At 39.0% G+C, this 50,554-nt stretch overlaps 2 protein-coding genes across 4 annotated transcripts; one reads left to right on the top strand and one right to left on the bottom strand.

Moving 5' to 3' along the window:
* Window positions 1–2,734: 2,734 nt before the first annotated feature.
* Window positions 2,735–36,601, bottom strand: TGFBRAP1 (transforming growth factor, beta receptor associated protein 1). Of its 3 annotated transcripts, none has more exons than XR_774887.1 (12): window positions 33,010–33,751; window positions 26,424–26,618; window positions 25,298–25,452; window positions 19,419–19,501; window positions 16,861–17,202; window positions 15,502–15,559; window positions 14,021–14,164; window positions 12,838–12,984; window positions 11,080–11,239; window positions 8,450–8,883; window positions 4,793–7,576; window positions 2,735–2,848 (listed from the first exon to the last, which is right to left on the bottom strand). XR_774887.1 is itself a non-coding variant. In XM_010575702.1 (12 exons), exons 2-12 carry the CDS (start codon window positions 33,692–33,694, stop codon window positions 7,388–7,390), a joined length of 2,592 nt encoding a protein of 863 aa, XP_010574004.1. In that variant the 5' UTR covers window positions 33,695–33,711; window positions 36,574–36,601; the 3' UTR covers window positions 4,255–7,387. The 3 variants fall into 3 exon arrangements, 2 of the variants coding, with proteins under 2 accessions (XP_010574004.1, XP_010574003.1); XM_010575702.1 differs by lacking the exon at window positions 2,735–2,848 and adding an exon at window positions 36,574–36,601 and having other exon boundaries at window positions 4,255–7,576; window positions 33,010–33,711; XM_010575701.1 differs by lacking the exon at window positions 2,735–2,848 and adding an exon at window positions 36,473–36,546 and having other exon boundaries at window positions 4,255–7,576; window positions 33,010–33,711.
* A 311-nt stretch (window positions 36,602–36,912) lies between these two features.
* LOC104836910 (chromosome unknown open reading frame, human C2orf49) lies at window positions 36,913–48,978 on the top strand. Its single transcript, XM_010575700.1, has 4 exons — window positions 36,913–37,045; window positions 38,796–38,962; window positions 44,686–45,058; window positions 48,005–48,978. The coding sequence occupies exons 1-4, from the start codon at window positions 36,917–36,919 to the stop codon at window positions 48,059–48,061; spliced, it is 726 nt and encodes a 241-aa protein (XP_010574002.1). The 5' UTR covers window positions 36,913–36,916; the 3' UTR covers window positions 48,062–48,978.
* Window positions 48,979–50,554: the final 1,576 nt, after the last annotated feature.

The following is a 50,554-nucleotide window of genomic DNA, read 5'->3' as shown; positions in this document are numbered from 1 at the left end:
CAGCCCCCCCCACCCCAAAAAAAAAAAAACCAACCACATTTCCTCCAAGACAGATGCACCTTTTAGCCATCATCAGCTTTCTGTTGGCAACCCTGGCCTCTTTGACCCTATGCTGTCCTGCAGGTATGGTTGTTGCAATGAACTGGACCTTTGGGGCTCATTTCTGCCAAAACTCAGCTATGCTCTATTGATTATTTGTCTTGGAAGGAGTTGCCATCTAGATGCCTAGCGTGGACCATTTTCTAACCACTGTCTAGCGGCAAAACCAGCTGAAGTCCCACTGTGCCAAAGCCACAACTGCTTTTTTTTTTTTTTTAATGATTTCTGTATTGCCTTTCCCCCACTGACTGGATGATGGTTGGCAAATGCAAACCAGAGCTCTCCAGGGTGTATTTCCTACTGGCTGAGCTAACGAAGTGATGATTGTTGCGGTAACATTTTTCATTCCTTTCCGTATCATGCTGCACTCCAACCTTTCAACCTTTTCATCTCAAACACCCTCTGTAAGAGCGTCCTGAGCACCCACCAACATGCCCACAGCCTTTGCTTCAGCCGAAGGAACAATCATCTTGACCTGACAGGGCTGTAGAAACCTTGCCAAGTGAACATAGACCTGAACTTCAAAACAACAACCCTTCACTATAGTTCCCACTCTGTTTTTGTTGGATTTTGACCTTGCCGGCTCCCCGGCTACGCAGTGCACAACCTGCCTTTGGTGTCCTGTAGATGCCTGCAGCGATGCGAGCGCCGATGCTGCCTGGCTTGAGGGCTTACCCTTGTCCTCTACTGCCTGAGCACCAAGATGCTTCAACAGGTTTAAACAGAGCTCAGGCATAAGACATCCAGGATTCTTCCCAAAGCACCTGAATGAAGAAAAATAACACAACCTGTGTTTCTGATGACAGCCACTCAACCATCTAAGCAGCAGTTTCAGAGAAGTAGCTGAAAAATCAAGGTAGATTTTGCTTCTGCATCTTTCTTTCCGACCACCCCATGAGTTTTTAATGCACAAAGCAAACTGGAGAACAAGCACGTTCCCATTTGTTATTTGGTTTTGAGACATCAAATAAAACCACAGCAGTGCAATACTGTCAAAGCCACACTTGCAACTAAACCCAAGCTGACCGAATAGCATGTGGCTACTGCTCAGCCGTCTTTATGGTATTATTTCTTTATATAAAGTTACTTTTGGCTAAAAAAATGCAGCAACAAAAAGAGAGGTGAAAATGTTGTTTGCACAAACTTGAAACAAGCAGCAAGTCCTGATGAGCAAACAGCATACACAAAGGACCAAGTGATTTTTAGCACAAGAGCAATAAAATTCTGAGGTGATGGATTAATTCATACCAGTAAGTTAAACTACGGTTTCAGTGAGGTCTGCCCATTTTATCATTTGCCAGGACAACCATCACATCCACAAACACATGTGAGAAAGAAAGAGAGAGGGATGTAGCAGGCAAAGGACATACTACCCCTTCGCAATGCACAGGCCCATGCCAATACCTAAAGCTAGCAGTGACAACTTCTCCCCCTGCCTGGTTACTGCCACATTCTCTTAAATTCCTTCCAGTGATGTTTTTTCAGGGCTGAGAGACATTTCATCCAGTTTTCCCACTTCTTGCTACCCAAAGGCCACCACTTGCCATCACTTTCTAGCCAGCATCCTCAGTATGTTTTGGTCACGTACAGGATTTGCCCTGTATCACGGGCAGGGAAGATGCAGGGAGAGAAGACTCAAGCACATGCAGAGTAGGGCTGGAAACAAGCTGAATTAGGTCACACCTGCATGTCCTAAACACAGATTCCTCCCTTTTCTGTACTTGTCCTTTGCATTCCTCCATCACTGCCTCCCCTTGGAGATCACACCGGTTTCCTTGGCTTACCACAGCCTCCTTACCAGCCCTTACCACCCTCCCTTTCCCGAGGTTTCCTCATATAGTTTGCCTATAAACCTATAGTGCCACTGTGGTGGTCCTGGCCCCTTCTGCTGAAGCGGGAAGAAGGGGACACCTGGCCCCTTGGCCGTGAAGTTTGCTTTGAGCCAGGGCCATTACTCCTGAACAGTGAGGAGGAAGATGAGGAACACCAGCTCCCTGCTGTAGAGTATATAAGCATCACCCTCGTTTCCACATTGCAGGGATGTAATAATCCCCTTTTCCTGGGGACACGGGCTAGGCTCTGGCAGTAACTTTGCTTTTGGCCTTGTAAGTTTGAATTAGGGATTTCCAGTAATAAAAATAAATACCATTCAGCTTTGGTAGCACTTGCATCTTTGTTTTCCCTAAATTTGTTTTTACTAAAGAGTGCCCCAGTAGAAAAGCTGCAGATTAACTTAACTTTCTACCTGGTCCCAGAGGTGTCTCTGCAAACAGCATCTGCTTTTACTCGTCTCAACTACCAGCCTATGCTCCCAGATCAACACTGGCTCTGTTTTGAGGTCTTCCGCTTAAAATGTTTTAGTACTTCTGTTTGTATTGCTCCAGGATGTCCATGCACCCATCACTGACCAGACTCCCATGTAACTGTCGGCTTTAATCACAGAAAGGATTGCTTCAGCTACACATAGGCAGATGAAGATCTTCCAAATCTGGAACGGCAGTAGCCACGTTCACCTGAATCTGTAAAAACCCAGATTCAGTCAAAGAAGAGGTAAAAACAAAGTAAAACTTCTTCCCAAAAGAAAAATTCACTAGTTTAAGAATGCCTGTTGATCTCCATTAACACCCTGCACTTGCTTAATTCAGCCTTTCATCTGACCACCTCTGTCAGTCACCCAGATGAATCCTCTATTTACCACTGAACAACCTTTCTCCTTCACTTGGCCATTCACATCCCAGGGTTTATATATCTAGAAATCAATGACAAACATAATTAAAAGATTTTTTTATTAAAAATCAACATATTTATACATCTGTACATTCCACATACTGCTGTATATGTTCACCAACATAACCATTAAGTCAGAAAGTGTTAACAGTACAGATTTCCATCTGAACAGATCTACTGCAGGGGAACTTCGGTTTTGTAACCAATCAGACATTACAGAATGCCATTAACTTCTTCTTTTCCCTTTAAAAGTAGCAGCACATTTAATTATCAGTGTTCACAAGGCATAAGCCCCAAAGTGTTGTACAGCAAGAGAAAAATTAATTAGTAAATATAGGCAATAGGAGGAGAGCTCACAACGAAAACGTAAGAGTTGCTGCTTATTATAAACAGCAGGATGTTAATAAAAGACTTAGAGTTATGCTGAATAGAGACTGCAGCAAACCGGGAAGAGTAATAAAATAAAGTTACTTCTTGATACAACTGTATAAACAGAGTATTTTTTAATGTCATTCAGGATAGCAGCCCTGCAAAGAACAGACTTTGTTATAAAGATTCAGAGTCAAGATAATGCTTGTGTGTTCAAACACGTAATAAAGGTCTCGGAAAAGATACGCTTACTCCATCCCTACCACCACCTTTCCACAGCTGACATTATTACAGTTTCACATGGTTGATATAATAAAGTGACATTTTATTGAACAAAGAGAGATGTCCTCAGGAGTCCACCCAGAGCTCTCAAGATTTACACCTATGTCAATTAAGTGCTAGAAGAGTGACAATCAGGTAACAAAGGCTGGAGATTGGGAGCAGGGGGAGCAAAGAGAGAAGTTCTCATTATAATCCAGACTCCTGTGCCTGAGCCGCCGAAGTACAGGCTGCCTGAAGAAGTCAGTTCACAAGTACCTGTGGTACACTCTGTGTAACAAATACCAATTGCTTATTTTCTCCAGATTTTGAGATCAGTATTCTTGTAATATTATCAGTGTGATAACTTATCCCTTTAAGTGACAGAAATTAAGATCTAACTGAATTCTTTCTCATAGATGTACAGCCATTAATCTTATTTCAAGCAGAGTGCCAGATTCTGGGCAATTTTTTTCTTATTAGTATTTTTCCTCTCTTTTTGACTTAGAGAGGGGAAAAACTGCATATGATGACATATACGCATCAGGTAATTCTTATGTGAGGAAGCATGCAGATATGAAAGAATAGGGTTTAACGAGTGCCTTTTGTTATGTATCAGCGACTGTAACAGAGGATGGCTAAAAAAAGTCAGAGCTGCAATATTTCTGTAATTAGAAGCTACATGTTAAGCAAACGTGCCTCTATCTGCAAAAGCATCTGTGTGAGAGACTAATCTCATTTATTATGTCCTGAATCACAGACGCACTCTCACATTAAAAAAAAAATCTGCGCTATTGTTTTGGTTTTCACACATACAAAGTTGAAGGAGAATCACTGGAACAAAAAAGTGACAGAGATGAGTTACAAACACAAATAATTTAGCAAGAGCTAAATTCAGAAGAAATACTCTGACAGAATCTCTTCTCTCCAAGGGCAGGTCTAAGACACCGCATTCCCAAACTGGAGAGAAAACGATTGCATCAAGCTTAAACTCCCAGAACCCATTTAATTTCCAAACTAGAAGGAAGGTCAAAGAAATATTCCTCTTTTCTGCCTCTCCTCCTTCACATATCCAGTAGCAATTAATAACCAGATTACCATTCATTCCCTCCTTGCTGCTGCAGAAGAACTTACCACAGTAGCAATGCTGTCCCAGGACTTCAGGTACGTAAAACAAAAATGAGCAAACTGACAGTGCCAAAGGAAAAGGAGGAATGAACTCAGGTTCTCCAATGTGAAGTTCTCTTACCCAAGGGGTGTTGTAGTTGTCCTACCTAAGGAAATTTGAATGCAGACTTTTCATAAACTTCCTGGTGATAAAGTACAGAATTTCACGCACCACTTGGACGTAGGTTGTCATCTCCTCTGGTCGAGTGTTATCCCAATTGCTCAAACGCTGCACGCACACTGGAAGAGCATCCTCCACCTGCCACCTCCCTGCTGAGCTCTTGCTCTACCTCAGCCTCACATTAGTTTTTGTGCTTTTTCTTTTTGTTACCATGGGACTTCCATATTAATTCATCCAAATGAGTTCTAGTATAAAAATTTAACAAAGAAACAGGTAACAATGTATGAATCAAATATTTTTCCAGTCCACATTTCTGGGGGCTAAAAGAATTAGATCCCCCAACTTAAACATTAATCACCCTTTTGGTCACCTGTGCTTCCAAATATGCTACCTTGCATTACTCTGATTTCTGTATTTGTTCTGTATGTACAATTATTGTTACTGCTGCATTTTAGCCAAAGTACAAATCTGAAAAAATATCAAATATTAATAAACAACTGTTGAATCTTTTACAGACATACCTTTTCATGCAATAACAATTAAGAACTTTCTCGTGGTCTGGAATGGTATGATCTCCATTCCATTGCAACATTAGCTGACAAGACCAAGTTCATCACTACCTGGTGGCTAGAATTAGTCTTAATCATGGAGACTGGTCTTTGTTTTAGTACCTCCTTATTAGGTAGGAACAAAGAGCATACTGAGAGCATACTGCTTGCAGCAAAAGAAAGTATTTCTTATGAATCGCATGCTACTGTACACAAAAGGCTTATCAGATCTTCGTAAAATCACTTTGTCTCTATCAGCAAGAATTTTGAGGACAGGGGACCACAAATTTGTCTATGTCATCATTGCCAGTTGTACACACAATGTTTGAAAACCATGAATACAAGATACAGAAGAATCTACTCATACCAGTGCCACAGGAGAATCACTCATGCCAGAATTAAGTCGGAAATGCCCACATTTGTCTTTTTTGAAGGTGCCTTTCACTAAACACTGCTTACACGTCTCAATAGAAAGTGCTACAAAATTCCTTACTTAGATTTATTTATTTTCTAAAATGCAACACAACAGCTACACTTTTTTAATTTCTATCTCAGGGAAGAGAAAGATCCAAAGGTCTTTTGCTTCGAAGACAAAGAAACGGGTATTTTTTTCCCCTGGATGTAGTCTGGTTGACCTTTCCTGGAGGCAGCACTATGCTTACAAGGCTGTTTCAGAAGCCAACCTTTCTGTATCAGGAGACCTCTGCTGAGATTGCATCTAGAAGATACCATGCAGATACCTCATTTTGCTGAAAGTCTTCACTCTGATTTGGAATGCTGAAACAGTGCAGCCATACTAACTCAGTTGCATGCTGGCCAGTAAGCTTGGCATTTATTAGAGCTTTACAGAATTAAAAGAAATACTCTGACTTTGAAATACTTAATTTTTATTTAAAGTCATCATTTTTGAACCTCTTTTGTGGGAAGCTGCTTCTTTTAAAATGGTTAAATAGCAATGTGAGTACTTATCAGGGCAGTTAAGGGTTTTTGTTGTTATTCGAAACACTTTAGTTTACAGAATGTTTTCTAGAATGTAACAATCCAGCACCCCTGTAGTGCACCTTTATAGATTTCTTCCCAATTATACCTTCTTTCCATGATCTTGATTGCACAAAGTTATCCACAAGTACTAAAATCTATTCTTGTGGAGTTCCAATCTGCCTAAGGTATGTTATAGCAAACATTTAGCACATAACCTGTACACTTATGTATCAGCTACACCTTTATCCTCCAAAGAAAGTCTAGAATGATATAGTATCAATTTATTCAACTGTATGTACAGTATATTTGCATATTAATAAATAAATCAATATTAAAGTTAAGGTCTCTTCCCCCATATAAAAGTGACTACAGTCTGACCAGACAATCTGACTTCATTTTTTTTCTTTTCTTCCAAGTACAGCTGTGTGACTGAGGCTATCAGTTTCCACTCAGTTTATTACAGTAACTGTAGGAGTAGAAACCTAACGGACCAGTGCTTATATTTAAATTCTATATAGCGGCGGGGGGGGGCCAAAAGGACTAAAAAGTGCATCAAAAGCCAACAATTTGTAGAGCGAAAATCAAGTTCATAATGTGATCCTGGGGAAGAGAATCCAGCCCAAAAAGAGGACATGCTGCAGCAAACATTATAACCACCGCACACTTTTGTCTTGATAGTAAGCTGCATGATGCCAGTCTTGTCACGTAACGTTCCAAGAATTCCAACTGCAATAGATGCCATCTCCACCTCTACAAATTTATCACCACCACATTCAGTGCAAAGCGACATTTCTTAAAATAATTGTTTGCCTTGTCTCCATAACATTCATCCTTACTGTGAAGAAAAGGCTCATTTTCTTTAACCGTTTATTACTATATACAGAAGAGCCTATATTTGCACCTCTCCGTTTCTGGTAGTGAATTTTCTTTTCTATCTACATTCATAGAAATCAAAAAGATAAGTGGCAATATTTCATATTTACTGGAAGTCTTCCCATTAACCCAAAGACTAGCTGTTCATCTTGATTTATACCTAAAGTAGCTGCACTTTGTTCTTTTTTCCAGCCCACTTTCAATGGGGTATAAGTCATGGGAACCTGTGGGACCGGAACATATTTCAAGTCTGATTGCTGGAGCTGGAAGAGTGATGAGTCATGTTTGAATTCAGATGTTTCTTTGCAGCACAGTGCGTGTGGACCATACCCCCATTTGGGTATCTTACAAACACAGGCTCGCAGAAAGGATTTTGGCACACCTGACAGACCTTTTTGTCCGAAAGAAGAATTGGGGTTCCTTTTTGTTTAACCTAAAGAGAGGGAAAAAATCCAAACATGAACCTAGCAAGAAAGGAAGGGAAATTATGAGGCAAATCATTTCACCTGTACCAAATGGACAAACCTGGCCAATGAGAGAGGTAGTAGGAAAAGATAGCTTGAACTATTTAACTTGAATTCAATTTCCACATTCATACTCATTCATTTTCATGCCTCCTCTTATGTATGGCTTTTTTTTTTTTCTTCTTTTTCTTCTTCTTTGTTTGTTTCATAAAGGAAAGCACTCACACATTTAATGCAATAGAAAACCCGATGCAGTTTCCCAAACAAGGTCACAGGACAACTCCACAGCAAACTGAGCACTGATCCATTTTTATTCCAGACAGATTCTGCTGGATATACCATTGTTAGAACTGAACAGATTTAAGAATCTGCTGGGAGCTTTAAGCAACACAGCTTTAGCTAGGAATAGAAGAAAGTTTCACAAGTGAATTTACCACTAACAAAAGCTATTAACAAGCTTCAATTAATACTAAGTGCCAGGCAAACTTTTTTGCAAATTGACAGGTCTCAATCCTAGTGAACAAATGCTAACTCACATTTGTTAAGTTTCTGCAATAACTTCGTTAATCTGTAAATCCCAGATTCACTTTCCTTCAGCCCAGAAGTTCATCAAAGTTGTTCCCATTTCAAAGCCCCCACCTTCCCTTTTGTTTTACAGAGAAAGCATAAAATTAAGTTTGAATCTAGTAGTCATGGCAAAAAGACTAATAAATGCAGCAAGTAAAATTGCCAAGGAGAGGAAGACAACTTTGTCCTAATTCTTCAAACTGCTTCTGATTATTACGTATCAAAGGACTTAATCGTAAACCTTCAAAGTGCCTCTAAAAAAACCAACAACCTACCTTCTCATGTTTGTAGATTAAGTTTTCAGCTCGTGCTAACCCAAGTGCAGTCTGAGTCATTCTTTTTGTATGAATGCTTTGCCTCACTGCTCCAGCCAGGAACGGGGAGAGGAGCTGCACTGACCAGCTGTCAGGCACCACCTGCAGAACCAGAGCCGCATCAAATTCAGCAGCGTGCTTGTTCAAGAGATCCACAGCAGCCATGACTAGTGCACAATCCGAAGTGCCTGGATTCAGGTACACTGACAGCAGCATATGGAAAAGCCTCCGTCTGTACTGCGTGTCTCTGTTCTCAGAGTTCCATATACAGTATTCTTCAGCAGCATGGAAGTCCTTTAACTCGTGGACAAGGATATGCAAAGCCTTCTCATGTTCTTCTAGTTTTCCATATAAAATTGCACTTTCCATATGAAGGTCTGTGCCCTGGATTTTGTCTGTTAAATGAGAAACAAGGCAATATTTGCTCAGTGGTGAAGATGACTACTCCCTCTCCCAGAGTCAAAGCAAACAAGCCCACAAAACTCAACTCCTTCTATTTTTGCAGGGGTGCTGGCAGCTATACAGAGGACAAATGTTTGTATGTACAAGAATGCCTAGAAACATATCTCTAACAAAAGAACACCACAAAATACGGGAAAAAGAAATGGCTAAATAACAGGTGATAAAACCAGGGTCACCGACATCTTTTAAATTCTAGCATGTCAGTCTTGCACATTTCCACGCACACTGCTACCATGTATGATAAACTGTAAGATGAAGCTGCAATGTTTTTAACCTCTGCTTCTCCCAGTGTTATAGAAAAATTACAGAATAGTTTAAAGTCCATAAAAGACAATAAAGATCACATAGTACTTCCCTTCAAGAAAAGGGGACTACAAACCCTTAATCCAGTCTGACAGTTTAAAGTTAAAATGTCAGCAACAGGCAGGGGGAATGGCAAGTTCATCTGGCATTTCAAGATAAAGTAGAAAATCCTCTTTTTATTGTAAAGGTGATAATTTGGCATAGGCCTCTGTATAAGGTATGGAAATACAATGTGTTTCTCCCCAAAATATTTTGGTCATCAAGGAGGAACACACTAGCATGCATTGATCTCACCTTCATGTAAGGTAAGAATTGTCATGTAAGAAATCCTGTGTTTTGGAGTACATGAATTTCAAGAAAATAATCCATCTTGTAACTCTTGCCCTTAAAAATTTGGTTAAAAATTAAAGGATGAAAAAGCAAGAGTTTCAATGACCGTGTTATACTTGTACTTCATCTGTCATATAACACTTTGCTGACTGGAAAGGCAAGGGGACATTAAACATTGGTAAGTTATTTTAGTTGCTACTCAGCTATTTTTATTTCCACTTCCACTGGATTTTTCCACTGAATTTCAGAAAAACATTTCACATCTTTCAGTACAATAACAAGTCACCCCATTGTTCTGGTGGATGAAACATTAAAAATTAGCCACTATAAGCATTGGCCAAGGAAAACATTTTGCTCAACTGTTGCTTGCCTTATACCAACACTAAGAGGTATGTTGCACTCTGCACTCAAAAAGATGCTCATATTTTTGTTTAGCATGAACCCCACCTTTCAGGGTGAGAGTGGGTTATGGACAACAAACAAGTCCTTAGCAATCAGATTCCTCAAAGCTTCACTGCAGTTCACTGAGAAACAGACTGCTTCACAAATAAACCTGTAAGTCTTCCATTTGCAAAAGACTGGCACAAGTTACATGCTCATCATTAAAAAGAAACTGACTATAAATTAAGAAGATAATTGTATGAAGATATTTCTTCTAGCTAGTTATGGTATTCTGCCTTTGGTGCAGTGGCAAACATACCATTGTACCTCATGAGCTATGGGAGATCAAAAGACAACACTAACAGACACGCTTTCTAAATTAACTTGTGTCTGTCAGAAACACAGATGGTAAGCCCATCAACCAAATACACCTAGAAACCTCAGATCTTTTAGTTTTCTATCCTTATGAGGACTTTAGTTTGTCTCCTGCTGGAACTAACATATAGCATTTTTTTGTGGTTTAACCCTAGCCAGCAATTAAGCACCATGCAGCCACTCACTCACTCCTCCCCCCTCCAGTGGGATGGGGAGGTGAATTGGGGAAAAAAGTAAAACTCATGGGTTGAGATAAGAACAGCTTAATAACTAAAATAAAATAATATAACAACAACAATAATAATAATTGTAATGAACAGGAACATCACAAAGAGAGAGAAATTGGACCCAAGAAAAGACAAATGATGCACAATGCAGTTGCTCACCACCCACTGAACGATGCCTGAGCAGCGATCCATCCCCCCTGGCCAACTCCCTCCAGTTTACATACTGAGCATGACGTTCTATGGTATGGAATATCCCTTTGGCTAGTTTGGATCAGATGTCCTGGCCATGCTCCCTCCCAGCTTCTTTGTACACCTGCTTGCTCGCAGAGCACGGAAAACTGAAAAATCCTTAACTTAGGATAAGCGCTACTTAGCAACAACTAGAACATCAGTGTGTTATCAACATTATTCTCACGCTAAATCCAAAATACACTGTACCAGTTACTAGGAAGAAAATTAACTCTACCCCAGCCAAAACCAGGACACATTTATAATAGACAGCATGCATCTTACCCAAAATAAAGTGAATTCTATACAGATCAGATTTCTGAAGAAGACTGCGTAGTTTAAACAGCAGTTCAGTTGTTTCTGTACAATTATCTGTGGTCACAGATTTTAGCTGAAGTATTGCCTCCAAGTACAAGACAGCTAGATGAGTATGGTACTTTTCTTTCTACAGATAAAAAGAGCAATGTTAGCTCAGTTTACAAAGACAACCCCTTCTCCCCACCAGTAACAGTGATGAATATTACATAATTACATAGAACTGTCTTTTAATTAATTTATTTAATTCAAATTAATCAGAAAGTCTTTTGTTCATGCAGATAGACAACTTATTCAGACCAGCTTCACAAAATACATTATACCTATAGCATGGGATTCTCTATTTCATTAATACAGATATTTCTAAAATGTAGATATGAAGCATCTTATTCCTAAACCTCTCTTCACCTTAAATAAACAAGCTCTATAAATAGCTTTTCTTGTGCAAAAATGATTTCCTTTCAAAAGTTCACCTAATGGAAGTCAATGTAGTAAAGCAGATGTCTCTCCTTTGAGTACAAGTATGATCTCCACTGTGTCTTCTCCTTTTGTTTCCCTTGTAAAATGAGTAATTTTGATCTAATTCACTACTCCTCATATTCAGGTACATTCTTTGAACTTTTCTATTTCTGCAATAAAATTTGAGAAAGCCACCAGAGGTAGACAAGCACTCTGAAGACACAGTGCTTTTTGTGTTACCCACTATCCAATATTCATCAAAACAAGCTGATGATTTGAATGTTTGAAACATTCTCACTAAAGCATTCACAATAATCTAGTACCTCCTAAAGACCAAATCAATTTATAACCCAGCCTTTACTAGCAGTTAGAGTAGACTTAATTATAAATTATTTTTGTTACAAATATTCTACAAGCCACTATGTTTAACTCAAAAAGTTTGTTTGAAAACATTCATGACATCAGAAACTAGTACATTCATCCGTCATGGTGTCATACACCTTAACGTATCTGCAATAGTGACAGAGGGAAACCATTGATCTAGCATGTGTATTTGAAGAATGTAAATTAGTGAAATGGTCATCAGTTCTGCTGAGTTCTTTCAACATTAATTTCCTTGCTTTATTTGCAGGTTAAAGTAACTTCTCCTGTGCTTGAAATGTCTCATATCCAAGTACCATAACGTTTGGCTGCTTCTGTATTGTGCTTAAAAACCCAAAGATAGAATACACTGTCACTTAGACTTGTGAACACATCTTTTGGACATTCAACATACAGAGTGTGGTTTGGAATTCTACGGTGAGAGATGCATGGTTTAATTCTATCATTAATTGCTCAATCTCTCCAGAAGGACAGAATAAAACATACCTGCTTGTAAAACACTGAATTCAGAATTTTAGTATATTGCTGCAACAGTGCAATAGGATTAGCAGTTGCTCAACCATTTTTCTATGATCTTATGAGATAGAGGTTTGAGCCTCAACTATGAAACAGAAAAGTATGCAGTAATCAGACGTAAAAAAAACCAAATCTCTGCAGGGAGGTAAGCAACTGTCTTGCCATTATACGAGTTGAAAAGTTAAAAATAATGCAGATATCTGCTCCTCATCCTCTACTTAAATCTTAAAACCACTCCTTCCCTACTCTGAGTACATCTGAAAGCCTTCAAATTATGCTTATTTATTCTGGACTTTGGCTTTTTTCAGAGCTGTTCATCATAGTCTGCATTCTGAATCCTATGCCTACTTTTAGTGTTCTTTTAGCACTCACCTCTATTTTTCTTTCCAATACTACATGTTCTAGATATTTAACACGTGCTTTAGGATATTTGTTAAGGCAACTGATGATATCATCTGGATTAATGTTGTTTTTCTCCTGTTCTTCCAAAGACCTTTTAGTGAAAATCTGTACGCCAACCTAGAGAGAGTTAATTGCATTTAGGAACTCAGTGGCAACCGTTTCATTACCTTCTTATTTTAAATACTTAATTAATAGCACCATCGGATTAGTTAGTACATTAATCAGGAAGACAAACAACACAAAACCCTGCTTGACACCACCAACATTACACTACTTGGTGCTTATTGTGATCTCACTCACTCCTACCTCCATTACCTCAATTTATAGCCTATACATTGTCCAGCCTATAAACCTTGTGTTGGGCACAACCTCCACCAGCCACAAAAAATATTGAACTGATTGGCATAACAGCAGAACAAGAGACTTCAGGCTTTGCAGCAAGAAAGTGTAAGTTAGAGACCAGAATGTTTACAGCCTTATCAAATGTGATGATATACACAGAGTAAGAGACTTCTATAATGACCAAAATGAAAGTCTGGAAATCTGTCATTGCACGTAATAACTGAGCCATAAATTAATACAAATTAGGCACTGACAAGTTCCAACAACACAGACTGTCTGATATAGCATCAAGCATCCCATTTAACAGCACACCGCACTAATGGATGTTACAAAATTATTTTTTTTAATTTTGGTGGATTAAGTCAATTCTTGTAGCAATGAGGTTTTGTCTTGAATGAAGGCTATTTCTTCCACATCCTAGTGTACACAGTTATCACCTCTCCCTGGAATCCTTTTAAAAAAGAAACAGCAGCAACAGTTAACCTGTTAGGTGGTTATTTTTTTTTTTTAAGATCTGAAAATTATCTTGCTTAATATGAAGAAAAACAGAAGACATGCTGTATCTTTCATTGTACAGAATGACCTAAACTTTGTTTTCAGAAGAAAAAGAGGCAATTATCACTAGCACTTATTAACAGAAGGGCTTAGAACAATTGAGAAACCTGGAAGTTTTCTTCTGTTGATCACTATTTAACTGGCCTTAAAGATTCTGCAAAAATGGTCCAATTAGCTATCAAGATGGAACAATGTTAATGAACACTCAAACACCACTGCATACTGATGTTCTGTGAAAAGTACACCAATCACAAACCTCTTCACTTTTTTGTAAAGCCCAGTCAGAGTATTTCCACACTAGATCTTGGTCTGAGCAGAATGTAAGGAAGTCTACTATATATTCATAGAGATCTGAACGTGTAGAATCTTGAATGTCTCCATCAACTATTTTCACCCATAACTGCAACAAAAACACACACAGATTAAAGTGCTTAAAACATGTACTAGTTCTTCCAACTCAGAATTTATGTGAGCTACTACAACACTTAGTATTAGGTGTTGGTACTTCTGGAGTTAGAAAGAGCTCCTAGGAACACCCAGCTGCAAGGGACCTCACTGCTCACTAAATTTATGCCTCCTTCCCATCACAGGCTTTTCTTGTACCTGCCATATTCAACTAATTCAGACACCATATCATGCGGATTCTCATTCTGAGAGTGGTTGGCCAAATAATTCAAGAGGAGGTACACTAATCACAAAGAAAGCTTTTAATAAAGTCTTTCTCTCCAGTTCATGGTATACTTTTCATGTGTTCTGCGTAAGCAAGATTGAAAGCAAATGATACAAACAATTTAGAAGAAAAACTGATTTTTCTTCTCTTCTTTCATTTTGACTGAAGAACTTTAAGTACCATGTGATATCATTTTTATATATGTTATAATTGGAATTAAAAGATGCCACATCTGGCAGACCAGTTTAGCAATAAGCCTTGTTCCTGGAAACATAAAGAAAAATATCTTGCACATGACAAAAGTACATACTGTTTTTGTTGCCCTTACTGGTTTTCTGCTCAGGAAATTACTATTTACGTAACGGACCTGAATGCATTTGACAGTGTTACTGTGATTAACGTACTTAAAAAGCCACACAGTAAGGCAAACTACTTAAGGTATTGGATATGGTCCAAGACATACATGCTATTTATTGATTAAGAACATATTAATTTTTCTAGATGAAGTTTTGCAGACAGGAATACCAAAATTACTTAGCCTGCAGTCTACAGACCACTGATAGTCTTAGTGACATCAGAAGGGGGAGGGTCCCCAAAGGGATTACTAACCCAGCTGAAACCCACAGATCTTGCAGAATGTGTTCACTGTCCATCATCGGAAAAGGAAATAAACTCAGTTGCTGTCAGTGTCTGCCATGAGATTACAATACTGCTTTGCTGTGTATGCAGACTAATCAGTACAGGATATGTTCCTGAAGTCCCTCAAGCACCTTTTAAAGTGATCTCTTGATTATTTTAGTGCTTCTGTCCATTTGTTAAGAGTACAAACATATGTTCTGGTATGCACAGTTTTGCTTAAAAAATAGCATACAAGCATCTACATAGCTGTCATCTTCAGGTTTTTCACATCTAGCATATTAATTTATTCAAGGAAATCTTAGCATAAGTTTCTTATATATACACATTACTACTTTCCAAACAGATAAATTAGCACCTCAGATTTTTATCTCAGAGGTAAACTGGTATTTGGAATGGTTTACAGATGACACTAAAAGCTTTATTCTAACCTGAAGTGCTGCAGCATCCTGACCATTGTAGTGATACAGGAGACCAAGGGCAAAATACCTGTACAGAAAGAGAAAATAATATTAAAATTGCTAGATCTTTCCTACCAATTTCATTACGGTTTGATTAGCACAGAATATAACAAATAATTGCTTACAGTGACATGTACATGGTCATGTCTACACTTGAACAATTGTCTGTAGGCTCTTTTTCATAATCAAAGAAGAGAAGTTCTGTCCTAGAAATGTGTCTGTCTCTCCTGTCTAAGGCAATTTCTAGTTATTAGCTCCAACTTAAAGTATATGTCAAATTAGAGATGATCCCAATGCCGTTCTTTGAATTTTATATACAGACTTAACACAGAGCTCCAAATAATAAATATTCCTCCAAGAGTTAATCAAGCGTCATTAAATCAAATTTTTATGATGGTTTTACTTAAAACTTTTACTATCAGAACCATTTTTTTCTTTACTGCAACATGAAATCAAGTCAGGCAAGGAAGGGGTTTGTACAGTGCCATTACAGAGGTTTTTTGTGTACTGTAATAAAAACACAGCTAAAGTTCTGTACTGGCTGTTCATGGAACGATTCCATTCATGTTTGCCATGCAAACTATACTTACCAAGAGAAATAAATGAAACTACCCTAATTCTAACCACAATTAAAGACTCCTCCTCACCACTGTAGTTGCTACTACTGCACCACACAGTTTAAAGAAATGAAATCCAAGACAGTGACACTACCTACGACTGGAGTTTGTATTTTACACATTTTCTATCTAGTGTTTCCTGCTTAATGACAGTCAATTCTCCACCTGCTGGTATTTCCAATTTGAAGTCATCTGCAGTCATCTTAAGCAACCTCCTTTTGGTGAGTCAGTGGGAGTACAGAAAGTATGCAATTCAAAAGCAAGATCTCTTTCCCTGAATAAGCAACTAAAATTTTAAAGCCACTAGCTGGTTAATAGCTTCTGCCTAAGGTAGCGCATACTTTAAGGCATATTTTCATTCTGTCCAAGCACCACTACCGCGTCCATTCAACTCTCACATTGTCACAAGGGTAAACAAATCACTTCCCCCACCCCATTTGTACCAATCCTTTATTTTTGTGTTGGACACAGAAACTGTCAGGGAGAACTCTGTATTTACCAGCACAAGACAGAACACATTCCCTTTACCTCAGAGTGTCAATTAATACTTTTTCACCAACATTTTTAAATGCTGACAAGTCAGGCCAAGTTGTCTTTTGGACCTGAAAGCACAGAAACTTCAAGGATCTGAACACGTTGCTCTAGAAGCCAATAGCGTTTAAGACAATTTTCCCTCTGGTCTCAAAGGTGCAATACTCAAAAATCCACTCACTTTTTGTGTTTTTCCAGCCAGGCAGCACTATCTGTTAAAAGACAAAAGTTCTCCGAAACTAGCAGATCCAGCAGGCTTTCATGATTTGCCTCTGCGTATAGCTTGAGTAAAGCTGTGTCAATATCTTCCTTGTAGCCATTTGCCACCTCAGTGCTGCGGACTTCATTCAAGTAACTCATGAGGAACCGTTTGCATTTTGTCATCTTCTCCTGGTCACCTTGGGTCAGCTGATTTAGGTCCGCGTACTCATGCAGAGGGGGATGAGACCGTATAAATGAAGAGGAAGTAGGCAACAGGAAGGGGTAGAGAGAGATCAGCTCCCGGACATCAAGCTGGCCGCTTCTGCAATTACAGTGTCAAACTAGATGAAGCAAAAAGAAAGAAAAAGTATACATAGGCACAAAAAAATAACATACTGGGAATGTGTGCTCACATATGCTTAGGGTCAGGACACTAACAGGTTGTCAGTTTCTGAAAGTTACTGCCTTCTATGCTGGAGAAAATACACTCAGAACAAATCTGGAATTTTTTTTGCTCTTTCTGTCCAAACTTGTTTATCATTCTTTTCCCTCCTCTAGATATTGAAAGCTCTGAGAATTCACAGACTGGCCAGCCTTTTGCTTTTGACATCCCACAGCTGCTCTGTGGCATATACAAAAACCAGCTGAACACCCTTAATGCCATTCCTAGGACTGTCCTAGACTTCATCCATACATTATGGGAACTAGTCTTCTGATGGAGGCAAGAAAAATGGAGAGTGAACCCTTTTAGGCAAGCCACAAAGACTGTTCAAGTGTAATTCTGTAGAAAACAGCAACTTCCTGTAGAAAACTAAAGCTTTCAGAACATGTGTTTGCATGATGAAAATGTTTTCCCCAACCCTGAAATGCACCAGATTCCTCCTTCAGCTCACTTCTTAAGGAGGTTCTGAAAACGAACCATGGACACCAATTATGCATCCATCCAACCAATAAGTAGTAGCCTTTTGTACAGGCATAGGTCTTGGGTGTGCATCTATGTCAGATACTATGCAGTGGCTTTTCCACTTCGCATGTGAAGAGCATCTATACTTCATCCAGGAGCAAGCTGTAACACAGATATGCTACACAAAACATTTTTCTTCCAGCCTAGATTGAAGAAATTCCTCAAGTGTCTGAAGAATGCATGTTGTGACAGAAGAATAAAACAAGATGTTTTTTCACATGAAAAAACAACTGGCAAACAACTCCCCAATTTTCACAGCTAGAGTGACTCCTCCTCCCAGGCCTTGCTTTAGAAGAACAGCAAGAAATGAGAATTTATATTTTATTTCACTGTCAAAGTCATTATTCAGAATTCATCTTTACAGATGAGCATTCCTGAAATGCAGGAGATACTGTTGGTAAAACAAAATAATGAACTGACAGTTCTCTAAAAGAAACCCTGGTTAGTTACTATTTTATTGCAAATAAAACTTTTAAAAAATAGTTCTTATCTATCCGGTGACCAGCAACCTCAAAAAGCCCTTCCCTTCACAACCTTGATTAGAACAAATTCCAAAAAGAAACAAGTTATAACCATGGAAGTAGATGACACAGCAGATTTCTGCAGGCAATAAAATGTGAAAGATCCTCACAAGCAGGCTCATCCCTTCCCTACTGTTGTGAAGTAGCTAAAGCATGGGGCATGCCCTGAGCTGTTCACTTCTTGCCAAAGACAGTTCCAAAACCATCCAGGAAGTATGAACAATGGCAACACCTATTTAGAACTTTTTAAAAAGTAAATACTGTCCTTTGGCTACAAAAATCTATACAAGAAGAATGAAATTCTGGGAGACAGCAGCAACAGCAAATTTAAAAGCAGCAAGTATCCTGTTCCAGAACCTAGTGACTGCAAAGCATGGGAACAGCCAAAACGAACAATAGAGGACCACAACAGAGAAAAATCTGAACATGGGAAGCTTTCCTGTGAGAAGAGGTTTGAATAGCAAGTTTTTCTGATTTATACACAGAGCTCCTACTGCCTCTACACTAGAAAGGCCAGCCTCTAACAAGAGTAGAGTTAAAGTGTTCATGTCTACTTTGCAGATTTCTGCAGTTGAAATTGCCTTTTAATCCCTCTTTTCAGACTTGATATTTGGTTTTGAAATTCTGAGATCTACATTATGATGGAACTCACAAGTAGATGAGGACTTTTTTTTAAGAGGCAGAATAACTAAGAAGTAGCAAGTTCTGTCAGTAGCATGACGTGATGGTTCAAATCACAACACAGGCTCAATAATAAAGCCTTGACCTTCATGGGCATAAAGTAAAAAAAATCTCCGCATGTACAACACTCAGATTACAGGATTAAAGCCTTAATGCTACTGTATGTTAGCATGCCGAAAAATCAGTTGCATTAACTCTTCAGTTATGAAGTTGTTTCAATGTTACTCTGTTTTTATGCCCAACAAAACCATTTTATCACAGTGAACTCACATCTGCATCAAAACACATTCAAGCAACTAAGTTTTTAAAACCAAGAACACTAACTCCTTATTTAAAGAAGATAAATTAATAAAGTTCTTGTCACACAATTACCTGAAGAGTTCTTTTGCTTCAAAGAACTGAAGCTGTGCAAACTGTATAAAACCTGCTTGCTGCAGGATTCGTTTGTACATTACCTATGGAAGAGAAGGGGGGAAAAAAGGTTTATTATCTTTGTAAGGAGTTATTTATGTAGTGCTAGTCACTACTGCAGTAACTACCTGCCAGAAACACTGAACACATGATCTTCAACCAGACCTGTTAAGTTACATGCAAAATAAAGCCTTGATCCTCTACATTTTAAATTGTATGTACCTGAATATACTGAATCTGCTGTCCAGACTCAGCTTCTTACACAAAAGTGTGTGAACAGAACACTGTTCACGAATACTTACTAAAAGCAAAGTCAACAAATAGCAAGTTTTCTTATTCAGATAATGACTTATCTGACATCAGTCTGACTCACCGCAAGTGTTTGCTTGCGGTATTTGCAAACGTAAAAGCCAATGGTCATCTCTGAAGTTCCCCATGATTCAGCAGGCACAAGAAAAGATTTAAACTCAAGGGTGGTCCCACTTGACCACACAGAGCCAACTTTCTCCCCACCTCATCTCACTTCTGCAGGAACCTTGCTGGTGATTCTCATAGGCTCATCCCCAGCTGATGACCATATTTCAGACTTTCTGCCAGTTTGGGTGGTTTTGTTTGGTTTTGTTTGGTTTGGGTTTTTTGCTTTTTTTGTTTTTTTTTGTGGCCCCCCCCCCCCCTTTTTTTTTTTTTTTTAAGTAAAAGTAATTCCAAAGCAGTTCCACTTATCCAATATGCAGTACGTTATGCAATGTACATAAAAATATGGTTAAAAAGAGAAGCACAAATAAACCATACAAAAAGCTATGTGTTATGAAGTTTTACTGTTAAGGTCATGCCTAGACAGAAAAAAGTTTACAAGTTCACTACAAAAAGAACACAAAACTTCTTTAAATGCTACGTATTTATTTAATCTGAATGGTCAATTAGTTACCATGAGATAAAATGAAACCCTTGTGCCCAGTGTATTTCCAATGGCAAAAGAGAATTACTAAAAGCAAGAAAGCTAAACTATGCTCTGCAAAGCATCCACTGTTTCTGACAGCACTGGTTATTTTGCAAATACACCTAGCTACATCCACACGCCCTCAGTTTTTCCCTTCAACTTTCTCATGAATATACAGTTTTCTAATGTTTAACAGTGTACATGAATGCTGTTATTAATAACAAACTCCCCATTTTCAATGAAAATACCCAGAGAAACTGCAATACATTAGCAATGTATTCCAGACAGGAATTGCTAAAGAGTGTCAGGCCTCCAGTCGGGTAGACTGATATTCTAATTGGTGATTTTTCACCTTGATTAAAGATTGTGGATTTACCAAGAGAAAAGCTTGGCTTAAATCCATTTAGTCTGTGCATGCTTTACTAATGGATTATCTTAAGGAAATCCTTAATCTTGATCATTAACAAGCCATTAAAACCTATTGATCTGTAAGGTTGTGGGACTTTTCTTGCCTCCCCAGCATGGGGGAGAGAAGGGGAAGCAGAGGGAAACGCTATCTGGCACGCCTTTTCAGACAAACGTTAACAATATAAACAATACTTCATGACATTTTTATATTAATTAATGTTACTATGCTTTACATCCAAGTGTACTAATTCAAAATACAGTTAACTAAAGCTAAAAGGGAATTTAATTACAGTAATAAAGTAAAACTTCCTCAGGTGATTAATTCACAAAATTTCCAAAATATTTTGGAATTATGACTGTGTTATTACATCACTAAATGGTAATCTGTGAACTGACGAATACCCATCTGGTCACATTCTTAAGGATGCTGGTGAAGGATTTCAATCTGCAACTATATGCATCCTATAGCACCAGAAAAACTTCAAAACCTGGTCTCAGACTTTCCAGGCAAAGCTGAAGCACAAACATTTCTCACTCTGCTAACTAGTGTCAGAAGTAGGTTGGTTTGGGGTTTTTAAGTCTGTTTTCAATCTTTGCAATGGAGTGACGACTAATATTTACATATTTAGTGAATTAGGATATTGGAATTAAGTTTGAATTGATCTAAGACACTGAGAACAGTGCTTTAGTTGTAGACCTTACTCTGTACAGCAGTCTTTTCAACTAGAAGTTGATAAGAGCTTGTGGATAGTGTAAGTATAAGCCCAAGGGATCAGTTTTGAATTTGAACTGATTAAGTGGTATTCACATTCATTTAAATGTTGACATATCTTCACTTGTCCCTTAAAGCCATGCAACAAAAAAAGCTGTAGAATGTCTACAGACAGACGCTTTCCCAACTTTTTAAAGATGCAGTGATGGGATAGGGAATATCCAGGTTGATTTTTAGCCAACAAGATAAACACTAGACATTAAGACGTCCTGTGGTAAAGATTAGGGAAGCAACAGACCAGACTGTTTGTGGAAGCGAGAATATTCTCTCCTTCTCACAGGTTTTTAAAAACAGGCTAGACCTACGTGCCAACCACATACAGTTAACTTTTGTTTATGATAGAAAAAACCATATTGAGTTCTTCCAGACCCATCTGCCAGATACTGCAATAGGCTTCTTTTAAAAAGGTACCAAGTTACACCCAGTCAAAATTCAACACACTGTTTATTCCCCTATCATTTTTGAAGAACCACCATAGGACTTGAAGTGCTTTAGGCAAATTCTATAGTTGACTGAATTCACGTTAGAAAACTAGCTACAAAAACATAAAATAAGATTTGTATTAATTCATATCTGAAAAAGCGCTAGAAAACAGAAAGATGACTGCTGAAGCTGCAATAGCTATAGCGAAGCCTTAATTCTCCCAACTGCTAGAAAAACCCTTTCTAAAATGGTCAGAATTACCAACTAGATTGCCAAAAATAATTTTTCTAGAAAGTCACTTTGGCTTTTGGCCAGATTTGGGTGCAGTTAATATGTTTTTTGAAACTAAAAAGAAATGAGGAAAAAAAAGAAAAAAAAAGAAAAAAGAGAGATACCTATGCAAGATGTGTGTCAATCTAACCAAGGTCTTCACTACCATCAACCATGATTTCTGCAAACTTCAGCTGTCCTGAAAAATTAATAAGTAGTATTCAGTCATTTCATGGTAGCATGGTAGAAAGGCCTTTGTATTCTTCTACCAAAAATGATATCCAGCAAAGCCACCTCCTTGCAACACTTTTGCTTAGCGTTTTTTACCTAGCAGTAATTCTTAATGCTCAAAGACAAAGGAATTTTCATCTAATATGGCAGAGATAAATTTGCAGTCTGGAGGGACCATGGGTTAAATAACAGCTTAAAGCTACTAATGCATGACCTGCTTCTTTCCAATAACTAAATATTGGCTGTACAAATAATTCTGAAAGTACAGTACTTTACTGTTTCAATCCCACTATCATTCTGCATTACCAGCATATATATATAGATATATTTATGAAGGTATAATACTGCTGATATAAAAAGAGCAAGCAAGCAGCTGTGTATGCATGCAATGACAATGCAGTATTGAACTGTAGGGAAAAAACCCATGGTGTCAAGAACTGTCCTACAATGCCATGACTGAGTTCAAGTCACATGTAAGATGGCAACAGCCACTGCAAACTCCAGAAATTAAAGCAGTCTGTGGAGAAGGGCGCACTTATACTACATGTACCAGACAATTACTATCACTCTTCTGTATGGATAAATTATAGTGGCTGGACCAAGTGCCTTCATGCCAAACCTATGCATTCCTTCCCACTGCTTGTATAAAATGGCAAAACAAGGTCTTGAAAGTGTCAGCTACTCAGGAATCAGTAAAGCTTGCAAAATAGATGTCCAAAAATATCTATTAGAAGATACCTATTATCTATCTATCTAAAATCTATTACCTAAAGATCTCTCTTACATAGGAATTAGAAAGGAGTGACTATGTGATCAGTTAAAGTATGCAAAAGAAATGTTGCAAAAGACATATGTAAGGCATGTAATTTGGCTGAACTCCATCAGATTTATATTATGCGAGACTACAGAAAAAGAAAGTCTGATGTGCTTCTAACAAACCTGTAATGACAGCATTAAATATTAGAGGCAAGCTCAACATGTTACATTTCCAACTACAGATAAGCTCTGAAAAACTGGACTAACGTCTCAACAGCTGAGCCAAGTTGAGTCATTTTAATACGAGTCAATGGGAGACTCCATCAATTTAAGCTGATTATTATCTATTTCCAAATACAGCCCAGAACTAAACCAGGCCATTTCGCTTGCAAATAATAGGTTTTCTGTTTTTCAACTGTAGCATTGACTCAAAGTAACTGAACACCCTTAGAAGTAGGTTAAGTTAGAAAGAACTTACAATATTCGTGGAAACAGTAATTTCAGGTACACAGTCATTGTGCACGTAAGATACATGTGAACAGAAAGTAACTTATCCTAAATACAGAAAAATCCTAAATGCAAGAAAACTTAGGAGGAATGAGATTCTACATGATGTATTTTAGATAATGAATTGCAGTTCATCCTGTGGTAAAACACAAAAAGACATCTCCCACACTAAATCAGCCTAAACTGGAAAGAAGTAATTGGAGAATTAGAGATCATCATACTTCAAAGACATTGATTAGATCATGTATCCTGTTCTCACAGCAGGATTTTAGTTTGCTTCTTTAAACAGATTGTGAAAGAAAAGTTGGAAGTGAAGATGCAAAGCCAAACATGCTGGAAACTGAACTCTGTATTTGCCTAAATACTTTTCAGCTTCAAGTACTTCCAGATAGTTGTACCTTAGCAAAAGGATGGAAACACTTTTCTCACCAAGCTTTTTACTTCCAGCAGCCTCCCAGCTGTTCATTCAATGGAGGAGTTAAGGATCAAAATGAAAGCTGATACAAATTTCATTTAATTTAATAACTGTTTTTCAAGGGCCTTTTATTTAAATGACAAGGAATTAGAAACTTATTGAAATTTAAAAAAAAATCCTGAGAGTGTGAATCATTTTGAACCACTGCAATTCTGTAATTTACCTAGTCATGTTGCAAACTTTACATCTTCCTAAACAAACCAAAAGTAATGCAACAGATAATATTTTAACGACAACAAAATGCTCTGAAGTGTATTAAAAAAAACGAAACCAGATTTTCTGCAGGTTACAGATCAAATTTTGCTCTTACAAAAGGAAAGAAACCAAGTCAAATATTCATTCACCTACTTGGCGAGTAGAGATTTCATGCTACTTTTTCCAAGTTTCAGTCTCTAAATGACAAATAGGAACAAATACAGTAGAATATGTATTGTAATATAAACCAGAGGTACAAGAAAATTAAGACAAATCTTTAATCAACACTCTAATCAAAGAGTTACTAGGATACTTTGCCACACAAAAAGCCAAAATATTCAGTTACACACCAGTACAAGCACTACTTGTATGAGTTTGGAAGTAGGATGTATTTGCTTTAAGATTTCCCATCACTTAACTCTGAAGCTGTACTGCTGTGGAGTTTAGGATATGGTGAGAATCTCTGATAAAAAAACTAAAATCTAAAAATTCTGATCTGAAATAAAGTATACTTTTTAAACAGCAATAGCAAATAATAACGACTTAGTTCTAAGGAAGCATCGCAGTGGACTTTCTATCACTAGTTTTTCGGCTTTGTTTCAATTTTTTCAAGTTACACACTTGAAAAGAAACCAACACCAAAATCTCAGCAGAACAGCAGCATTCAACCCTGCCAATGTCACAGCCAATCATGCACGAGCCAATTCAGCAGCATGGCTATTTCTTCAGGGTGAAACCATAAAAGGTATTAGACTTCCTTTCAATGCAAATTCCTCCCCCAGCCTTTCTAGTTATGTGACCATTGGCATATATGCCCCCACTGTGAAATTTATGTTTTCACGAAAATTAAAGGAAGGACAGACCTGAAATTTCTCTTTTGGAATATTCCTTCGAGCTCCTTTTGCTAGAACAAGGGCTTCTTCCACTCTGTGGCTAGCTAGAAGATCCTGAATCTGTTTTTCCAAAGGTAGCGGCACCAAGATATACACACCCTTATTAGTAGCAACAATCACCTTCCCTGGACAGAGCAGACAGACATATTCAGTTTAGATTCTCTACAGAAAAAAACACATTTCAGAAATAAGCTTTAAGATTTGCTATTTAAGATACGAGAACTGAAACAGTGTTAAGAGTTCCAAAACTCATCTTTGTTGTTACCGTATTTAGTAGATAGTATACTTTACCTGTAAACTGCACCTTGGAAATACAGAGATAATGGTAAATTTGTTTATTTACAGCAGATTTTGTTCCACTCTGAGTAAATTAAACTTGCTATAATCTCTCATGATGAGCTAAGCTGTAAAGGCCATCACTGAAACTATTGCCCAGATTCCAGAGAATAGGGACTTTTAACTGCTAGATATTTCCACAGGCTTACATTAGAAAATTGTAAGTTGTACATCAAAGGTAGTAAGTAATACACAGTTCATAGTGCTCGAGTTTGTAGCTCTCCTGGAAGAAAACAGCAACGCAATGTATTCCACAATTAAGAGCTCTTAATTGAAGAGCAGATGGAAAAAAAAAAAATTCTTGTATTTTTTGTTTAACAATTCTTTATGAAATACCCCATTTAAAACCTTTTAGAAAGGAATACAAAAGAACAATTTTTAAGATGTTAGAACTTTGTCAAGATAGCCAATGGACAAATACCTGGAGCTTGCAATTATAGACTAGTAGCATTAAATTAACATTGCTCCTTTGCAAGCAATAATCAAGTTACAAGAAAAAGCTCTAACCCCACAGACTCATACCCAACAATTAACTTGACAATTAGAGCACATTTATTGAGCATACATTTTGTTAGAAGCATGGAATGTTAGATGACTTAAGTTTACCTATCATAATATAATTGGGAAGGCATTTGCAATAATAGTTTCAACAGTTAATGTGCTTGCTAGATTTTGAGTTTAAAAAACATACTGAAGTGACTGTGCCCACAGTGGCAGTTGTTCCAGAATTATTGATGCAAAAAAGTGTTCTTTTTAATACCTTCAAAGTCCTGTAGAATGTGACCTTCTTTAAAAGGCAAGGTTTGCTTTTGCTGCTGGTCCAGCATGCTGTGCACTGTAATGAACTCATCATCGAGAGCAACGACGTAAGGAAAGCACAAAGCTGCTCCAATCACGTTTTCTGACCAGTGCACAGGGGCACGCTGTGAAATGCCATCTACAGTTGCAAACATGCCTACAAAAAGGAAAAAACAAAGCCTTGAGGCTCGTGCTAGCTGAAGACTGTTGTTTTCCCAATATGAGGCATGGGTACCAAGGCACAGAAATAAAAAGTCTCAGAACAAGAGATGCAGTATCAGGCAGCATGACGACAGTGCATCACATCTCCCTGGACATTATAGACCTGTTGGTTAGTTCAGTTCAAATTTTTTTTTTTTTTCCTTCTCCTTCACCACAGAAACAGACAATACCAAAAACTGAAGGGAAGAATACTGAAGGAAACTAGCAAGAATTATTCAAGTTTAGTAAGTTTCAGATTTTTTTTACAAGAATTATGCCACATAGTCTGAATTCATTTCCCAACACTAATTTTTAGTGAGACTCAGCATTCAAACAATACTGCCTTAGCAGGAGGCACAGACCTGCATTGCCTGACCTATCTGGCAACAGAGGCATATTTGTTCCTTGTAGTGTCAAATGTCTAAAGAGCATTTTAGTCGACAGACAATCATTTACTTATACTTTTTCACTTTTGCTACAGCAAAATTTTCACACAACAAGGGTCCAGCTCCTTGGGATGAGTCACTTCCTCTGAGGCATCTGTGTTTTCAATCATCTGAAAAAATGCAGAGGCTGCGTATAAAGCGTATTTTCCCAAAAGCCAAGCACAAAGACTTTTTTAATATCCCAGTGATACCTCCTGTGCTGTCTTTGAAATAACCATATTAAATCTGCAGTTAATTTGTGTTTTCTTTGCCACTATCTTTCCTCCTGTCTATTCTGTCCTTCTTCCTTCTCCGAGCTTAATAGGAATTTGACTTGCTTTTGGACGACACACCACCAGTTCTGTCTATGCTACCTGATATTCCCCAATTCTTCCTGAGACATTAATTGAAGAAAAACTCCAGTCAAAGTTTTCAGACCTAGTTCAGTAATCCTTTGCCAGCTGAGCCATACCGAAGCACAATGTAAACTTCTGTTCTAAACATGAATTCATACCCCTTAAAACCAGTATTCTCATGCCGTTAAAAAGACATGCCCATGAAAATTGTTCTTTGGCAGGAATGAGCCACTTGACAGCTGGTAGAATAAGTCTGAGCTGTAAAGGACAGCAGAGATTAAAAGATTATGTTATTCAATTTACAAAATCTCTTCCAAACAGAGGATAATGAGGCAAGGGTAGCTGGGTAGGAGGACCATCTTGGAATTAAAAAACAAAACAAAACAAAACAACAAAACGAAACCAGAAGGTTGCAGATTTTTATGGAACTACGGTGTAGAGACTAAGCTTCTGGATCCTTTACAGCAGCTTTGAAATGATCAGCCCTTTCCCTTGACTAAGGGTGCAACACAAAATTAAAATTTCACATCTGACTATTAGCAAGTGATGCTATTTGCTTTTTCACTACAATGATCAGCTTTTTGATCACAGCACCTTACAGAAAATACTTTTTTTTGCCATAATATATAATTCCCTATTTACTCTACAGATATTAATATTCTTACGGATCAGAACTGGAATTTTATGCCAGGCAGACTGCATTACCCATTTTTAATGCCTTCCAGTTGTTACTCTGTGCTATAATACCATTTCAAAACGTGGGAGAAAACTTGAGTTAAATACATACTAACCAGTAGTAAACTCAGGGCTAATTATATTTGAAATATTAATTCTTAGAACCTTCCACTTCTCCTGACATTCTCAAAAGAATGTTATAAAAACCTGATTTTAAAAACTTTTTTTTTAAATGACAGAGCTCTTTTTTAGGTAATTTTTAAAAAACCTTCATGGAAGTGAAAGGGTATGCAGAGCAATGCACAGTACTTTTCCAAGTCAACATCTATCTACATCCCTCTGCCCTCAATAGCTAGGGCTTCTGTCATAGAATGATGCATTTTCTGTCTTCATCCAGGTCTCACCTAAGGATAACAATAAACATGACAACTACAGTCAGAAACCATGGCCTTTTTATAGTACAGGAATGTGTTTGATGAAACTTAGATGAAGCCAGTAATCAATTCCGTATTAAAAATGCATATGCTATCCAAAGGTTACAAGAGTTACCCAAAACACAGCTACACTGTCTTCAGCACCAAGAGATCTAGAAATTTATAGAATCATAGAATAACTGAAGTCAGAAGGGTTTTCTGAATGACATTCAGCGGGACCAACTTAGATCAGGTTACTCAGGACTTCGTGCAATAGACTGTAGATTTTGTTTATTTATTTTAAAACAAAAAGCTTCTTAGTGAAAGTATCTCTAAAAGCTGAAATAAAACTTCTTTATTATTATTACTTGTTTAAAAAGGAACATGAAAACTTACGAGGAACACTATCAGTGGGTGAAAACAAGAAAGGAACATGCTGGTTACTGCTGACTATCCTGCTTCATGTAGTTTCATCAGCTATGAGAAAAGGCACTGCATAACCTTCTGTGAATCATTCTGCTTAGTACCTGTACGCTTTTTATAAGTTATAAGGCTCAGTTCTCCACTTCCATTTGTAGTCTACTCAATCACTATACAACTGTTCAAACCATGCACCACTGAAGAGTTTATTCTGGAAAAGCAAAAGGAATAAACTAAAATTAGGTATTTAAAATTTGGGGTTTTTTACTCATTAAAGTAATGGAATAGTTGAATCAGGAAGGGACCTCTGGAGACTGTCTAGTCCAACTTCCCTGCTCAAATCAGGGTCAGCTAGAACAGGTTGCTCAAGACTTTGCCCAGTCAGGTTTTGAGTGTCTCTAAGAACAGAGACTCCGCATCCTCTCCAAGACCTGTTTCCTGGTTTGAGTACCATCACAATAAGGAATTTGTTTTCTTATATTTATGTAAAATTTCCTGTATTTCAGTTTGTACCGACTGAAATCCTCTCATCCTTTCACTGGGTACAATACCACTGAGCAGACTCTGGCTCTGTCTTCTTTACCCGTGCACATCTCCCCCTTCCCCCCCACGTTGGCAAGATCTCTGAAAGCATTTTCTTCTTCAGACTGAACAGTCCCAGCTTTCTCAGCCTCTCCACTCACTTAGTGAGGCAGTGCTTCTCTCCAGGACCATATCCCATGAGATTCTTCTAAGCAGATCCTGAGCAAACCAAAGTCTGCTGTCCTGAAGTGGTTCAAGTGTCCCCCTTAAATCCTTAAATAGAGATCCATAGTCATAAAAGCCAAATCCCCCATCACCACGAGCTGTGCAATCAGTTGGTGACCTGCATGATCCACCCACTCCTCCTCAAGCTGTTCTCCCTCACCAGCAGGACTGATGAGAAAACCTCCATCTCCAATATGAGGAAGTCTCCCACTACTATTACTCACTGGTTGTGCTACTGCATTGTACAGGCTCAGATCATCTGCTGGACAGAGCTTCCTGCTTCTCATCTGCTACCAGAGCACTGAACATACCCTATAGATGCAGATCTGCAGGCAGAGAAGGAGAATTCTTCCTTTCACGAGAAGTCACAAGTTTCCAGCCTTTGCCATCACAGAACAAGCAGAGACAGCCTGCCCTTCCCTCCGCAGGTTGGGGGTACCAGCTCACGCCCGGATCCTGGAGAAGATTCAATTTTCTTTTTGTCATCTCTGATGCCATGCACTGTGCTGACCTCCTCCTGCATCTGCTTTACTTGGCAAAAATCCTCAACCAAGCACTCATCTCCTGCAGGTGAGGACAAAACTTCCCCTTGCCCCAATCTCAGGAAGAGGCACCAGGCACTCCCTTCAGCTCAAGACCTGAAGAGCTGCACCCTCCCTTGGGAGCTTGGTCTGAGTCGAGGCCTCTGATGTTTTGGGGCAGTTGCTCAGAAGCGTGTCCTGTGCCAATATGCAAGAACTGCATGCTGAAATTTTGAAAACTTAAAGCCTCTGTACGGCAGGAAATCTGATTAGAAACATGCAACAAGAGCTTCATGACATGAAAAACTGAATGTTGGTAAGCATAGTTTCACACACAATCAGAAAGAACTGATTTTCAATTCCAATTGAACTAATTACTGCACAGAATGAAGATGCATCAAAAATGAAGTTCCTCCTCCCTTTGAAAGAATGAGCTATACACTAACTGCAAGTAGAGCCAACAAAGTACCAAATGGCTAATCTATGCATCAACTATAACCAGTTTTAAATGCAAAGAGTCCAGGTAAGGAAACAGGTTATATACCCAAGAAACTCAAAGATGTTTTACTTTACGATTACCATTTTAAGCAGTTGCTTTCTGTCATTCTAAATTCCAGTCTTAACTCAAAAGCAAATTAATCTAAATCAGTGTCACTTCAAACACTATAAAGCCAAATACATTAATGCAGAATACATCCACCTCAGTAAGAGAGGCTGAATTTAGCACAGATGCTCTAGCAAGTGCCAAACGAACATGTCTTTACCAGCAAGACATACAAAAGCAAACTAAAATTAGAACTGAAGATTTACATCAAGCCTTTTCAAGTCCATTCACATTATAGCAGAGGCCTACCTCAAATGCCAAGATACACAATGCTTATATATTATAAAGGTGCTCAAGCATCTTCACAACTTTGAAGAGACAAGTGTTAAAGACACTACGAATTTCACCAAGGAGGAACAGCAAGATGGATTATACTAGTCAAAACAACAGTGGGGAGGGTATAGAGGACAGGTAGTACCCCCCCCCCCCCAAGCTGAATTAGGCAAGGAAAGACTATGCAATCCATAGCAAGCAGTCTTTGAAAGGTTTCTGAGCTAGCAGAAGATAGACTTTGCCTGTATTATGAGGAAAATGGAAGTTTATAGTTTAGAGCTGCAGAAGTGCATTTGCTTAAGATACCACATACCTGATATACTAACCCCAGGACAATCTACTTATACAAGGATGTTGGATTTCATGAGTAAAGGTCTTATTGTATAGCTCTCTTCCAGGACACCAGATAAAAGCAAAAGACAGACTAAATAAAATTCTGCTTTCTGACTAAATACAATTATGCTTTTGAAAGTGTATCTATTCTTCTTAAATCATAAAAGAAATGAACCACTTGAACAGAATCTGGTTTGACATTCCTAAAAAGATAAATAAAGATTAGAGTAAGAATGGGATCTCCTTAGAAACATGTCAAAAGGGAATACTTTCAGAGAGTCAATTCACAAATTTTAACTTTCACAGCACTACTAAAATGGTTAATGTCCACAAATACATGTCCACATTTAAAGCAACTAACAGTTTTAATAAGAAGCAGGCAACCGAGGTGACTTAGAAAAGCCCTATGTCTGAAAAAAACAAGTTCATCTTGGAACATCTTTAATTTGCATAAACTGATATTCTAATGAGTCTGTACTTCTTTCAAGAAAAACTGGTGAGTTGATGAACATCTCGCATTCTGGTCACAAGACAAAACTTCAATATAAACAACTGATTGCACCCTTACTCTACTTTGGAATTGATATTAAAATGCCCAAACCGATGCAGGTCCCTGAATTAAGGGCCTAAATAGCTGTGATCTTTGTGTCATGCTATTTTTAATGTGTCAGGGAAGATACACAAGCTGCATCTCCTAAATGGAGAGTCATATGGCAAACAGCACGAAAGCATTCTGCCTGTGGTCTGTCAGCTCTGGGATATTGCAGCTTTTCCAAAAAAAGCTCAAGATTACTGACCTCACAGCATATTGTTGATTTAGACAGATTACAGCAGCAGTAGTCCTTACAATCATCTGTCTATTAGACAGCAGCATTATTTCACATAATTTAACTTTGGTTTTGCAATATGTAAACTATCATTTTCTGTAATACGGAGCTGAAAAATACTATTAAAAAAATTAAGCAAACGGGAGCATAAAAAATAGGTAGTATCTGACAACATCTACAGTTAGGACAGAGTTTAATTCTACAGGAATTAGGATACAGCTTACTGCCACTAACATTTATTATTAGCACTGTAGTACAACATACCTATTTGTGAACCTGTTACAGTCTATAAAATGGACTTTGTATGAACGCCTCTCAATAGCAACTGAGGAAAAAATAACTCATCTACACTAATTTAACAGTTCTATAGCAACATCACGCTCCTCAAACCCAGTCCAGCTAGTCACTACAGAGAGGCTGTCAGTCTCTGAAGTTTCACTTGGTACCAACCAACCTTTTTACTCTGGGCTGCAAGACACTACTGCTGTTAGCTCTCTATACAGAAATGAAACTTTCTACAGACATGATTAAATTACAAATAATCAGATTTTTGTGCATTAAAAAAAGTAGGGGAGTTATAATAATGCTTAGTACCAAAAATTTATCATCTACCTTTTTCTCTCAACATTCCAGTATAGCCCTGTGAAGAAAATTATCATTATTGTGCACAACACTTATATTAGTTAAGCTTTGCTTCCCAAATGGAGAGAAATTAAAGAGAGAAGTTAAAAAAATTACAATCCTTAGTCTCACCTAGGCCTCCGGGGCCAGCCAACAGAAACTCTTGTCTGCCTATCCTTTTCACAATTGGCCGTTTCTCATCACTGCAATAAGGAAATAGATCCTGGGAGACGCCAGTATTATAATTCAAAATGATATACTGTGTAGTAAGTGCAAGACATAAGTAATAACCATCTACAGCCACGGCACAGGGTTGCTCTGGAGTAAACACTTCCTTCACTATCTGGACTCTGTCTTCAAACACCATGAACATTTGAATGGTCCGCCGCTTGACTGAGATAATGCAGACTTCGACACAAAAAGGATCCCCACTCACAGGGTTTTCATTTAATGAGAATGTCACAGCTCCTTTGATTCTAGCGCCAGTGGGGACAGGTTCCAAGTTCATCATGTTAACTAGTGTTATTGTGTTGTCGCAAAGCACAAGAAGCCTGGTGAGGGCAGAGGCCGCTTTCAACTCACTCACAGGCTTCTTCAAGCCCAGGTATTTATGCAGTTGCTTGGTGGCAGCAAAAGTTATTTTTCCAGCTGCTGATACCTTTTCATCCAACAGAAAGTGATAGATAAAGCAGTCATTGGTTCCAATATAGAGGTTCTTTCCACAACACTCAATGCATTCAATGTTGATGTAATTCTTGTCTCCCATTAACATCTCCCGCTCAACAGCAGAAACGAGCTTGAAAGCTTTGACGCTCATTGTGTCTTCTGGGTGATCTGATTAAAGAGAAAAAAACCCCACTACTTACTTCCAGACGCATACTCAAATATCAAATTTAACATTCACCAGTACAAAAAATCCATTGTTGCATTTTTCAATACTCTATAGTCTATTTCCAACCTGATTACACAAGCCAGAATGAGCACATTAATAAACACAGAAATAAATCGAATTGTATGCTTCCACTTCAAGTGTATTCTGAAGCAGATTCACAACAGCACCCAGCTATTTTGAAGTGATGCTTTCTCCACAAGCAACCAGCATATTATCGGCGCTCTCAGATACTCTGGCACTACAAGTTGTTCTTGCCAGTATTTAGTGATTTATAAACCTCTCACATAAAGGTTTCTATAACCTGTACATGGAAAGATACAAGCTTCGGCTCTCAAGATTTCTAGGGAAGGCACAAGGCATTTAGTGCTACAAGTTAACATCTCACGTTGCTTTACACTAAATTTGGGCCTATTAGTACAGTCTCCTAGTGAAATATAGGCATATTCCATTTTAACACATACTGTACATTCCTTACTCTTCAGCAATCAGAAATATGTAACTTCCAAGCTGTTTAAATAATAATAATTTATGCAAGGTATCATCCAACTCATAAGAAAAGTTGCTGGTTGGTTTGTTGGTTCTTTTTTAGTATCTGCAGGGTGTCTGTTTTATTCAGTGCTACTTACACATTCTCTGTATCAGACTATATGCACCAGCAGTTACAAAGCACATTCACACAGCAAATTTGGAAGCATGGTCCATAAAGCATTCATTAAGCTCAAGATGCAGTGCCACAGAAATTAAGAGTTTCTGTTCTCTACTATCACAACTATTCCAGAAGGATGTCTGTAAGTGGTAAGCAGCACTTCTAATATTCATTCTACAAACCATACCTACCCTTTTGCAATCAAGCACTGTCAAGGGACAGATGCAATCTATAAAGCAATTAATAGTATTTTTAAAAACAATCTGTGTAATTTTACTGTACTCCAGACTTGCATTGTTTTTATAAGAAACCAGCAGACAGCTGTGCTCAACACTCCAAAGAACAGCAAATGAGAAATTGCTGACCTTGTTTAATCACCTTTTAATTTGTCATGACTGGTCTGTAAGGACCGCTTAGCCAACACAGGGGAAGACATAACACTAAACATCTTGAACGGATTTAAGAAATAACAATTACTGCTAGTCCACACGTACAATGGAGATATAAAGCATCAAATGAAATTTCTGTGGACCAACAGAGAAACCAACATCAACAAAATGCTCTTGTGAACAAAACTAAACATAGTCAAAATGAATATAGTTTCAAATTATTACATCTAAAACCCCCCTTTGCTTTTGTAAGAGAACATTGAAAACCATGGCAAAAATTTCCAAAACTGAGTAGAAAAAAAGTAAGGTAGACAACTCAGAAATAACCTTTAAGTAAACTTAGACAGAACCAAGAATATAGCCAGAAGCAAACCATGTTACCAAGAGACAGTAGTGAACTTTTATCCAAGAACTTCCTGGTTTTTTTCAGAAGTTAAAAAGATTTTAGTTTGGGCTTCCATTATATTATCAAATTGCATCCTCACCTGGGGTGTAAATTAGTGTTCTGACCTTCAACAACAAAAAACCCCAACCAGCCAAACCCAGGAAGTACTAGAGAAATAGCCTAAGGTGAAGTGATAATGCAAGTCTCTGGCAAGACAGCCATGTTATCCTCCAACATTATCAAAGTAAACACCGTGTATTAAGATAAAGAGGGCTGCCCAAAGGTTGACTGCCAAAAAAAACCCAACCGTTTTTAAGGGCCTGGGTGTATCCTGAACTGATAAACTATTGTCTGGAGAGGTTAGGCAGCTTTCGCTCCTGAAGCTGTGAACAACTTAACATTCCTGTAGCCCAGGGTAAAAATGTTAATGCGTGGCATTGGGAGAACTACAGAATTTTGCTCTAACCAAGATGTATTAAAAACCTCCAAAAAACTTACTAAATGAAAGCAGATGATGAGTAAAAGTATAAAAGAAAATCAAAATAGATACACCATCCCCAAGCAGAAAGAACAAAAAATCACACAGTACGACATAAGTCTGGTAGCAAAGAAATAAAAACATTCATGCTAGAAAAAAACTGTGAGAAAAGCTTTTAAGAACAACCATCATCAACACACATAATCTGCATGTGATTTGTTTTAACAGTTATTTTGTTCTCATTAGTAAGAGCTTCGGGGCCTGCACACACCACGAAGAAACATGTTTTGCGGAACATGCTGTTCCTTTAAAGTGCAAGAGGCCACCCCAGAGTTACCAAAGGAAGTCAGTAGTGTGCTACTTTTCAGATGTTCAGAACTCCGGAAAGCAAGATAATGGGAATGTCTGCTGTCAAAAAATAATCAGTAGGCAAGCAAACAATCAGCCTGCTACGTTTCATTTTCTTAAGTGCACCGATAACCCCGCAGGCAGTCGTTTCCAGCAAAAAGGGGAAGGCAGCTCTCCCCCACTTTTGTTAGGTAACACCTCGCTTTGCGTTCACGTTTTGTTTGCTGCCGCTGCTGCCCTGCAAACCAGCACCCTCCCTCCCTCCCTCCCCTCCGCACCGCTCGCTCACGCAGACGCGCTCCTCCACCCCGTCCAATTAACCGCGTCCACGCTCTAATTAACTCCTGGATGCCATTCCACAGACGGGTGGCGCCGGCCCGCTCCAGCCCCCGGCAGGACGGGGATGGACCTCACCCCGCCGCCGTTCCCCTCACCCCCGTCCCCCCCTCACACACACCCCGCAGCGGGCGGCGTAAACCAGGCCCGGCAGCGACCGCTCCCCGCCTCAGCGCAAAGGCGACGGAACCTCTCCACCCGCTCAGGCCGTTCCCCCAGCACCTGCCACCGCCACACCGGGAGTCCGGGCCCGCCGCTTATCGAGGCGGCCTTGGAGCGGTGACAGGGCCGGGGGCCGGGGCCCGGCGCCGCCTCAGGCCGCGCTCTCCAAGACGGAAGGACGGCCGCGCCGCTTCCGGTGTGGCGCGGGCCCTTCCGGTCACGTGGGAGGGGCAGCCGGCCCAATAGCGGCTCCGTCCCACCCACTTACCAGCGGGAACACCGGGTAAAAGAGCCCCGCCCCTCGCCGCCGCTGACGTCACCGCGCCTGGCGTCCCTTCCCGCGCGGCATTGTGGGAAAGCGGAAAAGTGGCCGGCGGGGCGGGGAGGGGGGAGGGGAAAGAAGATGGCGGCGCAGGGAAGGGAGCGGGTGGGCGGCGGTAAGGAGGAGCGGGGATCGGGGCGTCCGGACTCGGAGCTGCTGCTGCACCCGGAGCTGCTCTCGGAGGAGTTCCTGCTCCTCACGCTGGAGCAGGTGAGCCCGGGAACCGACCCGGCCCCGGGGGGGGTGATGGTGGGCCTAGCTCGTTGTCGTGTCTCCCCTCCGTGTTAGAGCCGCCCTGTTTGTTTTTCCGCTTTACTCCGCGGGGAAGATCCTGCCTTCCCTCGTTACCTATCCGGGAGGTTTTCTCGCGGTCGTCCCGCCGTTTCCAGGCCTTAAGGAGCGCGCAAGAGAGCGTTCAGGAAAAAAAAATACAAAAAAACCTAACAAAACGCAGGTCGATTCTCCATAGGTGTTTGTTTAGAGGAGGCCCGTAGCGTGAGAGGTGTCTCCGTGTTTGCAAAGGGGCTGTTTTCGAACGCTGTAGATGCTAAAGAATAATCTACCCAAATCAGCATGGCTGTGAGACAGCGTTTGCATACAGTAAAAGTACCTGTGGAAAGATCACCTTTACTTTGTTACAGGTGTCACGTTCATCCCCAGTTGATTAAGGAAATGCATCCTACGTAATCAGTCAAGCTAATGCTCAAGTATGCATAATTGTAAAAAAAAAAAGGGGGGTTTGGAAGTGAGTTATAAAGAGTTTTGGACCATATGAAGCTTCAGTTGGTGTGATTTGGAATGCTTGCTACCACCTTGCCAGAAAAGTTTAGGTGCATGAAACAATAGTAATCAAAGTTCTAGGTTTTTGTATGAGCTTGCTGAATTTTTGTGTACTCTTGTCCATGTAGTTTACGTGGACAAAAATGTACAGGTTTTAGGCCCACATCAGAAGTCGTGAAGTGTTGCCAAAACCAGCTGTGGCAGAGACTTGACCTGCTTTCAGTGACCTCTAGTTTGTAGGAAGTTAGTGGGTTTTTTTCTCTTTTAATAAATTTGTCAGGAGGTACCAAGAAGTTTTGTTTTCGCAACCCTTTACACGATAAGAAAAAAACTTGTTGTTTTGTTATAACTGACAGTTACTAGAAATCTCCCCTCACAACTTATTTTTGGGGAACTGGGGAAGGAAGCACGGCTCTACATCTGTAAGTTTGAACTGCGTTGTGTTCTAGTTGCCTGTTTTTTAAAAGTGTGAAGAAGAGCTCTGGCATTGTAGTTGGATTCAGGGAATTGTGTTTAAGAGTGCATGAAAACATCAGTTATCAACAGTATGTCTATCATAACTTTTTCCTTGTTTTTGCTGCTATTTGTATTGGAAAAATTGTAGAGTTTTGGACAGGGAGGGGCTGCAGAGTTGACCTGTGTGGGCAAAGGTGATGAACTGCCCAGTACTGGTCGCAGCTGGATCCAGCTGTCTCTGACACTGATGAAGACAGCCCATCACACACCAGAGTTTCAAGCAGAGGAGCTCATGGCACCTGTGTTCAAGTGCACTTAACAAAGAGCAGCAGCCATCAGGGGCAGGAGACACAAAAAGATGCACGGACGGAGGCGCATGAGGCGATATGTTAAGAGATGCACTTGCAGGTAGTGGAAAAAGAAACCACTATGCACTGACCCAAACATCCTGCATTTCCCGTTGCCTCACTGAAGGGAGGGACTGAGTGTAATCCACACAGAAAACAAGGGAAGTTGGCAGTAGGAAGGCAGGAGACCAGGCTGTCATTGGCACGGAGCAGTTTGTGACCTCCACGCCGGTCACCACTGCAGCCCCCTCACTTCGAAAACCCGGCATTTATGCCCAATACACTACCTTAAACTGGCTTTTGAAAAAAGAAATTATGCCACTAAGATGCTTGTGCTTTGAATTTGTCTTAATAACTTTTTTTTCTGTTCCCCACAGAAAAATATACTAGTCGAAAATGATGTAAAGATGGACAAAGATGGTCTCACTAATCTCTATATTCAACATGCCATTCCCCTGCCTCAGCGTGACTTACCAAAAAGTAGATGGGGGAAAATGATGGAAAAGAAAAGACAGCAAAATGAGTTGAAAAGTGAGAATAAAAGGTAACTTAGCTTTTATTGAGCTAGACTTGGAGAATTTAGGACAGTGCATTTAGTTCAAGCTTTGTTTGCCTGAAACTTATACAGCTTTTGGATGTTGTCACAGTTTACAGAGAATGCCATGTCAGGTCTCCTGTGTTAGAAGTGTTAGAGTCTACTACTGCAATAATAGGAAAAAGGGGAAGATAATATTTTTTTGTTATCCAAATGTTATTAATGGTATCCAGCTTATAGTGCTTCTTTTCAGAGAACCATAGAATGGTTTGGGTTGGAAGGGACCTTTAAAGGTCACCTAGTCCAACCCCCCTGCAATGACCAGGGACATCTTCAACTCCATCAGGTTGCTGAGACCCCCGTCCAACCTGACCTTGAATGTTTCCAGGGATGGGGCATCTGCCACCTCTCTGGGCAACCTGGGCCAGGGTTTCACCATCCTCATCATAATAAATTTAATCCTTACATCTAGTCTGAATCTACCCTCTTGTAGTTTAAAACCATTACCTCTTCTCCTGTTGCTACAGACCCTACTAAAAACTCTGTCCCCATCTTTCTTATGAGTTTTTTTTAAGTACTGAAAGGGTGCAATAAGGTCTCTCCAGAGCCTTCTCTTCTCCAGACTGAACAACCCCAACTCAGCCTTTCCGTGTAATAGGAGAGGTGTTCCAGCCCTCTGACCGTTTCATGGCCCTCCTCTGGACCTGCTCCAACAGGTCCATGTCTCTCCTGTGCTGAGGACCCCAGAGCTGGACGCAGAACTGCAGGTGGGGTCTCACCAGAGCAGAGCAGAGGGGCAGAATCCCCTCCCTCGACCTGCTGGCCACGCTGCTTGTGATGCAGCCCAGGGTACGGTTGGCTTTCTGGGCTGCAAGTGCACACTGCTGGTGCATGTCCAGCTTTTCATCCACCAGTACACCCAAATCCTTCTCTGCAGGGCTGCTCTCAATCCCTTCATCTCCCAGCCTGTATTGATACAGGGTTACTGGTAGATTTCATGGTACTTTATAATGAAGAAAGTTTAATTATTTTTTGTTTCGCCATATAATTGTTTAATAATAATTTTTACAGTGCTTAAGAAAAGTACCAAAAGCATGTTTAATTATGCTTGGTCCTTGGACAGGGGTGGTCTACTCTAGAGTCAGGGGTGTATGCTGCAGCAGTTTTGTGTGTCCAATTCAAAACTAACATCTGCTTTCTGAAACAAACATTCTGCCTTTTAAAAATCTTTCATTTGTATTTGATTAGAAAACAAAATCTTCCTCAAGAGTTTATTTTATCGAATCTCTTTTCCTCCTGAACTTCCCCCTGCCCAAGACTTTGATTTTGATGTCTGATGTGCATGATAGGTGGTGTTCTGATTTAACTTCAGCAGTAAACCCTAAGGAAAGGTGGATGGAAATTCTCATTATAGTTTTGCAGTATTAAAGCTCGTTGATTTCGTGAGTCTGTTTTAGCTTTACTAAGGTTTCTAACTGGGAAGAGCTAAACAAATTCTGTCAAGTGATTTATTTTTTTTGTTTTGTTTTGTTAATTTTTAAAAACATTAGCAGTGGCTAGGACACTGAGTTGTCCTGTTATTGTCAGGTTTTTTTTTTCCATGTGCATAAAAAGTAATAGTACGTCGGTTTGTTTACAACTTGCAACTTGAAGATGGAAGTAGAACGTTCATGTTTGAATAATGAGACACTGTTGGTGTGCTGAAATAGGTGCAAAAGAATTTTTTATCATAGAAATAAAGATGGCAGGCTGGATGTGTTTTGGAGGAGACAATGTTAATTTTTAAATGGGAGAATGGCTTCATCTAGAGTTTATGTAGAATACGTTTAGGGGCTCTTAGTTTGGTACACTAAAATTCAGTAACGGTTAAACCTGTGTAGTATTGCTGGGAAAATAATAAGTAAAAGGAGATATGTTTAATCTACCAGTCTGCTTTTCTTTACCAGTTGCTCTTAGCACTTAACATCTAGCATACTGGGCTTAGTCTTTTGCTCTGTTAGGCAGTTTTAAGATTTTCCAGCAGTTACTGGTTTTGCTTGTATTACATCTTTCATACTTAATAAGTATGCTGGCAAAATACTGTCTAGAAAAGTTAATCTTTTACTGCTAGTGTTACTAGCCCCAGGAAATGGGAGAAATAGACTTTCAGCAAGTAAAAAGTTGTACAGAGAAAACTTCACTTTTAGTATATTCACAGAAAGAATCAAGGAAGTTCAATCATCTTTTTGGATGTTAAAATATTACACTTCTCATAGTTGTGTGCACCACTTAAGCAGAACTGGCACAATGTCATTGTGCAGAGGAGGAAGTAGAACTTGCCATTCTTGTTTTTAAAAACAAACCAAAATTCCTAGGTATTGTGAGGCGGTAAGTTATGTGCAAGTCAGAGATGGGAACTAAGTGTGCTGTTAGTTTGGTTTGGAAGTCAGATAAACTGATTGATCTTGTGAACAACAGGAGCTTTCTGATGCGTTCTTCTGTGGAAAGCACAGCTTTACAACGCTAGAATTAATATGAGGCTTGGAGACTTGATCAGCACAGCTCAGTGTGTGTTGGTAGGCCTCTGGTAGTTACAGATAGGAGATAGAAACACACTGAAATTTTAAAAGTCAGTGTTGAATATTGTGTTTAGTTTTACTGCTGGAGATTGATGGCATGTCCTAAAAGACTTGCTGTATATTGGCTGAGCTGCAGTAACGTGTTATACCTCAATACAATCAAATATCTGAGGTCAGAGATGATGGTTTATACATCCTATTACTGAATATTTGAGCTTACAGACAATCATCCAAATACAAACAAATGCAGTCTATCCAACTTCAAACATTTCAGAAAGTATTTGTGTTCAGGTACAGTTAATTTTGTAGATCTATAAGACCATCTTGCCTCCTGGAAGAAAGAGGATGGTATGAATCTCAAAATGTATCTGTAGTTTCTGAAGTGCCATCAAGTCTGAAGACTCTCGCCTGCAAACTCTCAGTTTCCAGGAGCGCTGTGGCCTTGGTAGAGCTCATAATTTCTCCTTAGTCACCTGAGAAGCTGCTTCGGCATCCTCTGAGAACTGCTAATGCGTTAATACTGAGTTCAGTGTAAAACATGGTACTTCTGACCAGTTTCAGAGATTCACAGAAGAGGTGATCACCTGCCTGTTTTGGTACCAGGTGAATATTTAGGATAATCGGGAGGTGGGAGCTAAAACCTACACTTCTCTCTGTTTTTAGGGTGCTACCTTAAGTACCAGGCTAAGCTAGACAAGAATAGGAGTGTTTTTCATTAAATTGCCCTCATAATCAGGAGTTGCTCAGAGTCCATCCTGACTACCTGAGTAATCATGTGAAACAGTGGAAACCCAGATTGCTCAGGTAGAGAAGCTTTTGCTTCCTCTAGTAAATCTTGTATTCTTTACCATGCGCTACAAAGTAAACAGCAGGATTACAGCATGCCCTCTGTCCAGCCTGGCCCAAAGTGTGGCTAGAACATTTCTCTAGGATGTAGGAGATGCACATTGAAATTCAGGTTTCACAGAGAGTGCCCTGCAGGAGGGGACATGATCCCAAAATGGTGCTTTTCAGCCGTTAGCTAGTGTCAGCGTCCTCCCTCAGAAGAGTGCGGGCTAACATGAGTCCAACTCTGAAGCTTTTAAGCTCCCTGTACTTTATATAAAGAAAGTGAATGTCACACCCAAGGTTCTGTGTTCTTCTGTGAGCCATGTATCTAAACATTACATGTGACGGTTCTTGATGGTACAGCATTTTGGAACTTTCCCAAAGTGATTCTCTGGGAATGTTATCTGTATTGTAGCATGTGGTCATTTGTACAAGTGCTACAATTCTAAAATTCAGTTTAGAATAGATAACAGTCCTCCTAGAATTGCAGTTAGTTCCTAACTTGCCAGTCTTCATCAAGCTGAATTAAAAAAAAAAACAAAAACAACAAAAACCAAAACCCCCAAAAAACCAAACCCCAAAAACTGACCAAAAAACCACTCCATAGGAAAAGCAGACTTATTATGTTAAGGAAGGTGATGGAAAAAAGGTATAAACCCTTTTCTTTCACATAGTTTGTAAATTAGCTTTCCAAAAAGGCTATGGGCAATGTGTTCCTTCTCAGGAGCATTGAATAAATTCTTGGACAAAGCTGAAGTGAGCAAAAAGTATCATGTTTTATTTTTGAAGTGTGTGTCAGCTTTTTTAGGCTTTTCAAGTGAAATTATACTACTTAATCTAATGGATGTGTTAAACACTATTGTTTCAGTAGTATTTAACTAAAACAACATGCCTGGCTGAACACTCCTAGTCTTGGAAGCTAATTTCATTTTGTAGAAGCTCTCCTAGAAACCGCATCTACTGTAGATACAAATGAAAGAGTTGTGTCTGATCTCTTGACAAACAAGTCCCAAATGAATTGAAGGTCTCTCTTTGTCTCTATCAGTTCTGGGAACCGATGAATAGAAAAAGAGGAGGATTATGTGACATATGTTGTTGTGAACAGATAGTAATGTAGAAGCAAATCTGAGTAAGAGCTGAGCTTTCTCTTGCTCTACGAGCTCTTAAATTGTGACTCCTTCCATTCTTTTTAAAGTAACCCCGGTCTTGACAGAAATTGTGCAAGCAATGTGTAATTTCTTAATATGTGAGGTTTATCAGCAGCTACTAATCTAATGTTGTTCCAAGTCAAATGAATCGAGTCTCTGCTTGGGGCTTATTTTGAAGTCTGTTGAGATACCTAACATCAATATTGTCAAATTCATTAATTACAAATTAATGAATACATTTAATTGTTGAAAACACTATAGTTCAACTTTTATTCCTCTGTTTAGTATGAGATGATTAAACAGTGTGTACTGAAAGCTCAAGTTTCTGAACAGCAATATTATATAACTTAATGGTGGTTTGGTTTTTTTATTTGTTAAATCTGTGCTTTCCAAACACTTTCTCTTTGTCGTTCTTGAGCAGTGCTTTTTTAAAACTCTAACTTCATGTAGAGTGAGCTATGATAACTTTGTGCTTTAATTTTTGGCAGTCAGGATGTTTCCTGATACTACTGTTTTGATATTAACTTGATAGTATTCCTTTTTTTATGAATCAGTTGTTACTAAATTGGTCAGCTCTGATCTACACATAGGCTTAAAGACACAAACTACTAAAAACAAAACAAAAAAGTCATTAAATCAGCTTAGGGTTCCTGTTCAAAACCAACTTATTTCAAAAACAGGTATGTTTTTTCTGCTTAACGTTTTTATTCCTTGTCTAACAGTCTTTTAGACTATCTTAATGTTAGGATTTTGAATAAGAGTGGAAACAGGGAGATTCAGAAGCATCAGATTACTAGATGCTGTTCTTGTAGGTAAGGTGGCACATGCTTTCTCAATAGTCACCTTTTGAAATGCTTAACAGCTATTATCTCTAGTTACCCTGGAATAGCTACAGGGCTATAAGCATACAGTCTTTGGTTGTACAACTGTAACTGTCTGCCTAGAAAGTTCCTCACACAACCCTCTTTGCTGAGGAGCACTGTTCCTCAGACAACACCCTGCCCCCTTCACCCCTTTATATTTTGGAAGCAATTTCTGTTGCCAAAGTTTGGAGCAGCTAAGACTTTAAGGTTAGTATTTTGGGACATATTTTTACTTCAGGCAGGATTAAATTCATTTTCACTACTCCTGTCTTGGATATGCTTTTTTTGGATCACCTAGCTTGTGTTTCTGAGAATTTTACAATTTGTATTTTCAGTGTTACAACAGTGGAAGGTTTAAGGAAACGGCCACTAATTGTGTTTGATGGCAATTCAACGAGTACAAGCATAAAGGTGAAGAAGACAGAGAATGGAGCTGCTGATCGCCTAAAACCTCCTCCAGCTGGAAGCACCACCAACACTGTTAGAAGATTATCAGTTCCTTCAAATGCCTCAACATACGTTTCAGCCTCCAGTTTATCAGAGGACACTAAACTGGGAATGAGGAATAATGAGGCTAAGCAGAACAATGTTTCAAAGACTAACAGCAGTGTGTTGGCTAGTCTGAAGGCGTACCCTTTGTCTCCAGTAGCAGGAACTACTGTTGTGAAGTTAAAGAGAGCTGTTCCAAAAGAAGAATCTGATTTGCCGGTATGTACATTCAGTATCTTGTTTTGCAGCTTTTTTTTTAATTGAAATGCAGGAACCAAAGGTAGACACTTGTAAGAGTTTTCAGGATTATTTTATTTTGGAGTAATAGTAGAGTCTGTATTTAGAAGCAGGCAAAAGAGTAGCTGGTTTGGGAAAGATTAGAAGGAAGGAAATGAAGTACTTTGTACTTGTCCATGGGAAACTTGTGTGTGAGAGAGGCAGCTTTGTAGAAAGCATGCATGTAATTTTAAAATGAGTAAGTAGGTGATACTTACGGTGGTGCTGGTAGCAGTCTCAAACACAAACAAAATAATCCTACTGGTAGGTCTGAGAGAGAGAACAGGTGTTACAGAACAACACAAACAGCCTTAAAGGGAGGACAAGTGGTCTGTTTTCTGTAGTAGGGAAGGAAAAAATGGAATCATAACATTTGTAACAATCACACTTGAACGGTTGAGTAGGACAAGCTTTCATTTGTCAAAGTGAAGGAAGAGATGTTACAGGAACTGAAGTGAGATGCTGAGAGCTGTAGAATATATCCTTAGAGGAAGAACGCCATCTGTTTTAAATCTCACATAGGAATTGGCAAGCTAGAGGAAGGAACTGGATGTGAAAATCTGGAGAGCTGCCTAGATTGTGGGTCTGAATGAGAAGGCATAACAACAAACCATACTAGTTGAAGGGAGAGGCCAGAGGTCAAGTGCTCATTTTGAGCCACAGTGATCTTCTTCCGGTGCCTGGGCTTCTATAAGATGATGAGAAAGACATGCTGAGATCTTGAACAGAAGGGTGCTGTTCTCAGGTAGAAGACTGATGGCTGAGGTGTTAACCATAAAGGTAAATAGTTACCTTCTTTCTGCAAGTTAGGTTCAGCTACAAACAAATTTTCTGTGGAGAACTACATTACAGATGGCGGCAGAATGAGACTGGTGAGCTGACGTGGTGAGAGAAGAGCTAATGCAGGTTATATGAATTCAGCAGGGCCTGTCTTTGAAAGTGTAGGTAATGGTGCTGAATGTAGCTGCCAGTTGGAGAGAAAGATGGAACAGTGGTTATTTTTGACAAAGGTGTGATTAGTCTTTAGGGGCTTGTCAGTGAGCAAGGAGCAATGGGCCATCTCCTCTTTAAAACATACTGTGAGGTAGGGATAAGTCTTATATTGGTATATTCCATCATGATACAAATGAAGGAATTTTCACGTTTCTACTGAAATATGGGAATATCTGGAATAAGTCTGGGCTTCAAAGGAAGAAATAGAAATATCTGTTCTCAGTTGAACTGCAGGGGGAGCCTTAGATATGCAGTGTGCAATTACATTGATTTAAAATTTTCCCAGGACACCAAACCTAACTTCTGTTTTCTCAGTATTGCCTCATGAAATGCTTTCCATTAATCTCTTTTTTTAAAAATCCTTTCATGAAAGAATGCAAGTAATACCCTTGCTGCGTGGAGTGGTAGGTTCCATCAGACTTCTATTAAACATGAGCACCTAAACACATAGCTGTTCTGAAAGACAGCTTTGGCAACTTTTACAAGAATCATGGCAGAGACCCTGAATCAAATTTACACTGGAGAGTTGTGTTTCCTACTGTCAGTATTACTAACTTATTTTAGTATCTAGAACTCTTCCAAGTGTTGGTCAGATCTGAACTTACAGAGCTTTTGAAACTTCAGCGTACACCTCACAGCTTCTTTATATTTAATTTAAATGTTGTGTAGACACAATGGTGAACACTTTAAGTGACACTGTGTAACTGACACTCAGAAGCGATGACCTCTGACAGTTGACTTTCTGCATTAGCCACAGTTTATGTTGTTCAAGTAATACCGATAAGTTCAGTCATGCCTTGTTCGTTGGTCAGGCATGTTTGAAGTTAGGCAAGTATATTGTATGGATGTTACTTTACTGCCTGAAATTAAAGAACATGGTATTGAATAATAAGTGATGCAGCCAGGAGGAATCAGTACACTTAGCAGATGGCTGTAGTATGTAAAGCCTGATATATTTTTAGTATAATGACAGTAATGATAAATGCCTTCTCAAGCAAGTGACCAAGTTTCAAGAAAAACTGAAGTTCTTGTGCAGAACAGCACAGAACAATGCCTGTGATCTTTGGGTCTAATTCCCTTAAACCTTTCAGTGGTTGCAATCCACAGGATTGCTGTAAGTAAACTAACACTGAAATTCTTAAGGAGAAGAGAGATCTTTAGATTGTGCTCCCCAAAACAGTGTGGTGCAGAAAGTTCTTGAAAACTCATATACCTGTCTTTACGCAGCTTGTGTGAACTATTAAAGCTCTAATTTCTCAGATTTTTTTTTTTTTTATAGATGATGAAAGGAAATTATTTCACCACTTAATCTCCCATTGTTTTACAATGGGCTTGCTTGATTTTTTTTCTGGTTTCTTGGGGCAGAGCTTGAAAGATGAGTTCATCTGAGGCTTTGGCAATTGTTTCACTTTTTTTTATACAGGTCATTACAAAGGAAGACCAGCTTTTCCTTTTCTTTTTCTAATGTTTTTACTGTCTGACAAAAGTAAATTGGTTTCTTAGTTGTACGTTTTTTTTCTTATACAATCCTGTTTCAACAAGTATTTTAAGACAGCAGTCTGAAGTAACTTTAGAAGTATGTTTTGAAACTCCAATAGGTACCTCTTTCTAAGCTGCATAACTGAAAGATATTTTTGCATAACCAATTATAGGATTAAGAAAACCCAAAAGACATATGATTCGCAGGTAGTTAAATTCATTGGCTTTATTTTTATCTTCTCTGGAGAAGTTCTGTGATACTTAACTTTCTCCACAAGATGGCAATAGAAAGCTGTTGTAGTAGCATATTACTGAGTACAGCAACAGTCAGTACTAGATTTGAATATGGCAAGTTAATAATTAACTTCTACTTGCGTAGTATATCTAAGAATACTTATATATTTTCTTGTATTCCAGAATGACCTAAAACCTACGGAAGCAAAGAAGAAAATCCAGCATGTTACATGGCCGTGAAGTAGCTAATGGTGCTTGAAACATAAATGTTACTTCCATATTTTCAAACAGATAAGTCATATTTAAACAATTTAAGTACAATTATTTTTAAACCTTACAGGGATTCAGATTGCTGTGAAGTTTTAACAAGTTTAAAAGTTCCCTGTTGTAAAGCTGGAGTCATTATCACCAGTCACCTTAAAAGTGTCTACTCTTGTACACCAGGTAGTTCATTACTTCTTTAAAAGCTGGTAATATTACAATATACTAAACCCCCCACTTTTAGTTTTTGAGATTATTATAGTTCATCTCCTGCATGTCACTATGATTCACACATATAAATATATATTTTTTTTGTTGTTTCGGTAAGATTCAGTTTTGTTCCACTTCTGGTTAAATAGTTAAAATAGCTATTGAGATTCAGAGTGATCCCAAGAGCCTTCTTGGCTTTAAGAAGATAAATCATTTAGATGAGAAAACTGGCGGTTCTGCTGATAAGATAGTCCGAGACAAAATTCTTTCCTTTTCGCTGCACAGGAGTGTAGAACTTACAGTGCAAGTTAGGTTGATAATAAGAGATGAACTGTTTTAACAGCATTACTTCAAATTGAAGTTTCTCTTATTGACATATGAAATAACAAATGCACAGATGGAAGTATGTTATTAGACTGTTTGATACAAATTTTTGAGAGGAAGTAGTGAATGGATTAGTGCCATGTTCTCTTAAATACACAGGCATATTTTATACATGCATAAGTGTAAAAATGTGCCAATGTAGCAAATTTGGTTGTTTTCCTGGTTACAGTCATGCTTATAAAATACAGGGAGAACCTGTGGAATGCAGGCCAGTGCTTTCTCGACTTGGAGAAGGACAGGGATAGGAAGACAAAGCAGTACCTTGATCATTAGCATGTATAGTTGCACTCTTAAAAACAAAAACCCAAAAAAACCCCAAACCTGTTTTCCCTTCTTTTGATGATTTAAGATGGATGTTGGTTTTCTGTGAAACTTGGTGTTTCTTCTGGATTATTGGTAGTGCCTTATAAGGCAGAAATCCAGTTAAGCTGATGGAAACATTTTGATTAATTCTCAGTGGCTCAGGGTGAAGCCAATTTAGATCCATTTTAGATATGGATGGTAAATAATAATAACACTCCCAGACTTAGTGAAACAAAAAAAGAATCAACTTCTGAATCCACTTAGCCCACTAAAATAAACTGTCAGTAGTGATCCGAAAGCTTGTTTACCTTTTTAACATTGGTTAATATTGAAACCAAAAACTGTAGTTTAATTCATTACTGACGGAAGTTCTCCATTCACTGTTATGACATAAAAGGCACTTCTCGAATGCTGTAAAATGGTAAGAATGTGTGTTTTGAAATATTGTGTGCTGTTTCCCTTTTACTAAACACTTGTGCAGTTTTTGTACTTGAGTACAGCAAACTTTAACGTAATGTACATTTTGTATGTAAAAAGTTGTCTTTTAAGTAGCCTTATCCTATTTAAATAAATTCAATTAAAAGCAAACAAAGTAGTGCTGACTTGTTTTTGCGGTGTAATTAAGCTTGTTCATTTTATATGGTTATATTTCAGGGGACTTGAAGTGATTAGAACTTAAGAAAAAGCTTACAGGGTAAAAGGCTTGGTACCTACTTTGGAGGAGTAGTAGCTGCTTTTAGCAGGAGTTGGTCTCATGTGAAGCGCTGGTCCTTGTACTAGTGTAACAGCTTGGTAGGATTTGTGTTTTGTGGGTGGCTTCTTGGCAGTGGTTTAGAGTCTAGGCTATGTTTTGTTGTAGTTCAGTTGCTAGGAGCATGTGTGTGTTGAGTGATATGCAGAGCTGTACTGGAATAATAGCATGATGCTGCTATTGCATGGTATTGTCTTGTTTTCAGGCCGGTACGCTTTCCAGCCTTGTCACGTTCCACCTTTCCCCAAATCTGGGACCATTTTGCTGTCTGTTGTAGTGCTTGGGGGGCAAGGTGTAAGCCATGCTGTTCTTACTACCTTCCACTACCCCCTTGGCTAATAGTAATCCTTCTTCTCTCAGCAAAGTTCTAGAGCAGAGCTGCAGTGTGCTGGGGGGATTGCCAGACCCCAGAGGAGAGAGTGAGGTGCTTGCCCTCCTTTGAGAGGTGCAGATATAAGAGGGATTTTTATGGCTATTCTTTACTACAGCCTTCATCGTAGAATGAAGTCACCAAAGGATGGAATCTAGTCGTTCAGTAAGATCAGGTTAGCATGGTGTGCACGTCAAAAATGTCAGCCAGCCAAGTTCTTCAAGTGGTGTACAGTAAACCAAATCTGATCTGATGCATCTGTTTAGCTTGTTGAATTAATGAGAGGAATGACCTGTGAGCACTTTACACATGGTACTAAAAGGGACAAATTCACAAGTGGTGGCAGAAATTAGAAGCAAACTTTCCCTACCCAGTTACACACAGAGTAAGTATATTCCTAATTCTTCTTTCCACATGTGAAGATTCCTGTTGGAAGTGTGACATACTACTTTCC

This window comes from Haliaeetus leucocephalus, unplaced genomic scaffold (assembly GCF_000737465.1).
Source record: "Haliaeetus leucocephalus isolate CR32 unplaced genomic scaffold, Haliaeetus_leucocephalus-4.0 Scaffold495, whole genome shotgun sequence".
In the NCBI taxonomy this organism is placed as follows: domain Eukaryota; kingdom Metazoa; phylum Chordata; class Aves; order Accipitriformes; family Accipitridae; genus Haliaeetus; species Haliaeetus leucocephalus.
The sequence above is the reverse complement of the archived record's forward strand: the minus strand, read 5'-3'. Positions and strand labels throughout refer to the sequence as shown.

Coding starts and splice junctions, on each gene's coding strand:
- LOC104836910 (XM_010575700.1), top strand. CDS start 36,917: ATGGCGGCGCAGGGAAGGGAGCGGGTGGGCGGCGGTAAGGAGGAGCGG. Junction 37,046..38,795: donor TGCTCCTCACGCTGGAGCAG/GTGAGCCCGGGA, acceptor TGTTCCCCACAG/AAAAATATACTAGTCGAAAA. Junction 45,059..48,004: donor AAGAAGAATCTGATTTGCCG/GTATGTACATTC, acceptor CTTGTATTCCAG/AATGACCTAAAACCTACGGA.
- TGFBRAP1 (XM_010575702.1), bottom strand. CDS start 33,694: ATGAGCGTCAAAGCTTTCAAGCTCGTTTCTGCTGTTGAGCGGGAGATG. Junction 11,240..12,837: donor TATTGGAAAGAAAAATAGAG/GTGAGTGCTAAA, acceptor TTTTATCTGTAG/AAAGAAAAGTACCATACTCA. Junction 8,884..11,079: donor TAGAATTCACTTTATTTTGG/GTAAGATGCATG, acceptor CTCATTTAACAG/ACAAAATCCAGGGCACAGAC.